At 34.9% G+C, this 71,625-nt stretch overlaps 5 protein-coding genes and 2 long non-coding RNA genes across 7 annotated transcripts; 6 read left to right on the top strand and 1 right to left on the bottom strand.

Moving 5' to 3' along the window:
• The first annotated feature begins 602 nt into the window (after window positions 1–602).
• Window positions 603–1,594, top strand: LOC115966247. The gene is made up of 2 exons (XR_004086375.1): window positions 603–771; window positions 1,168–1,594. It is a non-coding gene; the product is annotated as an uncharacterized LOC115966247 (long non-coding RNA).
• A 24,794-nt stretch (window positions 1,595–26,388) lies between these two features.
• Window positions 26,389–27,254, top strand: LOC115968890. The gene is made up of 2 exons (XR_004086819.1): window positions 26,389–26,551; window positions 26,916–27,254. It is a non-coding gene; the product is annotated as an uncharacterized LOC115968890 (long non-coding RNA).
• A 4,565-nt stretch (window positions 27,255–31,819) lies between these two features.
• On the bottom strand, window positions 31,820–34,755 carry LOC115968889 (transport and Golgi organization 2 homolog). Its single transcript, XM_031088430.1, has 5 exons — window positions 34,476–34,755; window positions 34,157–34,340; window positions 32,906–33,112; window positions 32,375–32,566; window positions 31,820–32,174 (listed from the first exon to the last, which is right to left on the bottom strand). Exons 1-5 carry the CDS (start codon window positions 34,577–34,579, stop codon window positions 32,040–32,042), a joined length of 822 nt encoding a protein of 273 aa, XP_030944290.1. The 5' UTR covers window positions 34,580–34,755; the 3' UTR covers window positions 31,820–32,039.
• Window positions 34,756–36,937: 2,182 nt separating this feature from the next.
• LOC115969642 lies at window positions 36,938–43,178 on the top strand. The gene is made up of 9 exons (XM_031089343.1): window positions 36,938–37,548; window positions 38,271–38,316; window positions 38,425–38,503; window positions 38,618–38,663; window positions 38,773–38,871; window positions 40,716–40,784; window positions 40,866–41,217; window positions 41,332–41,489; window positions 41,873–43,178. Exons 1-9 carry the CDS (start codon window positions 36,994–36,996, stop codon window positions 42,863–42,865), a joined length of 2,397 nt encoding a protein of 798 aa, XP_030945203.1. The 5' UTR covers window positions 36,938–36,993; the 3' UTR covers window positions 42,866–43,178.
• A 3,348-nt stretch (window positions 43,179–46,526) lies between these two features.
• Window positions 46,527–50,785, top strand: LOC115969643 (probable serine/threonine-protein kinase PIX13). The gene is made up of 7 exons (XM_031089344.1): window positions 46,527–46,692; window positions 47,070–47,157; window positions 47,587–47,921; window positions 49,095–49,230; window positions 49,340–49,482; window positions 49,759–49,882; window positions 50,037–50,785. Exons 2-7 carry the CDS (start codon window positions 47,091–47,093, stop codon window positions 50,483–50,485), a joined length of 1,254 nt encoding a protein of 417 aa, XP_030945204.1. The 5' UTR covers window positions 46,527–46,692; window positions 47,070–47,090; the 3' UTR covers window positions 50,486–50,785.
• A 4,938-nt stretch (window positions 50,786–55,723) lies between these two features.
• On the top strand, window positions 55,724–60,909 carry LOC115967212 (protein BOBBER 1-like). The gene is made up of 4 exons (XM_031086270.1): window positions 55,724–56,373; window positions 59,842–60,133; window positions 60,253–60,301; window positions 60,734–60,909. The coding sequence occupies exons 1-4, from the start codon at window positions 55,898–55,900 to the stop codon at window positions 60,907–60,909; spliced, it is 993 nt and encodes a 330-aa protein (XP_030942130.1). The 5' UTR covers window positions 55,724–55,897.
• Window positions 60,910–62,299: 1,390 nt separating this feature from the next.
• On the top strand, window positions 62,300–68,552 carry LOC115967721 (double-stranded RNA-binding protein 1-like). Its single transcript, XM_031086853.1, has 5 exons — window positions 62,300–62,541; window positions 63,815–64,050; window positions 64,199–64,415; window positions 67,174–67,350; window positions 68,160–68,552. Exons 1-5 carry the CDS (start codon window positions 62,502–62,504, stop codon window positions 68,444–68,446), a joined length of 957 nt encoding a protein of 318 aa, XP_030942713.1. The 5' UTR covers window positions 62,300–62,501; the 3' UTR covers window positions 68,447–68,552.
• The last annotated feature ends 3,073 nt before the right edge of the window (window positions 68,553–71,625 follow it).

Raw genomic sequence — 71,625 nt, 5'->3', positions numbered from 1 at the left:
GATTTTTTTTTTTGGGGGTGTGTTTCTTTCTGTGTGCATTTACAGAAAATACTTCCAACATTGATTTTATCATGTTGTTATGACTTTGTCAAAGAACGATGATATTCTATCATTTTAGCTAATCAAGTACAAAACTTGTATTATGGATTGGACAATATATCTTTAAGCACAATCCGGGGTTTTTTGCAGAAAAATTCTAAAATCACATAAAATAGTACATTTTTTGTCACAACTACTCACGTGACAGATTGTGAATCTATGTGAAATTGACAAACAATCAGTCACAGTTTAATACGTAAAATAGTTGTGCTACTACGTATAACTATTCCAAGAAGCATGAAAAAGTCTCTGCCACTTCTTCTACCTTAAAAACGGATACGTTGCTGGTCTCCTTAAACTTTGTGTGCCATTTGTCAGCAAAAGAAGAACCATGAAGAAGTCAATTTGCCACTTCAACTTCATTCTTTGCCATATGTTGATCTTACTATTTGTGCCCAACAATGCCGTGTACGTGTAAGATTTTCCGAAAATCTTATACGTGTGCCAGTTGACACGAGACATGCAAGGCCTAGGAATTGCACTATATAAAGGAAAGCATTGTTGCAAGGAAGATATACAAACCGAAGACTACTGTACCTTAACTAGCGCTATAGCAAGTAATTCAATTGAAAGGTGTTGTGAAAGAATGGCAGATATTCGAGGAGTTTCAGGCATGGGTTGTAATGACAAGTGTGGATGCACTGTACCATGCCCCGGTGGTGTTTCCTGCAGGTAATCACTCAGTGTTCGATATACATGTGTTGTGCAATTAGCTCCCCATGTTTTGCTCATATAAACAAACATGGCCAGAGTGTGTTTTTCATTGTTCATTTAATTATGTTACAAAAGGGTAGATGAAAAGCATTAGAGTTATGATAAGGATACAACAAAATGTAGAATTGAAAAGAATTATATAGGGTTCTCTAAATAATTCAATGCAACCTTTTTGTACTTTTTATACTTTGACCCAAAAGAATTATATAAACAAACATGGATTTATATATGAGTATTTTTCAATGCAACCTTTTTATACTTTTATATACTTTGATCCAAAAATTACCACCAAACTTTGTGAATATGGATTTATACCTAAGTAAAAAAAAAATTGAATTTTGCAATGTGAAACAGGTGTAGTAGCAAGGATTCAACCGCGAGTGGGGGTGAACACAAGACATGCACCTGTGGCCAGCACTGTGGGTGCAACCCATGCTCATGCCCAGAGAGTGCAGCGGCTGGTGGGACTGGTAGGGGCTCATGCAAGTGTGGTGCTGGTTGCTCATGTTCAACTTGCCAAGCCTGATTTGGAGAACTATAATTAGAAATATTATCTACTCTGTGATAGGTGTTTTGGTTTATTATGCAGCTTTAGACTATTAAAAAAGCCTCATCATCTATGTGATGAATTGTTGATTTGTGTATGGCTTTTCAAGAATAGTTAAAAATAAATGGCAACCTCCAGTTGTGGGTGGTACAAGATAAAGTATCAATCCAAAATAAGAGGGAAAAATGGTGAGATTTATGCAGATATATAAAACGTGACGTGAACATTGACTCATTGAGTTATTGTGTGGAATGATTAATTCATCCAAAAATAGAAAGATAAACTTTTTGTATTTAATTTTCCAATTGGAAAACTAAGAATGCAGATTTTACAAATAACAAGATTTTCATCTCATATGACAACAGAACTTTACCTTAAAATTTGCATTTTGCCTAGATCAAGTTTTAACTTTAAATGACTATTGCTCTCTGTCTCTCTCAAATTCTTCCTCATGGCCCCCCTAAGTAGACTTTTAATTGATGAGATTATTAAAAGAAATGGCTTTTAACAAAAGGATCACTTTTAGCCCATGGTAAAAGAGGGATGATGCTGGTGGTTGGATTTATTTATTTATTTTATATGATCGATGCTAATTTTTAGCATCTGCAATTCTATATTGCTGGCTATAGTGCTTTCTCTGTACTTTAATTAGATGTGTTTAATTAAGGTCAGCTAAATTTAAATTCTTTAAATGTATATTCAATTAATGTATTTAGGAAGCAATTTTTTTTTTTTAATCTATATAAAGGGGAAATATTATTTTTTTTTATTTTTTTATTTTTGGTGAAAAGTGGGATTTATTTAAATATAAAAGCTAGAGAGCTGGGTACAAAAGAGAAATATTGATTAAAACAGTATTTTGTCATTACAAAACTAAGGGATAGGATAGAGGCAAGGCAGGCAACCTGTTCTTATCATCCCTCATGTGCTAGACATAAAAGAAAATTTATATATATATATAAGTTTGCATGAACCTCATATCCCAGACATAAACAAAATAGGTTAAAATATTTTTTAAACTTTGCATGAATATTGCTTTTCGTCCTTGTTTTTTATCCCTAAATAATTAGCAATGTTACTGTTAACAATTTTCAACTTAAAAAGTTTTTATTTTTTAATCTCTAAATTTAAAAAAAATTTATTTTTTAATCTCTAAAGTCTAAACTATTGTTAAGTTTGTTTTATTTTATTTTATTTTTTTAATCTCTACACTATTATTAAAAAATTGTTTTTCTCCTGAAACGACTATTAGAAAAAATGAGACACAATTGGCTTCAAGATAGGTATCCATATATAGGAGGAAGGCATGGAACCTTTATCATGCAGACTCAGAAATTAGACTAGATTGGTTTGTGTGTGTGTTAATTGTTGGTCTTGTTCAACTTTTGGAACCTGGGAAGTTGGTGGCTTTGTTAGTCCGCAATAAGAGAGCCATTTCATTTGTTTTTCTGCTTTAAACAACCAACAACAAATGTAACTCAACCTTTGCTAGAGCGGCTCTATGCGCTGTAATCTCTATAAGGGAGTACACGAATGTCCCCAAAAGACTCAAATCTAAACATTTGCATAAAGTACACCAATGAAGTTGGTCTATTGGTAAGACTAGTGGAACCAAGTAACTACAGAACTCAAACTATGACAGTAAATATCGGTGAAATAGTTTAGGTTGTACTTGTTTTGAGAACTTGCGAATAAGGATAAAACAATTCCATGCACCTTTGATAGAAGTTCCACTGCTTGTATTTCACATACGGATGGGTGAACACAAACAGATGCCTCAAATGCACATTGACTCGTCGCTTGCCATATTCTAGATTGCTGTTGAGGTCTAAAATGTTATAACACCAAGGCCCAAAAGAAAAAGCACAGTGAGTGAACCTCATATAAAAGGGTTGAGCTCACCACAAGAGAAAAGGATGGCCCCAGTCCATCAAAAGAAAGATTCGAAGCCCAGAACCCATGAAAGAACAAGCCTTAGGGCCCATGAAACAGAGGGAAGAAAGGAAAAATCTTAGCCCGTCAAGATCAAAAAATCAAAGAAAGTCTAATGGGCAGAATTAGGCCGGGATACCCAGAAACTGCCAAGGGCTCGGGATCCTCGGAACATGCAACACAGCTAGGATGAGATTGAGACAGTTCAAAAAGAGCACTAAGAAACACAAAGAACGAAGGACAGATACATCCTTCTCAGTCACCCAGTGATACAGAAAGAAAACAAAAGGCTTGGAGAATAACAATTCATGAACAAGGGGCTGCTACCTCGAGCAACCCAGAAAGAAGAACTATAAAGAGAAGTAGCCGAGAAAACCTTCAACCTGGCAGGAATGAATTCAGCTCACCTGGGAAAAATGACAAAAGAAGGACAGCCAAAAATGCTAAGTCTGAAAAAAGTAAGGATTAGAAGGCTTAAGAGAAGAGAGATTGAAGGTCAGCTCTCTAAGGACACCCCAGAATGGAAAGTCAGCAAGAAACATTTAGGGAAACAGCACCAAAAGAAGAAAACTATGAGAAACAAGGAAATGATCAATTATTAGAGTGGCTAGCACAACGTGGGCTCTGGTACCCAGGAGAGCAAAGGAAGGAAATCATTGGTACCCCAAAACCCTAGAATGACGCTATAAAAGGGAGAACTAGCTAACATTGAAGGGGCATTCAGCAATAGTGAATCATAATAGAATTATTAAGAAAACTCTGTCAAAAACTTAAAGAAAGTAGTAAAAGAAAGAGAAATATCATCTGGTATCCCAAAACAGCCACTATAGAACATACTTGGATTCAAAGGAATTCAAATTTTGCAAGTCTTAGAGGTTTAGATAGCCATCTAAGTCTGTAATTTTTGACCTTATTTGAACCTTGTAACGCGTCTTAGTGAGCATATTGTGATTTACAACTAAAGAGAGTAATGAAATATTTCATAAACCCTTAATAATATATTTGTTTCTCTTTATTAAATTATTCATTTACTATTTTTTGCTGTTCAATACATATATATATTCTTGCTAGTATGTACGTATTGTAGGATTTTTGCTCTGTGCACCACTTGGTTTTGCACTTGGTTTTGCAAACAGTTCATTTAGTTGTGGTGAACCAAGCCCAGTCCCTTTAAACAACAACTCAAAGGCTCAGGGTCCTTGCTTCAACTTGGGTCTTGACACTGTCCAAAAAAAGGGCCCTCACAACTTCTAAAATAACCTTTTTTTTTTTTCTTTTTTTTTTTTTTTTGAGAAACCTAAAAAAACAACCTTTGACCTTGTGTCTCTTGTCAGCATGGCAAAATAAATCAACAACTTTAGGGACACCAAAATTTTACTATTTTATTTAGTGGAAGGATGTATAATAAAATTATTGTCAATAATAAGGCCAATGGGAAAGTAACTTATCAAATTTCAATCCCAAGTTATCACCTTATTACGAATAAGTTTAATGATACAAAACATTTTACAATTTTATTCTCAAAGTATTGAGGTGCAAATGTTGTAAAGTGGTGAAATAATGTAAAACGGTAAAAGTGATGCGTTATCTCAGCAAATTTTTGTATCTTTGATGTTGCTCTTTCTTTTTTTTCTTTTTTTGGTAGACAAAAAGGGGGCTGGGGTGACCATTATGACTCATCCTTTTGGGCGTGACCACAAGGGCACCTTCTCTAGAGAATGTTGAATTGAGACATAGTTACTATGGTCGAGGGTGATCACAGACCTCGCCCTAGTTCCACGAGAGCACTGGTAAATCACGGGTTAATTGCAAGAGACAACTCTACACATGGGACCTCAAAACAATGGTCACACACCTTGACCACTAAGCCACCTCTCTAGGTGGTATCTCTGACGTTGTTCATAAACCAAAATTTCTTCATGACACGTATAATTTTGTAATGTGATAGAATGCCACGTGTAGTAGATCTCTAAGATTCTGATGTCCATTTGGCAGCATTACAAGGCTTAAGAAGAAACACTACTATTATAGTATTATTAAAAGAAAGATATATATGGTTGTGGTTACTAGTTAGCTAAGCTAAGTCGCCTTCAATCTGAACTTTTTTGAGGTTCAAAAATGGATACAATAGGACGAGATTCTGCTGTTTGCAACGAAACCTGTGCCTGCCCTGTTCCCTGTCCCGGAAGTGTGGATTGTAGGTCAGTCAATGTTCACTTCTTCCATTCTACAAACTGTGCCTTTTGTTTGCTGATTTGTGGAAGAAAAAAATATACTAAAATTATTACTAATTTTAGTATTAAAAAAAAAAGCTATATTTTGAGGTGAAAATCAATGTAATCGGTAATATTAAAAATTAAAATTATTCATACATATTAAAAAATAATTTTAAAAAAATTGCAAAATTTTTCTTTATGTTTTAAAGTTGGTACAAGTATTATTCTAGTGGAAATAGATTTTCAGTGATGATGTTTGAAAACTGTGGTTGGACTTTTCTCATTTCTAATGAAAATATGGTATTATCGCCTCTTCTTCCAAATTGTTAGGCAGTCTATCTAAGAGACCACCAAAACTCAAAATAGTGAGAAATTTTCCAGATACTTTGCAGGATCAAGGAACCGAGTAGTAATATTATACTGAACTGTAACTGAAAAAGAAAAAAAGGATGCCTATTTTTCTCATTTTTTTTTTTTTCAAACCAAAGCTTTAAAACATAGAGTGGCAATAAGGGGGTAAACAGCAAGAGGTTCATGAATATTTTATGTTCCCTTTTGATATGAAGTCCTGGTCATTGAGTATTAAAAAAAAAAAAGTAGAGTTAAGAGTTAGGTAAGTGTTAATATTTTAACCAAGTGGTTTTATTGGCAAATGAATCACATAATTGAATTTAATTGTCCTTAAAATATATATCTATATATATATATATATATATATATAACATTCCTTTTGCTAGACTGGTCAATATAATCATGTAGTTGAATTCAATTTAAGAACAACATATGAGAAATGGTACCTAAAATTGGTATTCTAAAATAATTTACACAAAGCAGTTATTACATTTGAAGCCACATTACTATTTATCACTAAACCTTACTGTGTAGTGGAAATTTTGATCCATGTGACATAGAAATGCAATAAGTTAGTAATGTGATCATGAACAGGTGCACTATCACAAGCGTGAGCTCAACCACAGCCAAAGATGATCGTATGACATGCTCATGCGGCGAGCACTGCGGCTGCAATCCGTGCACATGCCCTAAGAATGAGCATACCATGGGAACTGGCAGGGCCTTTTGCAAGTGTGGTAATGAGATACTATGTACTGGGGTGAATTAAGGGTAAACAGCTAAAAGCCTCATCATCTCTGTGATGAGTGGCAAATAATGTAGACCAGGGCTGGGTGTATGGTTTACATTGATAAATATAAGAATAAGTCTGAGGCTGTTGATGTACACAAAAACTATTGTTTCTGAATGTTCTCCTTTATTTTTCCCTTGTGTTTTTTAGTAGGCAGCTATTCTAAATTAGACAAGAGGTCTCAAAATAGGAAGCAAAGCTTACAGTCCTAATGACATCATGTCAAGTTATAAAAGCTGTGTACTTGCAACCCCCCTATCAGTCAGACAGTCACGTATTTTAAAAACACATAATTAGTCAAGGAGATTGTCAAAGTTGTTAGCTTTACAAACTGAGACAATCATAAATATGATTAGTGTCACTTCAATAACATAATAAATAAAATTTGAAATTACTTTTTGCTTCTTGATACATCAGTTTATAAATCTTATTTGTAGTAGTCATAACTGTAGTATCACTCATAAGTCACATTCACCAATTATAAACCAACCTGAAGCTCATTACCGGGAAAGTGCAGCTTAAAGCTGAGTGATCTTGTCTTTTAAGAATGGGGAGGCAAAAATGCCCTCAATGAACCCAGCTCTATGCAATTTTACCACTCTCTTTTCGAACAAGGTTTCTTGAAAGAGCTCAATTTAAAGACACAAAACTATTGCATCGCATTAAGCACTCAAAAGAAAATCATAAATAGTACCAACCAAATCAAACATGGTGACCTAACCAATTAAGTCCAGTTTTATTGAACGATTATTCAACAAGTGTAGGAGAGGAGTTGTATATGCCTCACATCGTGTAAGGTTGAGTTATATCTATTTTCCTCTTAACAACTAAAAGAAAGAACAAGGATGTCAAAACTCACAAGTTATCTAGCTTGACTCTACTCAGACAAGATTGACCATAGAGATTGTTGGGCCACCATATTCTATCAATCACTCTGTCTCTTCTATCTGGAAAGTTGCAGTCTGTTCTTTCCACAGATCATTCTCCAGATGCCTCTCATAAAAGAGTACTTCCCCAATTGCTTTAGCAAACAATGCAGAAGTGCTTCTAGTGCCATAAAGTCCCTATGCAAAAGAGAAAAACTTGAGAAACTCTGTAAAAAATATTACAAATTTTACTATATAAACCTTACAAATTGATGTATCAAGAAGTAATTCAAACATTCCAATCACATTCATTGTCACGTCAATCAGGGCCGGCTGAAGCTATAGGCCACTTAGGCAGTGGCCTAAGGCCCCCACTGATAAAGAGGCCTCCAAATAGTAATAATATATTATATAATATCCCATCAAAAAATTGTATAGTTTGAAAAAAACTTGTCTTAATCTTGAATATTTTCTCACACATGAAAATTATTCCGATATTGATGGTTTAGATTTATTTTCAGAACTAAAAGTTTTAAAATAAGTTTTGCAAATAAATGAAAACTCTCCAATTAATGTACTAAATTATATAAAGAGGCTAGAATCTTTTCCAAATGCATGTATTTCTTTCAGAATATTACTAACTATATCTGTTATAATTGCTTCCGCATAAAAAAGTTTTTCAAAATTAAAATTAATAAAATCCTATTTAAGATCAACTATGTCACAAGAAAGATTAAGTGGATTAGCCATATTACCAATTGAAAATGAAATGTTAGCGGAACTTGAATGCAAAAATTTAATTAGTAATTTTGCCTCTCAAAAAGCAAGAAAAATAAATTTTAATTGAAAAAAATATATGAATTTATAATTAAATATAATAAAAGACCCCATTTAAAGATTTCGCTTAAGGCCCCCAAATTCATCGAGCCGGCCCTGACATCAATTTGTAAAATTGTAGTAAATTTGTGATATAAGTTTCACATTTTCTGAATCATAATGGAACAGAAACTAGATTTACCAATGGAGTATTTGTGTCAACAAATATGGAACTTAAGTTGTACTCCCTTTCTGGAGGAAAAATGTGAGGTAGCAAGCTTTCATAAACTTTCTCTGTGTTTTTCATTAGTTTTTCAACCATCTCTTTCACAGGTAGTTCTTCTTCACCATATGTATCCAATAGCTCTTTGAAATTATTGCCCAGTCTTTGAGCCTAAAATAGAAAAATGATTCAGACTAATTGCTGAGAGAGTAAATGATGCAGAAACTTACCACAAATCAGGATATTAAGTATAAAAAGGCTAGCTGATCTATATTAACTGTGACCCATTTGGTTGAAATTAAAATCTGTCAGCAACCTATGAGAGTTGAAGAGCCACATGCATTACCATCAAGAAGTAGCTCTCAATGTCAAAAAAGATACAATTTTCCAGATGGGGATTTGGATTTGAGTTTCACCAACCGATTTTGTAAGGTTGAATTTATTCAACCATCTTATTGGCTTTATTCCGTGCCAAATTTGCTTGTAATTCAGCATTTAGTAACCCTGTATTTAGGTGGGTTTGATGTAAGGGTAGTGAGTGAGATAGAGTGAAGTTTGCTCAAGAGTGTGCAAGAAAACAGAGTGTCGCGGCTGGGTCTCGCGGGTGACTCGCGGCTTCAAGCCGCCAGAAGCAACCTCACGTGCCAAGCATGCTGGAAGGTGAACAGTCTGCTAGCTGGAGCACTACAGGACAAAACAGGACAACTGGTCATACGGTTATCTCGCGACTGGATCTCGCGACTTAGTCAAGCCGCGAGGTCAAGCCACGAGCCACCCCTGTTTTGTAGAATTCTGACGTTTCACATTCCTCTCCACTCCAAGTATAAATACCCCTATTACCCACGATTGAAAGAGAGCTTCCAGAGAGAATTTTGAGAGAGAAACCCTAAAGAAAAACCAGATTGTTTCACCCACAATCTCTACCTTAGAATCTCTTCAAATTCCTCAACTCTCTTCCTCTCCATTGTCAAATTCTTGAGAGGCATTATACCAAACCAGGTTCTCACCGTCATCATCATTGTGAGACTGCTGTTTGGATTTCTTGGAAGCAGTTAGGAAGGAACCAATCTTCATTGGTTGATGCTACGGTCTAGTAGCGGAATCCGGGAAGCTAGAAAAGAAAAAGGTTCGGCGTAACCTCGTTGGAGCAAGAAGCTTGGAGGGCTTAGGTGCACTGGGTAGATTAGGCTTGGAGGGTCTATTGCTGTCCTTGTATCCCAACTATATTTTCTAGTGGATTGATTACCGCTTGGAGGGCGGCGGAGAGGTTTTTCGCCGAGGACTTCGGTTTCCTCTTCGATAACACATCGTGTGTTGTCTTTGTGTTTGCATCTTCCTTCCTCTATCTTTGCCTTTAAATTATCTGCTGTGGATTTTATTTTGTTATGGCTTAGATAGTATTTAATCAATTTCGTTTGATAGCATATGTTAAGTTTCCGCACACTAGTTGTTTGACATATTGCTTGAATTGATTAAGTTGTTATTTGGGGGTCTAAACGTTCAAAGATGTTTTTTTACACGTTTTTTGAACTCTCAGATTTGACGTATCAGATATAAGCAAACAAAATCTCATACACCACTGATTTTCATCCAATTCTGGACATGTTAGTCTAAGACAAAAATTCGTCTCAGTAATGTGTCAAGAAAAGTGTGATTCTGATTACCAAATCAAGACTTTAATCGAGTAAAATGTTGTGCATGTACGAAATGTAATCAATCAGTTGGTTGCTAACATGAGAATGTTATTTTCATACTGATTATAGAAACCATTAAAGAGAGTTAACAAAGTCAATAGAAACTTCTGTGTCGGGGCTAAGTGAATGAAGAACTGGCCAAAGTAGCTGCACTTTCTGGCAAAAAGTAGATTTAAAAGGCCAGAATCACAGAATATCTGAAGCTATATACTTCAATTAGAATATAGGGGTCTTTAGTATTCTATAGTTTAATTTAAATTTGAATAAGCATTATAAAGAATAGCATTTTTAACATATTCCAAAGTTGGGGACCTCAATTATTGTAACATAAATCTAGCAAAAATATCTTGCCATTTCATTCCCCAACACACAAACAAACGAACAAAATAAATAAAATACTTATGTTTTTAAGTTTGATGGGCATGGTGAACAAAAAAGATCTAGTCCCAAATGCTACCACATGATATGATTCAAATTCTATGCTTTACAGTGACTCCTGTTGTTTAATATCACTCATGGCATGGCAAAATAATTGTGCCACAAAAGTCTGATAGAGTACGTAATTTATTTACTTCTTTTTTTCTTTTGGTAAATGTAAATTATTTAGTATTAACTTCTTCAAAATAAAGGTATGTATTTGCTGGTACAATAAGAATAAGAGACAAAAATAAATAACCATATGGCTGATTTGTGTTTTTCAAGGAATGGACGAAGGAGCAGAGCTACAGTTGATAAATAAATTGGGTATGTTTGTAACTCAGTGCCCATCATGACCCGTCCCTTTCTTGCTTGCACGCCCTTGTAGCCTGTAGGCCATGCCAACTATATATGGGCTTGGGCAGGAACTCTGGTAGTTAACATGATTGGATGCACATGAATATGTATATAGTTTTTGAATATACCTTCATGAAATTAGTCCCTATAATATATATTCAAGCATTTCCATGAGTTTTAAGTTTCACAGTCTACATTCAACAAAAAAACCTATCAAAAAAAAAAAAAAAAAGCATTCGGCAAAAAAAAAGTTTCAGTGTCTACACTGCTGATAAAAAGTTGGCTCCATGATAGTCAGTGTTTTCCACTTCTTCAGGAGTGTCTAAATAATAAGATAACCAACAGTTGTGGTGATCAATTGCTGTCTCACTACTGTTTTGATAAGCAGTGATGGAACCACATTATGAGAGTGGCCCCTCAAAGTAGCTGGGCTTATCACCCCAAATTTCAATATATATTCATTTACAAAAAAAGGTCATATTCTTTAGGAATATTTTACTGGAGTTAGATTCATCCATGGGTATTAAATTACTAACCAATTGTTCTTTTGGCATTTCTTCTTTGGTTAATGATTTCAGGGAGCTTCAAAGCAAGCAATGGATTGTGAATTCACTTCATGTGCTCCGAAAGACTAATTGTTAATGACCAAAATTTGACAAGAAATTGCTCATTCCATGAAAAACAAAAAAAGACCATGGGCCTTGACAAAAGACCTAGCCAGAGAAGTTAAGAAGGACTATGAAGGTCTAAAAGCCCAAAAGAAGGAAAAGGAATGAAAAAGTAAAAAAAGAAGAGGACCCAAACTTAGGCCACGAGTGGGATCCTTATCCTTTAGGAAGCAGATCCGTTGAGGAAAAGCCTAGGAGATCTTGAGAATGACGTGGATGGCTTAGAAGATCTTGAGAAGGACGTGGGTGATCTAGAAGATAGAACAAACCACTCACAAGTATCCTTGAAAGAAGAAAAGGTTCGTTAGATTTCTCAAAATCAAGAGGCAAATAGAAGTGAAAGAGACAAGTGGTATCCTCGGGTTTAGTACTTGACGTAAGAACCGAGGGATTTTAGTCAATGCAGAGGACATGCAGCAAAGGGGAGGATGGTCAGAGGCTTCTCAAGCTCACCCATTGTAAGGAGGAATCTATTTCATTTTTGGAAAAATGCCAAATCAGGAAGAGTCAACACTAAGGCCCTAGGACCTTGATGTGTTCTTTTAAAACCTTGAGAAAAGGACCTTAGTTGACACATGGGAAAGCCAAGGTGTATGTTCAGATTCTCAGCAAAAGTCATTAAAAATCCAACAAAACCAAGTATCATCTTTGTAACACATGGTCCAAACCCATAAGATCTCGAGTTGGTAGTAAGGGAAAAATGGTTTGGTCGGTAGGGGAGTGATTTCTGGTAAAAGGAGGGACCTGAAGTTTTCCCTTGGTTAATGTATTTGCTTGGAATGCATGAACCAAAGGAAAACTTAGTTCCTCCATGCATATGACATCTCCCAACAATTTCCTCTCAATTGTCATTTTCAATCAAAGCTGTCACTCATTTCTAAGAAGGCATCTTCCTTTTGGTAGCTAAAGCCAAATATTTCTTTTGAGTTATAATTGCCAAATTAAGCCAAACCTTTGTCCAATGCACTCTTTCAGATTCTTATCAAAGGACATGGTTTTACCCAGCAAACCAAGTATGTCCTTGTCTGGGGTACTAGACCATGTCTACCATAAAAGGAATACCAAAGCATAACAAAGGGTCAATTTTAGAGTTTGTGAAAAAGGGGAGAGTTCCAAAGATTCAAACTGATAATTTTGAGAATTCTAAGAGTTTAGTAAGGGAAAGGGGAGAAAGAAAGAATAAAATAAGAGTGCCAAGGAAGAGGACTTTGTCCCATATCCTTGAAACCCTTTAAAATATCACTTAGACTCCAAAGAAATATTTACAAAAACATGCACACATCAGATATCACTTTCTCCCACAAAATACTCCTCACTTGACTATCTTAGAAGGAAATTTCCAAACAAAGCTACTTGGACTTAAGTTCTAAATCCCACAAGTCTTGCGCCAACGCACTAAGTCTGTGAGAATTGTGGTCAGGATCCTCGTGGCTTACTCATTTTCATGAAGATCATTTACATATATGTATATGTTGTAGAATGTATATCCTAACTTGAGGAACTAAAAATTACTTGAGAATATTTGTATTGTATAGTTTTTATGTAGAATCTACAAAGGTAAAGCGAAAGGAAAAATTCTAGTAAACATGGAGGAAGATCCTGTGGCTAAGGAACCAACATTTCATGTTCCCAGATCAAAAGGCCCCATGGTTCAAGGAACCAATGTTTTGGGTTCCATGGATTAAAGACCTAGTAATCTTAGGAACCACAACATTATGGTCAGGGAACCACGAACCCACATCCTAGGAACCCTTGGTGGAGATAACACCACAACATCTTTCCTACGTCCTGGGAATTGCTGGTGGATGAACCATTGCAACATCTTTCTCATATCCTAGGAATTGCTAGTGGAAGAACTACTGCAACATCTTTCCCAAGGAATCATTATGGAGGAACCAAGTGAAGGACCTCTTTTAAATGTTTACACAGTAAAAGATGAGCCTTAAATATTAAATTTTATCTCCTTCTCATTGTGAATGATGGGCCAAACACGAATTGACCCATTGTGATAAATTAACCAATTAATTTAGCTAAGTGAATTAATTAAGTTAATTAACATGCAAACGCTTGGTAGCACAAACAAATCACCAATAAACTAATTATTCAGCGGAAAATAAATAACACGGTAATTTGTTTATGAATGGGGAAAACCTAACGGCAAAAATCCCATCGGGTGATTTTCAGGTCACCACTCCCGAAATTCCACTATTATTAATACAAGCGGTTACAAGTAAAGGAATCCCAGTACCTTATACCAACCTATAGTTGAACCTTTACCCCAATAACCAATTGGACTTGTTCTGTAGTGACAATTTCCCCTTTTGATGCACGGCTCCCAAGTACTTGACTAACCAATGCGCAGATCCCAATACGCAACTTCAATCGCCAACTAGAGAAGGTTGTTGGCTGCAAAGTTTTTCAGTTCATCCCAACGATAAAGATTAAGAAAATGTTTGGTCACAAAACTTTACGGTACACATACACAACAACTTCTTCACAAAAATGATGAACTAGGGCAAAACTTTGTCTCCGATTACAAATTACTCGAACAAACTTTGCTCAACACTTGTGCAACTTGTGTACCCTTTAACAACCCTTAAAATAATCCTTTTATATGTCTAGAGTTAGAAGAAAAGAAAGCCCAAACACATAATCACGAATTAGAGTCAAAACAGAACTGAAATTCTGTTTTTCATAAAGCTCGATAGATACTTGTCTGTCAAGATGCTGTTGAGTAGCTGTCGAGCCACAGGGCTGGAACAGCTTCTTAAGCTCGATGGATAGCTAGCTATCGAGCTAGTTGTCGAACTTTAATGAATAACACTTCTTCAGCTTCAATCTTGGACATACTTGCATGTCTTCAACACTTGATCTTGAAACACAGTTTCTTGAAGTATTAAACACATCCTAGATCTACCCAAATATAAGTAAAATGTGTTTTGTCAAAGGATAAGCCAATTACATAAAATAGTGACATGTGTTCCTAACAAGTGAATCACATATGTCCTAACAGTGAATATTATGAATAATTCTTTTACTCATTTTGTAAGGGTAAAAGGTCATTTTAAAACATTAAAACACTTACAATAATATTTTATTGCTTAGGAGGAAATTACATTTTTTCCTTGAGGAGTTCTATGTGACTTGTGCACAAATCGGTTCATATAACGACCCCAATATGCCGCGGAGAACTGAACCTAGTCCAACGAACAATCAATCAGCTATCCTTGGAGGCCCAGGATCTCTTGTCATCAATGAACCTGGGTACCATAAAAAAAAAATAAATAAATAAATAAAAAAGAAAAAGAAAAAGAAAAGGAACCCACACTAATGAAACTGCTGACATACTAACTAAAGAAGGCAGAGAAAAGAAAGGAGACTTGTAGAATATTTGATCATTGTCCTTATTTTGTTATAATGCTTATCTATTGGATTGTATGGACATTGGCATGTTAGTTTATTAGTCCATGCTTAATAATTATGTACCTAGTTTTTAAATGCATTGCCTACTTTTATCAAAAAGAAAAATGTCATAATCTAAATTGAGAATGTAATTCTGTGTATCTTGCATGATGGAAACAAGACAGAATGGAAAATTATAAAATACTGTTTAAGTACAATAAATGTGTGCTCATTTTTTCTCATATGAATACTAGGTTCCAACATGAATTTAGTTATAAAGACTCATTCTTATATGAGATGAGAGAATACGTATTTATTATATTCCAGTATTCTTACAATATGCTATAATTAGCCACGACAATATAATGTCGACATAATGTCAACAAAATGGTGACAATACAATGACAACATAATAACAACACACAAATTGGTTATATATATTGCAATTTTCTAGGACTAGCTTACAAAGAGTGTTCTCAAAATCAATTTCCTGCAATGAAATGGTCTTCTTAGAATAGAAATCCACATCTTCTTATTGAAGGAGCATTCAAAGTTCAAGTGATTTCTAGTTTCAATTGTGCTTCTGCAAAATGTGGATAACAAAATTCCTCCATACTCGCTGCTTGAAAGCCTTTTTTTCTTTTTCTTTTTTTTCTTTTTTAAACCCCTCTACTTGAAAGCCTATTTGTAGATAGCAATTAGTATTGCATTAGCACTGTGTTGGGCCAAAAGGGGATGAAAGTAATTAGCTATCATCCCACCATGGCACATATCATTATCTCTAGTATTAAAAAACAAGTAAAATTTACCTAGGAGCATTGCTCCTTCCTCTCACATGAGGGGTGGGTCTCATGGTGGGACCCACATGTGGAGCCCACCTCTCATGTGAGAGGAGGGAGCATTACTCTGAACTATATATCTAATCATTTTCTGTAAGAACCTACTTGTTAGAATATATAGGTTGAGGTCAAGAATGTTTTTAAGAGAGTCAGTTTTTTTAATAATTCAATGGCACAATGGAGGAGATTTAAATCTTAAACGTTGTTGTTGTTTTTTTTTTTTTTTTTATTTATTTATATATATATATATATATATATATTACATTTTGGGGGATGTCATGTACACCTTATTTTAAGGTAGTATTATTATGAATCAAATAATACTAATTTAATTTCCCGTTTTAAATAAAAAAAAGGAGAATGTAAACTTAATTAGAGAAAGATGTTTAAAATAAGGTCAAAGACTTAGCAATTATTTTCAAACACTCCTGGCCCTTTTAGGATTCATAGCCCCTCCAAGCTTATCAATAATCATCAAGTCATGAAAACTTATTAACCTCCTAATTGCATACATGCTTTAATTTGATTTTTTTTGTTTGTGTTTCTTTCTGTGTGCATTTACAGAAAATACTTCCAACATTGATTTTATCATGTTGTTATGACTTTGTCAAAGAATGATGATATTCTATCATTTTAGCTAATTTAATCTCGGACAAAACTTGTATTATGGATTGAACAATATCTTTAAGCGAAATCCAGGGTTTTTGTATAGAAAAATTCTAAAACCACATAAAATGGTACATTTTGTACCACAACTATCCATGTAACAGATTGTGAATCTATGTGAAATTGACAAACTACCGGCCACAGTTTAACACGTAAGATAATTGTGGTACAAAATTACTTGTAGCTATTCCAAGAAGCATGAAATAGTCTCTGCCACTTCTTCTAGCTTAAAAACCGACACGTTGCTGGTCTCCTTAAACTTTGTGTGCCATTTGTCAGCAAAAGAAGAACCATGAAGAAGTCAATTTGCCACTTCAACTCCATTCTTTGCCATATGTTGATCTTACTATTTGTGCCCAACAATGCCATGTACGTGTAAGATTTTCCGAAAATCTTATACGTGTGCCAGTTGGCATGAGACATGCAAGGCCAAGGAATTGCACTATATAAAGGAAAGCACTGTTGCAAGGAAGATATACAGACTGAAGACTACTGTACCTTAACTAGCGCTATAGCAAGTAATTCAATTGAAAGGTGTTGTGAAAAAATGGCAGATATTCGAGGAGTTTCAGGCATGGGTTGTAATGACAAGTGTGGCTGCACTGTACCATGCCCCGGTGGTGTTTCTTGCAGGTAATCACTCAGTGTTCGATATATATGCATGTGTTGTGCAATTAGCTCCCCGTGTTTTACTCATATAAACAAACATGGCCAAAATGAGTTTTTCATTGTTCATTTAATTATGTTACAAACGGGTATATGAAATGCATTAGAGTTATGATAACGATACAACAAAATGTAGAATTGAAAAGAATTATATAGGGTACTCTAAATAATTCAATGCAACCTTTTTATACTTTGACCCAAAAGAATTATATAAACAAACATGGATTTATATATGAGTATTTTTCAATGCAACCTTTTTATACTTTTATATACTTTGATCCAAAAATTACCACCAAACTTTGTGAATATGGATTTATACCAAAGTAAAAAAGAATTTTGCAATGTGAAACAGGTGTAGTAGCAAAGATTCAACCGCGAGTGGGGGTGAACACAAGACATGCACCTGTGGCCAGCACTGTGGGTGCAACCCATGCTCATGCCCAGAGAGTGCAGCGGCTGGTGGGACTGGCAGGGGCTCATGCAAGTGTGGTGCTGGTTGCTCATGTTCAACTTGCCAAGCCTGATTTGGAGAACTAAAATTAGAAATATCAACTATTATGTGCTAGGTGTTTTGGTTTATTATGCAGCTTTAGACTATTAAAAAAGCCTCATCATCTACGTGATGAATGGTTAACTAATGTTGGTTTGTGTATGGCCTTTCAAGAATAATTAAAAATAAGTTGCAACCTCTAGTTGTGTATTTAATTATTTCTACTATGTGTGTGTTTGGATAGAACTTATTTTGTTGAAACTGAAAACTGAAAACTGAAAACACTGTAGCAAAATAATTTTTAAATGTGTGAATAGTATCGTGGGACCCATTTTTAATGAAAAAATTGATAAAAAATGAAATTTGTGGGTCCGTGAACAGTGCACGAATGCACTGTTCTGGTCAAATCTGGTCAAATGTTGCGGCTATGTGAGGGAGAAAACGCGTGAACAAAAAAAAAAAAAAAAAAAAAAGGAGAAAACGTAAAAAGTAAAACGCAAACGCAGCAAACGCAATACAAACAGATGCCTCTACCTTCTTCTTAATGTTTTTTTTTCCCTTTAATTAGTTAGGTGGGTGGTACAAGATAAAGTATCAATCCAAAATAAGAGGGAAAAATGGTGAGATTTATAATACGTGAACATTAACTCATGGAAAGTTGCAGTCTGTTCTTTCCACAAATCATTCTCCAGATGCCTCTCATAAAAGAATACTTCCCCAGTTGCTTTAGCAAACAATGCAGAAGTGCTTCTAGTGCCATAAAGTCCCTATGCAAAAGAGAAAAACTTGAGAAACTTTGTAAAAAATATTACAAATTTTACTATATAAACCTTACAAATTAATGTATCAAGAAGTAATTCAAACATTCCAATCACATTCATTATCATGTCAATTTGTAAAATTGTAGTAAATTTGTGATATAAGTTTCACATTTTCTAAATCATAATGGAACAGAAACTAGATTTACCAATGGAGTATTTGTGTCAACAAATATGGAACTTCAGTTGTACTCCCTTTCTGGAGGAAAAATGTGAGGTAGCAAGCTTTCATCGTCTTTCTCTGTGTTTTTCATTAGTTTTTCAACCATCTCTTTCACAGGTAGTTCTTCTTCACCATATGTATCCAATAGCTCTTTTAAATTATTGCCCAGTCTTTGAGCCTAAAATAGAAAAATGATTCAGACTAATTTGCTGAGAGAGTAAATGATGCAGAAACTTACCACAAATCAGGATATTAAGTATAAAAAGGCTAGCTGATCTATATTAACTGTGACCCATTTGGTTGAAATTAAAATCTGTCAGCAACCTATGAGAGTTGAAGAGCCACATGCATTACCATCAAGAAGTAGCTCTCAATGTCAAAAAAGATACAATTTTCCAGATGGGGATTTGGATTTGAGTTTCACCAACCAATTTGACGTATCAGATAAGCAAACAAAATCTCATACACCACTGATTTTCATCTAATTCTGGACATGTTAGTCTAAGACAAAAATTCAGCTCAGTAATGTGTCAAGAAAAGTGTGATTCTGATTACCAAATCAAGACTTTAGTCTAGTAAAATGTTGTGCACGTACGAAATGTAATCAATCAGTTGGTTGCTAACGTGAGAATGTTATTTTCATATTGATTATAGAAACCATTAGAGAGAGTTACCAAAGTCAATAGAAACTTCTGTGTCGGGGCTAAGTGAATGAAGAACTGGCCAAAGTAGCTGCACTTTCTGGCAAAAAGTAGATTTTATTTATTTATTAGAATCTCTAGAAGTTTTCATTAATACAATACTGCATTCAAGCTTGATACATCTTTTGAGACCTCCAGAGCTATAATGGGTGGGATATCCTCAACCCATACAATACTATCTAACACTGTAATGGCATTTTTTGCCATGAGATGGGCAGCCACGTTCCCACTACGGCGAACATGGATTGTAGACCAAGTATTGAAGCACTTGAGGCTCTGCTTAGTTCTTTCAATCACCTTTTGAATCGACCAAGGTGGGAGAGTAGCGCTTAAAAGGGCTAAGATTACTGTCGAGGAGTAGCTTTCAAACACAACATCCTTCAAACCCAGGTCCCACGCAAATTGAATCCCCATCTGCATTGCCATAGATTCTGTTTCCAAGGCCTTAAGGGGAAGTGCCAGCCTTTTACTCCTCACCCCCATCAGCTGTCCCTCTGCATTCCTAATCATTACACCCATACCACAGCAGCCCCTCTCCTTACAAACAGCCCCGTCCACATTGGCTTTATACCAGCCCTATTTTGGCGGTTTCCAAGAGGGAGAAAAGGGTCTAGAGGGCTTGCATACGTGGGGGGGGGATGGATTTTCATGACGAAACTCCTTCACATATTCCTCCACATCCTAGCAAAGTCTGTGAGCAATTTTGCGCTGTCCCCCAAACCTAACCGTGTTCCTTTGATTCCATGATCCCCATGCCATGGCCACAAATAGCTCCCAATCAATCTCGGGCTTTCTGTTCCTAATCTCCCACACAACCTCCAAAAACTCCTCCGTTGAGTAAGGCAATAGAGGCAGCTTGAGTCTTGATTCTCCCCAAACATCAGCAGCAAATTTGCATCCCTATAGCACATGTTCAACTGATTCACATTGCCCACAATAGTCACATCCCACCTCAATATCAACACCCCTTGATTTTAACCGGTGTTTTGTTGGAAGGATATTCCTACACGAGCGCCACATGAACTGTTTTAGTTTGTTTAGGCAGTTTAGACTCCACACCAGCCTCCATAATGCACACATGCGCGTGTTGTCTGAGGTACTTCCCCTATCCGCTTTGTGGTTTTGGGTTTTTAGCCACTTTTGAGCTACCCTATAGGCACTTTTCACTGAAAATTTGCTGTTTGTGGTCCATGCCCATATCACTGAATCCTCTACAGGCCAAGAACTTACTGTCATACCTAGAATCGCATCTGCTTCATGAGGCAAGAAAGCTCTCCTCACCTTGTCTATGTCCCAAGATCTTGTCTCTTTGTCGATGAGACATGCAACCATATCTGATTCAAGAGGGACTTTCGGGCTTACCACCAAGAAATAATTCGGAGTAGGGATCCATCTATCCTCCCATACCTTCACACTCTCTCCATTACCCACAACCTATCTAGCACCATTCACCACAATATCCTTAGCAGCCATTAGACTTCGCCACACATATGAGGGTCAATGGCTTAATTAGGCTTCCTTAAACGTTGAATCAACAAAGTACTTTGCTTTGAGCACCCTGTGGACTAAGGTATTTGGGTTTAGTTGAATTCACCACCCTTGCTTGGCAAGTAGAGCAAGATTAAACGCTTTGAGATCTCTGAAGCCCATACCCCCTCTTCTTTTGCTATACATAGCTTTTCTCACGCAATCCACGCCAACTTCCTCTCTCTATCTTTTTGCCCCCACCAAAATTTGCTCATCATGGCATTAAGTTCCTTACAAAGCGTATCTGGGAGTTTAAAGCAACTCATAGTATAGGTAGGAGTTGCTTGAGCTACCGCTTTGATAAGAATCTCTCTACCCGCATTTGAGAGCAACCGACCCTTCCATTCAGCTATTTTTCTTCCTACTTGATCTTTGATACGACTAAAAGCCTTCCTTTTTCCTTTCCCCACAAGCGGAGGCAGCCCAAGATACTTCTCATGATGCTGAATAATCTAGGCCCCAAATAATTGTTTCACTTGGGTCTGGGCATCCCGGCTTGTATTTTTGCTGAAAAATAATGAGGTCTTTTCCTTGTTCAATTTCTGCCCCGATTCAGCCTCATATTCTTCCAAGACTTTAAGAACCCTTTTACCCTCCTCCACTGTCGCTCTACAAAAGATTATGCTATCATCGGCAAAGAAAAGGTGGGAAATTTGTGGTGCCCCCCTCCTAACTGAGACCCCCTTGATGTTACCCTCAACCTCTTCCTTTTTCAACCTGGCAGACAGCCCCTTTGTGCACAACAAAAATAAATAGGGGGATATTGGATCACCCTGTCTAAGCCCCCGTGATGGAATGATCTTGCCTTTTGCCTCCCCATTTATTAGAACCGAGTAGGAGACTATAGAAATGCACATCATCATAAGGGATATTCATCTCTCATGGAAGCTCAACTTCCTCATTATCATCTCCAAAAATTGCCATTCCACTCTATCATAAGTCTTGCTCATGTCGAGCTTCAAGGCCATCAGAGTCCCCTTACCTTTTTTCCTCCCATCAATGCAGTGCATAGTCTCAAAAGCCACTAGTACATTATCAGTTATGAGACGCCCCGGGACAAAAGCACTTTGAGACTCATCAATAACCTCAGTAAGAATCCTTTTCAGGCGATTAGCAAGAACCTTAGATACGATCTTGTAGATAACGTTACACAAGCTGATAGGTCTATACTCAGAAATTTTACGGGGAGCTTTAGTTTTAGGAATAAGACAAATATAAGTTTCATTCACACCACAAGGCATAACACCAGTATTGAGGATTTCCAACACACAATCAATCACATTAGCACCAACTAAATCCCAATATTTCTGGTAAAAGATAGGGGACATACCATCTGGGCGGCCTGGAGTCTTTGTTGGATGCATTTGGTGAAGAGCATTCCACACTTCAGCATCACAAAACTCAGCACACAAAGCAATATTCATATCTGGAGTAACTTTAGGGGTAATGGTACAAAAACATGCCTTGAAGCTTGAAGGGTTGTCTGACCTGAAAATAGATTCAAAGTAATCCAAGATAATACCCTCCATTGCACCCGGGTCCTCCTGCCATGTGCCATGTGAATCCAAGAGACCCGTTATGCTATTCCTCCGACGTCTTTGGCTGGCGGTAGCATGAAAAAGTTTTGTGTTGCGGTCACCCCACTTCATCCACAATGCCCTTGATCTTTGGGCCCACATCACCTCCTCCCAGGACAGAGCTTCATTAATCTCCTTCTTCAGGTTCTGAATCTCATCCACTCTATCATGGAGGCTATTTAAGGCTTCGAGATGTTGGAGCCGCTCCCTTTTCTACTTCATAGCATGCCCCACATTGCCAAATTCACTCCAATTCCAAAATCACAGAATATCTGAAGCTATATACTTCAATTAGAATATAGGGGTCTTTAGTATTCTATAATTTAATTTAAATTTGAATAAGCGTTATAAAGAATAGCATTTTTAACATATTCCAAAGTTGGGGACCTCAATTATTGTACCATAAATCTAGCAAAATATCTTGCCATTTCATTCCCCAACACACAAACAAACGAACAAAATAAATAAAATACTATAATGGAAAAATGTAAACTTTCGGTATCTTATAGGTATAGAATTGAATAATTTATTATCCTTATGTTTTTAAGTTTGATGGGCATGGTGAACAAAAAAGATCTAGTCCCATATGCTACCACATGATATGATTCAAATTCTATGCTTTTTACAGTGACTCCTGTTGTTTAATATCACTCATGGCATGGCAAAATAATTGTGCCACAAAAGTCTGATAGAGTACGTAATTTATTTACTTCTTTTTTTCTTTTGGTAAATGTAAATTATTTAGTATTAACTTCTTCAAAGTAAAGGTATGTATTTGGTGATACAATAAGAATAAGAGACAAAAATAAATAACCATATGCCTAATTTGTGTTTTTCAAGGAATGGACGAAGGAGCAGAGCTACAGTTGATAAATAAATTGGGTATGTCTGTAACTCAGTCCCCATCATGACCCGTCCCTTTCTTGCTTGCACGCCTTTGTAGGCCATGCCAACTATATATGGGCTTGGGCAGGAACTCTGGTAGTTAACATGATTGGATGCACATGAATATGTATATAGCTTTTGAATATACCTTCATGAAATTAGTCCCTATAATATATATACAAGCATTTCCATGAGTTTTCATCAAAAGCATTTCCATGAGTTTTAAGTTTCACTGTCTACATTCAACAAAAAAACCTATCAAATAAATAAAAAAATACATTCAGCAAAAAAAAAAAGTTTCACTGTCTACACTGCTGTTAAAAAGTTGACTCCATGGTAGTCAGTGCTTTCCACTTCTTCAGGAGTGTCTAAATAATAAAATAACCAACAGTTGTGGTGATCAATTGCTGTCTCACTACTGTTTTGATAAGCAGTAATGGAACCACGTTATGAGCGTGGCCCCTCAAAGTAGCTGAGCTTATCACCCCAAATTTCAATATATATTCATTTTAAAAAAGTCATAATCTTTAGGAACATTTTACTGGAATTAGATTCATCCATAGCTATTAAATTACTAACCAATTGTTCTTTTGGCATTTCTTCTTTGGTTAATGATTTCAAGGAGCTTCAAAGCAATGAAATGGATGGTGAATTCACTTCATGTGCTCCGGAAGACTAATGAAACTGCTGACATGCTAGCTAAAGAGGGCGGTAAAAAGAAAGGAGACTTGTGGAATATATGTTCATTGTCCTTATTTTGTTATAATGCTTATCTATTGGATTGTATGGACATTGGCACATTAGTTTATTAGTCCATGCTTAATAATTATGTACCTAGTTTTTTAATGCATTGCCTACTTTTACCAAAAAGAAAAATGTCATAATCTGAATTGAGAATGTAATTCTATGTATGTTGCATGATCGAAACAAGACAGAATGGATAATTATAAAATATTATATAAGTACAATAAATGCGTGCTCATTTTTTCTCTTATGAATACTAGGTCTCAACATGAATTTAGTTAGAAAGACTCACTCTTATGTAAGATGAGAGAATACAAATTTATCGTATTCTACTATTCTTACAATATGCTATAATTAGCCATGACAATATAATGTCGACATAATGTCAACAAAATGGTGACAATACAATGACAACATAATAACAACACACAAATTAGTTATATATATTGCAGTTTTCTAGGACTAGCTTACAAATAGTGTTCTCAAAATCAATTTCTTGCAATGAAATGGTCTTCTTAGAATAGAAATCCACATCTTCTTATTGAAGTAGCATTCAAAGTTCAAGTGATTTCTAGTTTCAATTGTGCTTCTGCAGAATGTGCATAACAAAACTCCTCCATACCCGCAGCTTGAAAGCCTTTTATCTTGTTCTTTTTTTCTTTTTTAAACCCCTCTACTTGAAAGCCTGTTTATAGATATCAATTAGTATTGCATTAGCACTGTGTTGGGCCAAAAGGGGATGAAAGTAATGAGCTATCAGGTAATACTTACTTTGGGAGCATTGCTCATTCCCGAGGTGGGTCTCATGATGGGACCCACATGTGGAGCCCACCTCTCATGTGAGAGGAGGGAGCATTGCTCCGAACTATATATTTAATTATTTTCTGTAAGAGCCCACTTCTTAGAGCACTAGCATTGGGAGGTGTAAACACTCCTAATTGCTATTTTACAACCCAAGACAGCAAATATCCACTCCATCCAGGTTTGTATACTTCAAAAAATTTGCAACCTATGAATAGTAAGGTTGCATATAACCTTACTATTCATAGGTTGTAAAGAAAAAAAAATTAATCTTGTGGTTGTGTATGAAGAGAAAAAGATAGTGGGAGGAAAGAGAGAATAATACTTTTTATTATTTTATCAGGTACTTTATATTATTTTATTGGGTTGTATGTAAAAATAAAAATTGGGACGTAGGGTAAGTTGTAAAATGAGTTGGTAAAATAGATAAAGTAATGTTTGAGGATGTAAATTTTTTTTTTTTTTTTTTTTTTTTTAGCATCCTCGGATGCTAGTGCTCTTAGGATATATAGGTTGAGGTTAAGAATGTTTTTAAGAGAGTCAAAAAATTTTAATAATTCAATAGCACAATGGAGGAGATTTAAATCCTATACGTTTTGTTTTTGTTTTTTATTTTTTATTACATTATGTGGGATGTCATGCACACCTTATTTGCACACCTTATTTTAACGTAGTATTATTATGAATGAAATAATACTAATTTAGTTTCCCGTTTTAAAGAAAAAAAGGAGAATGTAAACTTAATTAGAGAAACATACAATCTAAGGTCAAAGACTTAGCAATTATTTTCAAATACTCCTGGTTATTGATGTCAGAGCTTTAATTTGATTGTTTTTGTTTGTGTTTATGTCTGTGCGCGTATACAGAAAATATTTCCAACATTGATTTTATCATGTTGTTATGACATTGTCAAAGAACAATGATATCCTATCATTTTAGCTAATTCCGGACAAAACTTGTATTATTGATTAGACAATATCTTTAAGCAAAATTCGGGTTTTTCTACAGAAAAATTCTAAGACCACACAAAATATCATATTTTGTACCAAAACTGTTCACGTGACAAATTATGAATAGTAAAGAAAAAACGACGGATTAATATGAAAGTGGCATACAGTTAGAACTACGTGTAGCAACTACAAGAAGCATGAAAAAGCCTCTGCCACTTCTTCTACCTTAAAAGTTGACACGTTGCTAGCCTCCTTAAACTTTGTGTGCCATTTGTCAGCAAAAGAAGAACCATGAAGAAGTCAATTTGCCACTTCAACTTCATTCTTTGCCATATGTTAGTCTTACTATTTGTGCCCAACAATGCCATGTACGTGTAAGATTTTCCGAAAATCTTATACGTGTGCCAGTTGGCATGAGACATGCAAGGCCTAGGAATTGCACTATATAAAGGAAAGCACTGTTGCAAGGAAGATATACAAACTGAAGACTACTGTACCTTAACTAGCACTATAGCAAGTAATTCAATTGAAAGGTATTGTGAAAAAATGGCAGATATTCGAGGAGTTTCAGGCATGGATTGTAATGACAAGTGTGGCTGCACTGTACCATGCCCCGGTGGGGTTTCTTGCAGGTAATCACTCAGTGTTCGATAGATATGTGTTGTGTTTGTGCAATTAGCTCCCCATGTTTTACTCATATAAACAAACATGGCCAAAGTGTGTTTTTCATTGTTCATTTAATTATGTTACAAAAGGGTATATGAAAAGCATTAGAGTTATGATAAAAATACAACAAAATGCAGAATTGAAAAGAATTACGGTACTCTAAATTTTACTATTATTATTAGAATTGATACTAATTGACTTCAGTATTTTTCAACGCAACCTTTAATACTTCTATATACTTTGATCCAAAAATTACCACCAAATTAACTTTGTGAATTTGGATTTATACCTAAGAATTTTTTTTTTTTTGAATTTTGCAATATGAAACAGGTGCAGTAACAAGGATTCAACTGCAAGTGGGGGTGAACACAAGACATGCACCTGTGGCCAGCACTGTGGGTGCAACCCATGCTCATGCCCAGAGAGTGCAGCGGCTGGTGGGGCTGGCAGGGGCTCATGCAAGTGTGGTGCTGGTTGCTCATGTTCAACTTGCCAGGCCTGATTTGGAGAACTATATTTAGATACATTATCTACCATGTGCTAGGTGTTTTGGTTTATTATGCAGCTTTAGACTGTTAAAAAAGCCTCATCATCTATGTGATGAATGGTTAACTAATGTTGGTTTGTGTATGGTTTTTCCAAGAATAATTAAGAATAAATATATTGCAACCTCTTGTTGCGTCTTTAATTATTTCTACCATATATGCTATGGAATGTTCTTCTGCTCTACCTTCTTCTTAATGTTTTTTTCCCCCTTTAATTAGTTATGTGGGTAGTACAAGATAAAGTATCAATCACCCAAAATAAGAAGGGAAAGGTGGAGGAATTTATGCAGATATATGAGAAAAATAACAGGATTTTGATCTCATATGACAACAAAACTTACCTTAAATTTGCATTTTGTCTAGATCAAGTTTAAAATTTAAAGGGCTGTTGCTCTCTCTCTCAAATTCTTCCTCATTGCCTCCCTAAGTAAACTTTTAATTGATGAGATTATTAAAAGAAATGGTTTTTAACAAAGGATCACTTTTAGCCCATGGTAAAAGAGGGATAATGCAGGTTGTTGGATTTTATTTATTTATTTTTATATCTGTATTAGTGGCTATAGTGCTTTCTCTGTACTCCAATTAGATGTGTTTAAAGGTCTTCTAAATCCTTTAAATATATATTCAATTAATGTATTTAAGGTAGATATTTTAATTTATATATTTTTTTTAAAAATAAAGGGGATATATTGATCAAAAGTTTAAAACAGTGTTCTGTTATTACAAAACTAAGGGATAGTGGCAAGGCAGGCAATCTGTTCTTATCATCTCTCATATTCTAGACATAAAGAAAATGTTAAAAAAAAAAAAAAATATATATATATATATATATATAAATATATTTTAAACTTTTGCATGAACCTGTTCTTATCGCCCATCACATCCCAGACATAAACAATACGTTAAAATACTGTTTTTTCTTAAACTTTGCTTGAATATTGCTTTTCGTCCTTGGTTTTTATCCCTAAATAATTAACAATGTTACTTACCGTGAACAATTTTCAATTTAAAAAGTTTTTATTTTTTAATCTCTAAACTATTATTAAGTTTGTTTCTTCTTCTTAAACTAGAAAACGAAAAATGAACTTTTTAATTTTAAAATTTAGGAAAATAAAATAAAATTCATGAAAAATTTAAGGAAGAAAATAATATTTTAACATAAACAATATTGATACAAAAAGTGAGACACTAGGAGCTGTTTGGAATTTGGTGTTTTTATCACTCATTACTCAAAAATGGTGGGACCCACACAAAGAAAGGCTATTTAGATTTGTTTTCAAGTTTTGTTTTCATCACTTAATTCTCTGATTTTTTAGTAATGAGTTAACAAAATTGAAAACAAGTTTTGGGTGTTTTTGAGTTATGGAAATTGAGTTATGATGGTATTTTTGTAAATACACACACATTGTGGGACCCACGGTCAAAGCACTTCTCATCCAGCTGCAACTTTTGAATTTTCTCCTGATTTTTTTTTTTTTTTTAATGTTTTGGAATGGGTCCTCGCCGCAACTTTTTAACTTTTAAGTTTTAAAAATGGGTTCCACATTTTTAAGTTTTTGAAGTTGAAAAACAGAACTGAGGCAGTGCCAAACCAGGTTTTGAGATATTTTGGGATTATTGAGCGATAGGAAATGAGTTATAGAGCGATGAATAATGATATTTGAGTGATAAGTGACCATTTTTTTTCACCCAAACAGCCATATAGGTTTCAAGATAGATATCCATATGAGGAAGGCATGGGGTGGCCAGTCATTAGTACTAGGAATAGGTTACGACTTTTAAGTTGTAAAATGCCTCAGGTAACCTTTATTATGCAGACTCCGAAATTAGACTAGATTGGTGTGTGTGTTAATTGTTGGTCTTGTTCAACTTTTGGAACCTGGGAAGTTGGTGGCTGTGCGCCACAATAATAAGAGAGCCATTTCATTTGTTTTCCTGCTTTGACCAACCAATAACTAATATGACTCAACCTTTGCTAGTGCGGCTCTATGCAGTGTAATCTCTATCTTCCTAATAAGGGTGCGCACAATGTCCCCAAAAGACTCAATCTAAACATTTGCATAAAGTAAACCAAAAGTAGGTGACAACAAAGTTGGTCTATGGGTAAGACTAGTGGAACAACCAAGTAACTACAGAACTCAAACTATGACAGTAAATATCGGTAAAATACTTTAGGTTGCACTTGTTGTGAGAACTTGCAAATAAGGATAAAACAATTCTATGCATCTTTGCTACAAGTTCCGTTGCTTGTATTTCACATACGGATGGGTGAACACAAACACATGCCTCAAATGCACACTGACACGTCGATTGCCATATTCTAGACTCTGCTAAAACAGCCTTCGGCCTTGTGTCTTTTGTCAGCATGGCAAAATAAATCAACAACATTTAGGAGACCAAAAATTTTAAGATTTTATTTGCAAAATTAGTGATAGGCTATAAGACCATGTGAAAGTAACGTATCAATCCCAATTTATCACCTTATTACTAAGTTGTGAAACTTTTTTTTATCTTGGTTTAACAATAAGTTTAATGATGCAAAACATTTTACAATTAGTGTTGAGGTGCAATGTTGTAAAGTGGTGAAAATTATGTAAAAGTGATGCGTTATCTCAGCAAATTTTTGTATCTCTGACGTTGCTCATAAACCAAAAGTTTCTTGATGACACGTATAATTTTGTAATGTGACTGTAGATCTCTAAGATTTGGATGTCCATTTGGCAGCATTACAAGGCCTAAGAAGAGACACTGCTATTATTAAAAGAAAGATATAGTGTGGTTACTTAGCTAATTCGCCTTCAGTCTGAACTTTTTTGAGGTTCAAAAATGGACACTATAGGACGAGATTCTGCTGTTTGCAACGAAACCTGTGGCTGCCCTGTTCCCTGTCCCGGAAGTGTGGATTGTAGGTCAGTCAATGTTCACTTCTTACATTCTACAAACTGTGCCTTTTGTTTGCTGATTTGTGGAAGAATAAAAAAATATATTAAAACTATTACTAATTTTACTATAAAAAGTTGCAAAATTTTTCTTTATGTTCTAAAGTTGGTACAAGTATCATTCTAGTGGAAAATGGATTTTAAGTGATGATGTTTGAAAACTGTGGTTGGACTTTTCTCATTTCTAATGAAAACATGGTATTATTGCCTCTTCTTCCAAATTGTTAGGCAGTCTATCTAAGACTAAGAGACCACCAAAACTCAAAAAAGTGAGAAATTTTCCAGATACTTTACAGGATCAAGGAACCGAGTAGTAATATTATACTGAACTGTAACTGAAAAAGAAAAAAAATAAAAGAATACCTAGATTGTTCTCATTTTTTCAAACCAAAGCTTTAAAACATAAAGAGTGGCAATAAGGGGGTAAAACAACAAATGAAGAGGTTCATGAAGTCCAGGTCATTGAGTTAAAAAAAAAAAAAAAATTAGAGTAAGAGTTAGGTAAGTGTCATACTTTAACCAATTGATTTTATTGGCTAATGAATCACATAATTGAATTGAATTGTCCTTTAAAAAAATGTAACATTCCTTTTGCTAGATTGGTCAATACAATCATGTAGTTGAATTCAATTGAAGAACAACATATGAGGAATGGTACCTAAAATTTGTTTTCTAAAATAATTTACACAAAGCAGTTATTAAATTTGAAGCCACATTACTATTTATCACTAAACCTTACTGTGGAGTGAAAATTTTGATCCATGTGACATAGAAATGCAATATGTTTGTAATGTGATCATGAACAGGTGCACTACCACAAGCGTGAGCTCAACCATAGCCAAAGATGATCATATGACATGCTCATGCGGCGAGCACTGCGGCTGCAATCCGTGCACATGCCCTAAGAATGTGCAGACCATGGGAACTGGCAGGGCCTTTTGCAAGTGTGGTGATGGTTGCACATGTGCAACTTGCCTTGCCAAATGAGAGATTGAGTTACCATGTACTGGGGTGTACTAGAGGTAAACAGCTAAAAGCCTCATCATTACTGTGATGAGTGGCAAATAATGTAGACCAGGGCTGTGTGTATGGTTTACATTGATAAATATAAGAATAAGTCTGAGGCCGTTGATGTACGCAAAAACTATTGTTTCTGAATGTTCTCCTTTATTTTTCCCTTGTGTTTTTTAGTAGGCAGCTATTCTAAATTAGACAAGAATCAGGTCTCAACATAGGAAGCAAAGTTGATAATTCAGTACAGTTCTAATGACATCATGTCAGTAATAAAGCTGTGTACTTGCAACCCCCCTATCAGTCAGACAGTCACTTGTTATAAAAACACATAATTAGTCAAGGAAAATGCCAAAGTTGTTAGCTTTACAAACTAAGATAACCATAAATGCGATTGGTGTCACTTCAATAACATAATAAATAAAATTTGAAATTGTGACACATCAGTTTATAAATCTTATATGTACTAGTCATAATTGTAGCATCACTCATAAGTCACACTCACCAATTATAAACAAACCTGAAGCTCATTAGCAGGAAAGTGCAGCTTAAAGCTGAGTGATCTTGTCTTTTAAGAATGGGGAGGCAAAAATGCCCTCAATGAACCCAGCTCTATGCAATTTTACCACTCTCTTCTCGAACAAGGTTTTTTGAAAGAGCTCAATTTAAAGACACTAAACAATTGCATCACATTAAGCACTCGAAAGAAAATCATAAATAGTACCAACCAAATCAAACATGGTGAACTAATCAATTAAGTCCAGTTTTATTGAATGATTATTCAACAAGTGTAGGAGAGGATTTGTATATGCCTCACATCGTGTAAGGTTGAGTTATATCTATTTTCCTCTTAACAACTAAAAGAAAGAACAAGGATGTCAAAACTCACAAGTTATCTAGCTTTACTCTACTCAGACAAGATTGACCATAGAGATTGTTGGGCCACCATATTCTATCAATCACTTTGTCTCTTCTATCTGGAAAGTTGCAGTCTGTTCTTTCCACAGATCATTCTCCAGATGCCTCTCATAAAAGAATACTTCCCCAGTTGCTTTAGCAAACAATGCAGAAGTGCTTCTAGTGCCATAACGTCCCTATGCAAAAGAGAAAAACTTGAGCAACTGTGTCAAAAATATTACAAATTTTACTACATAAACCTTACAAATTGATGTACCAAGAAGTAATTCAAAAATTCCAATCACATTCATTGTCACGTCAATTTGTAAAATTGTAGTAAATTTGTGATATAAGTTTCACATTTTCTGAATCATAATGGAACAGAAACTAGATTTACCAATGGAGTACTTGTGTCAACAAATATGGAACTTAAGTTGTACTCCCTTTCTGGAGGAAAAATGTGAGGTAGCATGCTTTCATCGTCTTTCTCTGTGTTTTTCATTAGTTTTTCAACCATCTCTTTCACAGGTAGTTCTTCTTCACCATATGTATCCAATAGCTCTTTGAAATTATTGCCCAGTCTTTGAGCCTGAAATAGAAAAATGATTCAGACTAATTTGCTGAGAGAGTAAATTATGCAGAAACTTACCACAAATCAGGATATTAAGTATAAAAAGGCTAGCTGGTATGGTATAGAAGATAAACCAAATCAATTAAAGTAATATTACTCAAGATGGGATTTGTTTTGACCTATTAATTTATCTACTTTAAAGGAAATGAAGTAGCAATTAGATCATAAAATATGCAGCTTTTGAGTATGCAGATTTGAAATTTCTCTTTTTGTGTTCATGAAAAAGAAAATATGACTTTTTAATATGGTCAAAATTGCAATTATATAATGTAGATAGAGTATAACATACCTTCTTACCTTAGGCCATGGAGAGTCTAGGCTTGCATTTGTTAACACATGAATCCCAATTGAAACCTCGGTGACAAACTTCTTATCTTCTTTTGCTCTATTGGTTACGTATACCATGGTTTTGGAACAAAGATCAGTTAATATCAGGTTAAACCCATTATACTGATCCAACTCCTTTGCCACTTCTTCTGCAAAATCCATGGGTTTCTTCTTGCTCTACAGCCATGACAAAACAATCATTCAATGTCTTAAAAAGAGTTACCTTTTTAAAAAAAATCAATCTCATTAAACTTGGCTAGCTATTGAATTATGAGTTTAAAAGCTTAAAGGTAAAGCATCCAAAGTGCACAGAACTAGGATCAGTGAGTGATGCTATGGATACTCTAAATTTTACCGGATAAGTGTGAACTTTTTTACACACAACAAAACAAGTAATTTGGAACTTTATTTATTATGTTATTGAGACACCAATCAGATTCCCTGGCATGTCAGTTTGTGAACTTGGTAGTAATTTTAGAAATTTTCAAAATCATTCGGCATCTCACATCAGTTGCGATCTACTTGCAAGTCTTAAACAGTAAATAAAGAGAGAATATGATAGAAGGCGTGGCCTGCTTCAGTTCTTGATACAAGATCGGCTTTCTTTCATAACAATTCATACATGGACAAAACTTAGCTACATTCTTTATGAGCTGAACAAATATTCCCAGTTAAACTGAATTATGTTGCCACAAATTGGCCAATTACCTCATGGTCAAATTTAATTATCCATGAGAAAGATAATACATTCACACTCATTGGTCAATGCAATCACATTAAGGAACCTATGGTATAGCATATAAGGTACAACATTTAATAAATTGTACCTAAGTATTGTCCTTTATACACTGCCCTTTTAAATCATTCAAATTAAAAGGAAAACAAACAAAACAGAGAGAGTGAGAGATAGCAAAGAATTTTATCAAAAGCTGTTAAAGATAATGTTTATATTGGGTTTGTGTTAACTTTGTGTAATGGCCCAAGAGGCCTAACTGTATTACTCAGCTCATGTACACCTAAACCATATTGGGGTCATTGACAATGACTCATTGTAATAGACACGGATAATAGTAACAATTTAGCTGTCAAGGGCTTTATCCCATCAAGCCGATCCATGTAATCCTAGCGTTCTCCATCTTTGTCGTTCTCTCATTACTTCCACTCTCTACATCAATCTCGACATTTTTCTCTCTAGATTTAACAAAAGCAAAATGAGATTACCTGCAAGAACCGAGATGGGAGATCCCCTCTACTCTTGGCATCAGGAAGACACTTAACTTCCCTAACATTTGTGAGAAAAGCAACCCTTCCATCCCTGCTACAAGCCAACCATGTCCCACCTGCAAGCTCATCTCTCCCTCCCAATATTTCACCACCATCCCACCATTCCAATTGCCTTGTAGGCCTTCAAAACCAAAACCAAAACAAACCCAACAAAAAATAGTACCTTGTCAACCTCAGAAACCATATCAGACAGCAAAAACTAAACCCAAAAAAAAAAAAAAAAAAAAGGAAGACCCAGATAGAGATTTGGGCTCACCTGCTGTGATATTCATCCCTGTTAAGCAAAAGAATGAGTGGGTATAGAGGGTGAGCTCGCCATAGAAACACTGCAATACACATGTTCAATTTCTTTGTAGGCATAAAACAATCATGTCTGATTCTTCGGTTTTTAGTACTTTACAAACTACTTGATCGTCCTCCTCTTTGTTCTGTCTCGCTGCTCAGCAGAGGTTGATTCCTTTACGGCACTGTCTTTTCTGTGCTCCAACCAGCTCTTGCCAAGTGGCTTCTTGGGCCCCACTAAAATATTGGTTAATGACATGACACACACAATGGATCAATGGTGGCCGAACTTTTTTCTCTTTTTTTCGCTTTTAATAGATATTTTCCTTTGACATTGGATTGGAAAAATGTATCACGTTTCGTGTTTCGTTAAAAATAGTAATTTTTAACATGAATTTAACCCAACCCATTTCGAATGGTTAAAAGACATTGTGATTTGGTTGGTGATAAGTGAAATATGTGTCTTCATGATAACCAAAAATAAATAAATATGTGTCTTCCCATCTTAAAAGGGACTTTTACTTTACTTCTCATATCCTAATGTTTCTATAGTATTAATATTTTGTCTTGATGTTACAACTTCCTTTTTTTTTTTTTCAATTTTTTTACTTTTTTAAAAATAAATAAATATAATAAAAACTTAAGTGAAAGTGTGAAACTACATTAAGATCTCCATGAATAGTTTAAAAACTTTTCGCATAAATGTGAAGTAATATTCTAGTTAGAAAAACACATGAGATACCCATATCCTAATGTTTCTATAGTATTAATGTTTTGTCTTGATGTTGCAACTTCTTTTTTTTTTTTTTTCAATTTTTTTACTTAAAAAAAAAAAAAAAGAACTTAGTGAAAGTGTGAAACTACATTAAGATCTCTATGAATAGTTTAAAAACTTTTCACATTAATGTGAAGTAACATTCTAGTTAGAATAAGACATGAGATAAATAACACCTTTACTAAACAATGTTAATTTTCTATGATTTTTCTGTTTGAATAAGTTTTTTTTTTAATTCAGCAAAAAAAAAAAAAAAAATTGCCAGCCTCTAAATCAAATAATACTTCTTGTTATGTCAAGCGTAGACTAACTAGAAAGAAGAGATTATTTGTCATTACCCCTTTATTAAAAAAAAAAACTTATATTTTTATGTACAATTTTTTAAGTATTTACTTTTTATAGATACAACCGTAATTTAACTAACTTTCAATTAAAAACAAATAGTAAAATGTCAAAAAAGTTTGTGCCAAATAGACACATATGTACTTTACTTAAGCTACTATTAAAGCATGTCATACTTCCTCAAAAAAAAAAAAAAAAAACATGTCATAGGATATAATATAATGCATGAGTCAAAAAACAACAACTAGATATTTATGGCCCTAATCATAAACAAACCTAAGAAAAAAAAATTAGTAAAACAAAGGAAGGAATTTGAATCTTAATTCTCCTATTTAAGAAGAATAAACTGTAATACTGAGTTACTCATAAACAAACTAATCACTCTATACTCAACGTATGCACATAACTATATCCTATATTTATCAAGGATTATTCATAATATCCAGAATTCAAATTTTCCCTCCTTATTGTATTAAAGCAAATTATAATTTTTTTTTTTTAACGGTACATCCTATAATTATCAAGTTCATTCCAAATATATTAATCATTTTTGAACCTAAACATATTTATTCATCAAAACTCAAAAGTGATTCAAAAATTAACATTAATATATCTAAGGACAAAGTTTGACAATAAATTTGGTTGTAACCTAACACTATAACTTTACTCAATATCTTTTTATTGGATATGAATTTCAACAAATCCGCTATTAGATTACATTTTCTTTTCATATCATTCATTTTTACAAAATTTCCATAAAATCAAATATCAATAGCTATACTATTAATCAAATATTTAAATTTCCTAGCCTTTGTAGATAAAAATTATGTCTTAAATATAAATATATGAATTAAATAATAAATAATATCCAATTAGCACAAAATTTAATATATGTGTTAGTAAACATAAACAACATAGTATAATTCAATAGTTAAATTTTCAAAATATGTGAAAAAATACTACATATTTTGTCCAATATCTAATATTCGTTTTATTCTATTAACCACTTTGAATAGAAAGTTCCAACTTTGATTTAGGAATTTAAATTAATTAAAAAGACAAAAAAAAAAAGAATAAGAATGATTATCCTAAAATCCCATTGTCTTGATTCACAACAACACGTGTTAAAGTAGGATAAACCCCGTGTGAATATCACGTGCTTGGCATGCACCTCCTCAGAAAATTAATATATATAAACAAAAAAATTTTAAAACAAAAACAAAAAAAATTAAAATAAATAAAAAAATTAACACCCTGTTTGTTTGTCTGTCTCTCCCTAGAGAGAGAGAGAGAGAGAGACTTTAACAGAGAGAGAGAAAGAGGAGAGAGAAACAGAGAGAGAGAGAGAGAGAGAGAAACAAAGAGAAGCAGAGAAATGGGTAAGGTAGTAGAGAGGAAGAAGAAGAAGAAAGGTCGTCCTTCTCTCTTAGATCTTCAAAAACGCACTCTCAGAGAACAACAACCACAACCACCACCTCAACCACCACAACCACAACACCAGAAGCGTAATTACAACTCTGCCCCTCATTCCGCTCCTAATTACCGAACTACCCCTCCTCCTCATCCTTCTCCTTCTTCCGCCGCCGCTCCTCTCCGCCGATCCACTCGCCGCAACCCTATCCCCGACGAAGACGAAGACGAAGAAGAAGAAGAAGAAGAAGAAGAAGACTCGAACTCGAACTCGAACTCCGACGATAACGGCAACGGCAACAACGGCAACGAATCCTCCGCCGGGAAGAAAAAGCGCCGCCGGGAGAAGAAGCTCAAGCTGGTTCTCCGGCTGCCTCCTTCGCAGAAGTCCTCGCTCAATTCCGCGTCTTTGAATTCGTGCAACTCCGATTCCATCGCCGACGACGACAACGCCGCCGCCTCCGATTCCAACAAGAAGCGTAAGATCAATGCGATCCCTCGTGGATCTGACTCTCTCAAGGTATCGAATTTTTGTTCAATTTCGCGCTTTCAAAAGCGCCAATTTTTCCTCTCACAAGTTTCAATTTTTTTTTTTTTTTTGTCTGAGAAAAACAAAAAAAAGTTTCAAAATTTTTTTTTTTATATATTTTTGAAAAAATTGCTTTTTTTCTATATGGGTTTTCAATTTCGCGGTTGAAAGCGCGAAAATTCGTTTTCTTTTTTTAAACGTTGACGTTTTTTGAAAACTCCTTGAATTTCGCACCCTTTATAGAGAGTCTTGGACCTTGTATTTTGTGAAAAAAGGGTTTGACTTGGTCCTATATCTTTGCAAATCAAAAATCCAAATTGAATTTCTGGGTGGAGGCAAAATTATTGAATTACTTTTTTGATTTTGTTTTAGGGATTGTTAAGCAATTTAACCAGTATTTATTTACTCAACCTTAATAATGATTTGACTGTCAAATCTTAAAAAAAAAGTGTTAATTTGTCTTATCTTTTTTTTTTTTTTTTAATAATTAGTTTACAGTTTGTAACTGTATTTTCCCTTTTTGGGTGCTTTGAATGTCACCTTAAAACTTTGCTTTTTTTTTTTTTTTTTTTTTCATTGCTACTTTGGTTTTTTTTGCTTCACTACCCACAATAGAAAATACTTTCTGTTTTCCCTATATGTTTGTTTCTTTGTTTTCATAGCTCATTACTTTGATTCTATTTGCTATTTTTGTTTTTTTCTTTGCTTTGCAGGATGAGAAGTCTATTTCTGGTACAAACCCCACAAGCACCCACCAAGGTTTGCTTATAATCTGACATCCATTTGGTTAAAAAAGGAAAAAAAATTTACCTTTTTTTGTTTGTTTGTTGTTTTTTTTTTGATGATTAAGTGGATGATTATGTGTAGGGGGTCAGTTGGATTCGGGTCCCTCAACGCCTTTACCAGATAAAAAGCTGCTACTATTCATCCTCGACAGGCTTCAAAAGTGTGTTTTTCAGTTTTCCCAGATTTGCATTTTTTTGATTACTTTGATGTAACTTTTTGGTTTACAGTTTGCTGAGGTGTGTTTTTTTTTTTTTTTTTTGAAATTTGATATCAGGAAGGACACTTATGGTGTATTTTCCGAGCCCGTGGACCCAAGTGAGGTTAGTTCTGTTCTTGAGGGTGACAAAAAATGCTGATGCATTAAGTTCTAGGACTTGTATTGTATGCTTTTATTTATGTTACTATTCTGAGATTTATGTATTTATGCAGCTTCCTGACTATCATGAGGTAATTGGGCACCCAATGGATTTTGGAACTGTGAGGAAGAAAGTTTCTGGTGGAGCTTATGCCACTTTGGAACAGTTTGAGGTTGGTTTGAGCTCTTATGGTTTTATCTTAGTTAAAATTCTCTTCTAATTTTAGTTTACTAAGTTGCTAATTTATTGTAAATGTTCCAATTGGCATTTGGTTCTCTAAAGACGTGAGATTACTTTTGTCTTCACTCTTCCTTTAACTCCAGACTGAATGGATTGAGTAAAAGATGTCTAATTTGGAATTCAAATTGTTTGTGTTGGCCATGTTTAGTCTTAAGTGTCTTATTGTCTGGAATGGCTACTGCCGGGTTGGCCTGCCATGCATTACAACTGATTTAATTTATCTTTTAAGGATCTACTGTTGTCGGGATTGAACTTTGGAATATACTAAGTGTCTTTGATTCATTCCTTTTAAAATGCCTTGTTGTATATTTATAAGTTTAATGATCTTGTCGTCAGCTGTTGTGTTTTGTAGCTTCTGTAGAAGGAAGTATCTGTCTCATTTTTTTCTTTGTAGCAACGGTGTAAATGTTTGCACTATATTCATTTAGATATATATCCAAGCCGTGGTTTAATAATTGAATCATGATCCTGTCCAGATTAGCATTTAGTAATCTATCATGTGTCCCATGCTTTGTAGCTTAACAAGCTGAATTCAAGTCAACGAGTTCAAGTATGTAAAATTTGGTTTTCATACTAACCAATGTTACTCTTTTGATAAGTACTAATCAATGTTACTCTGAGTGAGCTTTACCTCTTAAAGATCTGTGAATCATAATTTTTCCTTGTTTCTACTACTCACTAGGAACTGTTTCGGTTTTAGAACAAACACACCTCTAGACCTTAAGTCTGTTGATAAACGATTTTGGTGGGCTTGGACCTAGGTTAAATCTTACCAATTAAAGAATGAAAATGAAAGGTTTTAGAATTAATATTGCTCAGTATACAGAGTCTAACTAAAATTTCCAACATGCACAGCATGCTACTCAACTTGTTTACATAGTTTTTGGCTGTTGGAGAATCCCAAAACAAGCTGTTTATATAATTCTTGTCCATTTGCAGTTTGGTTGTCAATCTGCTCATAGGAAGTAGAAGCTGATGTGCAAGTATTTTCTTGCAGTCTTTGCATTAGATTGTAGCATGTCATGGGAGATTGGATGTGTGTGAAGGAGCTTCACAGTGTCACATTAGTGTTTCATTCAAATCACAAGAGACATCAGGATTAATGTGATGCTTGACATAATTGATGTGTTGTGGGAAGAATAAATGGGAGGACAATCACATTGCAAAAGTTAGGCTGCACCATGTGTCAGTTAATGCATTTTAGTTTATAGACCTTTCATATGCAGCATATATTACAGTCTTCCTCTTTTGCGTGTATAAGGGAATCTACAATTACGAGAGCAATGTGCTAAGCATGTCAGATGTATGCTATGCATACATAATGTGAGTGATTAGCAGTAGTCTTTGTCTATTCTTCTTTTAGCATCATTGCTTTCTATCTTGTATGGCTGACATACCTGAGAGAGAGAGAGAGAGAGAGAGAGTCTCTTTCAGATGTTTCTGTTGGTTCAGCTGAAACAGTTAAAAATATTTTTTTAAGTACTCTTAGGCAAGATGTACTAGTAAACTTCTGCTATATATATTATGGCTTTTTTATATATTGTTTTGGCATTAATGTGCTGCTAAGACTTATCTCCATATATAATGCTCGGTGGAAATCATAATATGTTACAGATTTATATTTTATTAATTCTGGAAAGTCTTTCGATGATGCCCCTAGAATTATAGGCCAATGGCTTAGTGGAATGATGCTCTGGAAGTCATTCTTCATGCATATTTTGCAAGAATACTTGAACTAAAGTTCCTGAATATTAACTTGATGTTCTTGTTGTGCAGAAAGATGTATTCTTAATCTGTTCGAATGCAATGCAGTATAATGCACCTGATACCATATATTTTCGACAGGTATGTTTTGTTTTAAGCTTCTATCTTGCCATTGTTAGGCCATCCTTTTGTTTTTGTCTGTAACATTCATTTTGTTTTCAGGCAAGATCCATACATGAGCTGGCAAAAAAGAACTTTGAAAATTTGAGGCAAGATAGTGCTGATGATGAACCAGAGCCCAAAATAGTGAGAAGAGGCAGACCACCAACCAAGAATTTAAAAAAATCGCTGGGCAGGCCTTCCTTGGAGCGTGCTGGCTCAGAGTTTTCCGCTGATGCCACTCTTGCTACTGGGGGAGAAAACAACTGGTCCAATGATCTGAGAAAAGGAGCTCATCTTTCAGACAAATCTGCTTTGGCAGATTCATCTGGACGATTCCATGGTTCTCGCAATAATGATGTTTATACTAATTGGATGGCCGATAACAAATCTGAGAGGAATGATGAATTTCCAGGTTTGAAATTTGGGCATTGGCTTGCTTTTGGTTGTCCATTCACTTCAATTCTCCTGCTTTGATGCATAAATCCACTTTTAGTGGAGGCTTGAGGCTTTTTTACTTACGTTACAGGTTCCATGATGAAGGGTTATCAAATAAAGAATGGGAAGAAACCATTTGTACTTGATGAGACCAGACGGAATACATATAGGCAATCCCATCCATCAGCTAGTGGACGAGAGCCATCTGTGTTAGCTACTTTTGATATAGAGAGGAAGCAGCTAATGGCTGTATGTATCACATTAATGTTGAGTTTTCTTTTTAATTCTTTAAGATGAAATTGATGCTACTCAGCCATGCATGAAATCCCTGTCGATTGATGGGAGAGCTTAAAAAAAAAAAAAAAAATCTAGGATGAACCAAGGCCAAATGATTGAGTTACAAAAACTTACAAAACAATCACCAATAAAAAAAGATAATTGGATTTAACTGGTGTCACCCTTCAACTATGTTTGGGTCCTGTCCTCTAATATTTCGCTTTCAGGAATCATTACATAATCAGTATAAAACTCCTCAGAAGTTTTGCAGTCTGTGTTTGGTTGACGAATTATTTGGTTCTCTTATCTGACTCTGGATTTTGTTGGTTAGTTGACTTGGCTTTTATATGAATCAGGTAGGGCTTCATTCAGAGCAGGGGTATGCAAGAAGTCTGGCTCGTTTTGCAGCAAATCTTGGACCCATCGCTTGGAAAGTTGCTTCTAAAAGGATAGAAAGGTCTTTGCCTGCTGGCATTAAGTTTGGCCCTGGATGGGTTGGAGAAAATGATGTCATACAACAGAGGCCACTGCTACTCCCTTCATCGTTACCAGGACAGCTATCACCATTGCAGCCATTTCCTGTTATCAAAAGTTCATCCTCTACTGTGACACCTTGTGCTGTTGAATCGAAGGGAGATGATTTGTCAGAGATGATGCCTGAAGGGAATAATTCATCCGAGAAACATGTACCTTCTGCTCACTCAGCTTTGGATGAACATCCAAGCAAGCACCTCCCTCCGTCTGCCACCACCTCATCAACCCCATTTGCCACAAATAAATCTCCTGAACCTCTGACAGGAAAAGCAGAAGTTGCTCAAGGAATAAATTCTAACTCTGGGATTAACATATTGAATAGCAGTACAGGTGCAATCAGGCCAAGGCCGTCCTTTCCAACTCACCAAAGCCCTGTAATTCACCCCGGCATGAATGGATTTAGTGGCTCATATGGGTTTAACATTGCTGCTCACATGGGGAAACTAATTGGAGCAGCCAGGCCTCCTGGTTTTAACTTACAGTCGTCGCAGGTGCTTGACACAGTCTCTAGGACTAATACTAACTTCATCCATCCGGGGACTGCAAACAGCCTTAACTCAGAAGACCCTTCAACAAATTCTGGCAGCTCATTGCCAAACTCTGGGAGTGAGGCATTGACTCCCCCAATAAGGGGGCTTCATCCGCGGCCAACTTGGCAAGGGTTGTCACCACAACAGAAAACTGAAGCTAGATTGACACCACAACAGAAACCAGATTTGGTTCCACCTGACCTGAATGTCATATTTCAGTCTCCAGGATCCCCTAGTTCTAGCCGGGTTGATTCGGCACATCCAGATTTAGCATTGCAGCTATGAGAATAATTCAATTTTTTTTTCATCTCTTTTAACCATAGAAAGGTGGGTTTATGATTTGTTGCTCCTAGTTATGAGACCAACAGGGGGTTTCTAAATGTGGGGCCGATTAGAGCCGCACCTAATTGTATTGTAGAAGAGTGTAGGTTGTTCCTGTACAGATTAATGTATTCTAATTCTTAGGCCCACAAGGAAAAAAAAAAGGTTTCATTTGTAACATTGGAAACCATTATTTAGCAAGAATTTGTTAGATAATGTAAGATGTTTATTTTATATTATAATCCTCTGTTAATTATAACAAATAGAAGTTGCTTGAGATTTGATAATTTGTAGACTGCAACGTTGCATGCATGACGATGAGACAAATATGAATGTTTCACTGGTGACCTTTCAATATTTGATCCTACATAATACCAAGTCCACTAAAAAGCTTTCCCACTTTAAAAGCAAAGAGTTAAATGATTCGGGACCTTGGTACTTCTACTTTTGTTGCATACCTGCATCTGCTTTTAGAACTTGAAAACTGCATATAATGTCTTCCTAATTCCCTCTCTTCATTTTTCCCCCTATAATACATATAAGGTGATCTGATTATTAGTATCATTCTATAATTGAGTGTTCTTGAACAAATGGACTTTGTTTCATGAAATATGATTTTCAACATATATGATTGCTTATTTGTTGAAATTGTAGACAGAAAGGGAAGGAAAAGTATTCTTTTGGGTGTGGGCCTTGCCAAAAAAAATAAAAAAACCCAAATAACTGACTCTTTTTGGACTTGCTAAATGCATTTTTCCCCAAAAAAAAGGAAAAAAAAAAAAAAAAAAAGAAGACCTCAGCTATGCCAAGAAATGCTTCACATGACTATAGGTGACCCCGGCTCTTGCTAGGATCTGCAATCAATAGAATTCTGAAAACTACTAGTCTGTCTTATTGGGGTGGAACATTACCAGTCGCACAGTGGGGATTGAGATAAAGCTATTCATGAAAAGCATGGATTAATTATTACAGGCCTGAGTTTCAATGTTATGAGTACTTGACCTATGACTGCCCCAATAGACAACTCTAAGCTGCACTCAAAAATTGGGTATCTTGATTTTGATATGGTCAATGCCTAACGTAAATGGGATTGAGAAGTGTGTTTCTTAATGACCAAAAACCCCAGAAGTGGTTCAATGGATTCAATGGAATACAAGCTGTATTGAGGCTTCCTGGACCCTATTCACCAACTACCTGATAATCCAGCATGCTGGTAATTTAGTCATTTTAATAGAATTGTTTATACAGTGGGGCCCAGCCTAATCAAGATTAGAAGTTCATATTATTTTCTCCCTATTTTTCTGAAACTGAAAGGCTAACAATTCAGACCAAAAAAAGAGAAATTATGAAAGATATATTCAGTCAAAGAAAGAAGCTATGTGTTGTAGTGCCATGACTTTGACTTTTCTCTAATGGTGTATGTGAAAAGCTATAATTCGAGGATTCACAACTGAAACAAAAATTGTCCGCGTGAGTTTTTTTTATTTTTTTATTATTTTAAAAATAATTTGGATAAAAATATAGTAAAAAAATATTAAGCTGTACATAAGTAGAAAAGTTGAATAAACTATGTAGTTCTAAGTGCGAGCAACAAGGTAATTCCAAAGCCGTCAAGACTCTGTAATTCTTTTCTATTTGACCATCATTATTTTTTATGTAATTATTGTGGGCATATTCTGGTAAATCAGATGGAATCTGTGCCTAGTTTATATTTTTTGTTTGGTTTGCTTTTTTTTTAAATGAAATTCATTTAGAAGAAGAAAAAGAAAAACACCAAGACTCTTTTACTGCACAGCAAAAGTAAAACATGATGTTTCAAAAAAGAATATCCAAATTAGGTAAATTACTAAAATCAACCAAGAAATGAGGAGACTAGCAATAACTAGTAAGCTCCTTTAAAGAGTAACAAAAAAGTTACTTAAACAAGAAAAGAAAAAAAAGAAAAAAGGTAACACGTAGTAGAGCAATCAGCTCTTGCAAAGTATAAAAAAAATAACTTATTTTACACATTTTGACAAAAAAAAATACCCACATCAGTGCACATCAATGGGTGTAAAATTGTGCATAAATGCATAAGTGCTACAATAACCGTGCATTGCATATATACTAGCTCTTCTATAAAATATTTTAGTATTATTTCTCTCTCCTCACATTCACTCTTCCCCTGACTCTCTCTCTCTTCAACTCATAAAAATATTATTTATATTTTTTTTGAGACAAAAATATTATTTATATAAAATATAATATATAATAGATGGACTGATGTGGCCTGTGGGTGTTTTGTAAAAATGATAATGTAAAATAAAAAAGTAAATTTTTTGTGTAAAATAGATGAAATCATTTAGAAGAGTTAATGTGGTTGCTCTAAGTCTTATCCTATTAGCACTCACAATGAGGTTGCTAAAATGACTAAATAGTCATTTTAGCAACCCAAACACTAAAAACACCTATACAGCAAAGTTGTTAAAAAAAACTTATTTAAAAAAAAAAGGGTTAAATTCAGTGCTTTACTCAACCTCATCATTATCTTCTTAATCTCAAATAGCTTTTTTTGAACTGAAACAGTACTAGTTATCACCTTGTATGAATATGATGCAGAAAAACTCGTAAAGTAACCTCGAATGAGTCAAAATAACTTTGTTTGAAATGAAACAGTGCTAGCTGTCAGTTTGTCGCCTTTTATAATGCAGAAAATTTAGTAAACTCAAGTGAGTCAAATTGAAATAGCTCAATCAAATAAAAGTTTGTGATTAGTTCATAATAAAAATGTAATAAATCTATATACATAATATATTTCATATTTCATAGTTATTAGGATAATAATTTGTGATTGTGATTGGTGTATAATAAAAATGATTATAAATAATGGTTCTATATGAAAGTGATGTAATATTAATCACAATCATTGATAATGTATTGTAAAAAAAATTACGTATTATGAAAAATTTGAAGATTATAATATGAGTGAAATAAGTCAATAAATACAATAAATTTTACAATTATTTTTCCATTATGGTTATCGTAGCAACTTAGAATTAGTGCATAATAATGTGAATGCTCCAACCTTGTAAATGATGATCTTATGTAGGATTGATGTAGAACTAATTACACTGCACCTTATAGATGTCAGTGAAATGCGTCGTGTCTGATGTAATGTGAGAAATTTTTAAGGTAATTCCCACACTGTAACTAGCTTGGTTTGAACTTTGAAGTGAAACAGTAAAAGCTGTCAACCTATGTATGACGCAGAAAATTAATTTTATAATTATTTTTCCAAAATGGTTAACGTGGCAACTTATAATCAGTGCAGAATAATGTGAATGCTCCAACCTTGTAAATGATGCCAATCAAAAAAAAAAAAAACCTTGTAAATGATGATCTTATGTAGGATTGATTTAAAAGTAATTACACTGCACCTTATAGATGTTAGGGAAATGCGTCATGCCTGAGGTAATGTGAGAAATTTTTAAGGTAATTCCCACCGTAACTAGCTTGGTTTGAACTTTGAAGTGAAACAGTAAAAGCTGTCAATCTATGTATGATTGACGCAGAAAAACTTGTGCCTAGAAAATGACGAAGTTTCCTTTCCAACTATGTATTTTTCTTTTTTGTTTGTACTTTGTGCCCTCCTATGGCCATAAACACACTGTTGAATTTTAAGAAAAAAGAAAAAAGAAAAAAAGGAATTGCATTGAATTTCTTGTCTCTGACTTGACCAAGCCCTGTGAGCACGGCAATTGACTTGGAATAACGTTGTTAAAAGTCTGCAACAACGCGCGAAGCTTTAAAAGGTTATAAAAAACCCATTTCCTTTTCTTAGTAGACTCAGTCATCACGCAATTAGTGTCTCCCTGTAATATATTTATATTTTTTCCAAGTTGAATGCTACAGTTTATTGCTTATTCTGGTTTGAATAAACATAGACACACGGTCATATACACAACCCCAGAAAGTTAAGAGTCAGAGCCCAGAGGTTTAGACTTGTTAATAGGTAGATAGTGCAAGGAGAAAGGGAAGTTTCAAGCAAAAATAAATTAAAACCCATCTCAAGTTGTTGAAGGATATGTAAAAAAAGATTGTCAAAATCACAGGAGTTGAATCTTGAAATAGCTCTGAATCATCAGCAATATCATAACAAAGACTACCCCAAATTTTGTGGCTCTAGCAGGAAGAGAATAGGAAGTTTCAGATGGGGAATTGTTGGGGTTCCAAAGCTAAAAACCCAACTCCAAGCACTACTGATCGTCTCAGTTCAGGTACCCAATATAAAAAGTTGTGATTTTGAGTTGTATATATTCATCAAATTCTTCAATTTCTTATGTGGGTTTTGTTGTTTTTCTTTCATGTTTCATAATTTCTCTTTTTTGGTCATAAAGTTGGTTTTTTTTTTTTAAAAAAAAGTTATTTATTTATTAATATTATTGACTTTGTAATCAGTGACAAAATTCTCTGTTATGGATTTTCACAATTGTTTTTAGGACTATTTTGATCTGTCATTACAACATGAACACCTTGATTGTCTTCAATTTTGTCATGTGGGTTTTTAGTATTTTTAATGTTTGTTTAATTACAACTTCCTCAATCTACATGATAAGTTGATTTGGATGTAAGCTACTGTATGATCAACACCAAATTAAATCCCCAGTTTGTAACATTGAATTATGTCATTTGGGTAATTCTAACAGGGACAGGGACAGGGACATCTCAGACAATCAGCAACACAATTTCTTCTAAGGGTAGTAACATCTCTGCAATAAGCCAATTCTCAGCTGCTAGTGGGGATGAGGCTTATCCAAATGGTCAGATCTTGCCCACCGCAAACTTGAGGATCTTCAGTTTTACAGAATTAAAGGTTGCAACCAAGAATTTTAGACCTGATACAGTACTTGGTGAAGGAGGATTTGGGCAGGTCTTTAAGGGTTGGCTCGAGGATAAGGGGCAATCCAAGAGTGGAAATGGGACGGTAATTGCTGTAAAAAAATTGAACTCCGAGAGCTTGCAAGGATTTCAGGAGTGGCAGGTAATTCCACCCAACTTGCTAGGGAAGAATATATAGTTGTGAAGTTCATGTGTTTTGAATTCCTTTAGTCCTTTCAGTTGCACTTTTACTGTGCTTCTTGTGAATCCATTTAGGCCTCTCAGTTGCACTTTTACTGTGCTTGTTGTTGCTATATTCATCATTGCTTGTTTCTTTCTAATGTACCCTTCTCCACTTCTAGAAAATGATCATGCAAAAGGTAATTGGACAGGAAAGGTAGTTGCAAATAGTATAAAGTATAAACCACTTTCAATTGTAGTAATGTAAGATCTTATTCACGACTTCTCTTTCTTGTTTGGGTTAATTGCAGCTATCCACCCAAAACTATAAGCTCGTTGCAATGTTTATCATCATTTTTTATTTTTCTTGCAGTCAACACCCTGATTCGAGATCAATTTGTAATGTTTACAATGCTATTTAAATTTAGTATCAAACTTAACAAATTAGTGGGCTGATTAGGTGATGGGATGCTCTAATGTGTTAGTTTTCATTAACTTGCAATGTCCACCCTAACCAACTCACTAATTTGTTAGATTTTTAACACTAATTTGGATGGTTGGGTAAACATTGCTAATTAATTTCAAATTAGCACGTTGATTTCAAAGATTCGAGATTTAGAGTGGACATTGCAAACAATCCCATATTTTATGATGACAACTATAATGAACCCTTTGATATATTATATCCAAAAAAAAAACCTTTAGATATGTTATTTTGCTGTGTCTTAAATAATGTAAACAATTGCAGAGAAAAAAAAGAGAGAGGAAACAATGTATTCAGTTGTGATTTGGTTTACTTTGGCTGAACTGCGGCTTCCTCATTGCTACTAAGTCTGGGGTACACAGTACTATTTTGGTTTAGAATGATTAGTGCAGATGGTGCCTAACATAACTAGTTTAAGTGGAGAAGGTTTTATAGACAATTAATTACCTAATGTTCTGAATGCTTGTTCTGTATTAAATTAAGCCAGAGTTCTTGTTTTTCTAAACCACATCAGAGTCTCCCCCCCCCCCCCCCCCCCCCTCCCCCCCCCCAACACACACACACACGCATTATTTGGAGTTTGGTTAGATGTTTCACTAATTTGCTTTTTAACATTACATTCAAACCATTTTAAATATGTATGCTTATCTTAGTGCTAATTTATTGGTGCAGTCAGAGGTGAATTTCTTAGGAAGGCTCTCTCACCCTAACCTAGTCAAGCTGTTAGGCTACTGCTGGGAGGACAGAGAGTTACTCCTCATTTATGAATTCATGCAAAAAGGCAGCCTAGAAAACCATCTGTTTGGAAGTAAGAGCTTAAAACATAACTGATTTCTATTAATGTCCGTATGTGCAGGGAATGTGATTCAAATATAAAAGTTCATTTGGTTCACCATACATATCTTTTATTTATGCAGGGGGGTCAGCTGTTCAGCCACTTCCATGGGATATACGGCTTAAGATTGCAATTGGAGCAGCTCGGGGCCTGGCATTTTTGCACACATCTGATAAGCAAGTTATTTATAGAGATTTTAAGGCCTCCAATATACTGCTGGATGGGGTAAATTTCTATTGAAAAGTGAATAACTATCAAACTACAAGAGATACACCAAGGAATGATATATTGCTACTGTCCCTGGCCCATTGATTATTATATCATCTTTTCATATTGTTCACATTTCCAACCTTTATGTGCACTCATTTTTCCCTTTGTGAACCCACCTCTCACAATTGATCCACCACGTCATGGAATTAAGAAGTTTAAAAATTCCTTGGTCACAAAAAGAATGTCTCACAAATAAATTTTGAACTTGTCTGACTTCTGGTTTTATTGCAGTCCTATACTGCCAAGATATCAGACTTTGGCTTGGCGAAGTTGGGTCCATCAGCTAGTCAATCACATGTGACAACACGAGTAATGGGCACATATGGTTATGCTGCTCCGGAGTATGTTGCCACAGGTATTATTTCTACCAAAACTTTTGGACTTTTGGTGCTCTTAAGGTCAAATGAGGGTGAGGATTAAGCTTGACCTAAATTTTGGCAAACTTCAGCTACTTAACCCTGAATGTTTTAAAAGCTGTGCCATGACAATATGTTATGCTGATTATGCAGGGCATCTGTACGTCAAGAGCGACGTGTATGGTTTTGGTGTTGTTTTAGTTGAGATACTAACAGGTTTACGGGCACTTGATACAAATCGTCCAAGTGGGAAACATAATCTGGTGGATTGGGTCAAACCATATCTATCAGAAAGAAGAAAGTTGAAACAAATCATGGACTCCCGGTTGGAGGGAAAATATCCATCCAAGGCTGTATTCCATATATCTCAGCTTGCTCTAAAGTGTCTTGCAGCTGAACCTAAGCACCGACCATCAATGAAGGAAGTTTTAGAGAAATTGGAACGTTTTGAAGCTGCCAATGAAAGACCAAGGGAGCCTAGAAATCATGCTAGTCATCCTATGGTTCATCGACAAGGCCAGCAGCCATTGCACCATCGTTCTCCACTTCATCCAAGACTGGATGGAAATCCAGCCTACCAAAATTCGTCCCGAGTAAGGTGACTTTGATAAATCTGCTATGTACAAGCATAATTCTTCACTTGTATGCTGATTGTTACTCATGAAAAACAACAATTACCACTTTATTTTTTAATTTTAATTAATGTGATCTTTTGTAAGTTACAATGAGTGTTATTATTTTACTGGTGACTTGTATTTACTGAATGAGTATTTAGCAGCGGGACTGTAATTATCTAGAAGGTCTGGTGAGTTGTGCTTAAGGATGTGTTACAAAGTTATTGGTTTTGTTCCCGAAGCCTGCATATTATATATTGGGATCCATTAGTTTGAATATCAAGAATTCTTTCTTCTCAAGCTTCTCATTCTAGTGAGTTTTTACATTTTCTAGCTTGTAATTATTAAAGTAGTGAAGAAAAGAAACTTGATTAGCATCATCTTATCAGTAGTGTGAAAAATATACTTGTATGGTTATACAATCTTTTTATACAACCACGTGAAGGATTGAAGGAGCTGTGTTGTGCTTGTGGACCCTTTTGGTTCTGGTGATGATTCATTTTTGTCAAAGAGACATCAAGATCTCATTCTTTCTGAGTGCATGCCATGCATCTGAATTTTGAGTTGATAAATTAGTAAAACCCATCTGATCTCACTGCTCCTATTTTTAAATTGAAGAGCATCATAGAGTAGTCTTATTTAATGGCTTCTTATATTGGATAGAGGTGTGTTTCTTATATGATATCAGCAATAGAACGGGCTAAACAATTCAAATAACCCAATACATGGAATGCAGGCATAGCCTTGAAATTGAGATTGCATTTGGATTTGAGGATTTTTTTTTTAAAAAAAATTGCTACTATAATTCAACAGTACATAAAATATTTGAGTTTAAGATTTTTTTTTTTTTTTTTTTCAATCAAAAGAACTTGTGATATTATGGATTTAAAATGCCATTATACACCTACATATTTTAAATTAGTATATTTATATGATATCTAAAGCTTAAGTGTGTCACTTATTGTTGCAACACTCTTGTTAAGCCACATTTGTGTAGCATTTAGGTATATTTTAGTCCACTTTAGTCCATTCTATCCAATTTAGTCTCTTTGGTTTTTCTCCATTATATAAAACAATATTATAATTATATAATTTAAATCTTTTTATTAAATTACGTTTTTCATATATATATACACATATTACTATATTGTTATTGAATACAAAATACATTATATGTTCTATTACATAAAACTTATAAAAATAGAAATTATTTTTAACTAACACATGCACTATTTAATTTACAATCTTACATTATATTTTTATATAAAATAATTTTATTACATTTTTTCACACACATCACATGGGTTTGCGACTAGTATTTACTATTTATAAAGCTTGTATCCATCCAAAAAGTTCATTAAGAAAAAAACCTCCATACTCTATACAAGTTACTTAAACTACAAATTGAAATCCAAAATTTTCTCTTAAACGCCTCTATCCAAATGAATTATAAAAGAACTAAGAGCAAGCTTAATAACATTATTATTAGTTCCAACAAACATGTCTATTGATAAAAGTGAACTTGGAAAAATGAGGAAGAGAGGATGCATCTATGATCCTTATTCTTTAACTACATTGCTCCTCAACTCTTGGCTCTTCACATTGTAAATAAACAACTTCTGGCAATGTAGTATCATGATTTCTACTAGACAGGACTTGTCACTTTGGTATATTGCAAGAGGTAAAAAATCATCACTGATAAACTCTTCAAAATTTCTTGATCCAAATAGGTTTAACCCAATCCCTCAAGAGCCAAAAATCAAATTCATCTCTGGAAGCTTGAGTAGCATAACAAAGAATTTCATTGAAAGCTAATAACTTGCAATTGAACATTTCCATGTAGCATATGTCGGGTTTGCATGGCAACTCGATTCATTCCCTAAGCTTCACACTTGATATGTTTATTGTTGTTATATCTTTATCACTTTCTTCAATACTTTATGCTATTCAATTCAAAGCCCCATTACAACCAATATCAAAACAAGTTATGGAATAACTAGGAAAGATTACATGTAAAGAACAGCTCAATTGCCTCCAAGCAGCATTTTCATTTACTTCATCATCATTACTATCACACATATATGACACTCAAACATATTCTTAGGCAAACTGCCTTGTACTTCTGGAAGGACGCATCATATACTAGTGAATAGTAGCTCTTTGAACTCATTAGTCATTTAACCAGTGCTATTATTATAGACATGGATATCATTGCCAAATATAGATTTGGGAAGTATTAGCCCATCATAGGCATCTTCAATATCAACAATTGTGCAACAAGAGTGTTGTAATATTTTACTGTCAAATTGCCATTATTTACATTAAAAGCAAAGTATTCAAACCTTGAATTTTATTTTCAATGATGAATACCTACTTAGATATTTGTATATCATTAAATTATGGACATTGACAAAGTTTGAATCACGAATCATTCTAAACCAACTTTTGCAAACCCTTTGGATAAGGCTTTCATCAAATGGTCTTACTAATATTTCAAAGACGACATCTTGATCCAAACAACAATAGGTGAGAATTTGATTTCTTTTCCATGCTCAGCTCCACCCCTAAAGTTTTCTTAAAAACTGCAAATTGGGCACACATTAAAAAATATGTGTTACACACACCAAAAGAAGAAGAAGAAGAAGAAATTAGTACGTCCATAAAAACACATTGTCAAATAAACTTTATTCTATCCTCCCTTTGATTGGATCATAAAATCCATTTATTATTTGGATAAGCTTAATTTGCTGTTTGCGTACTATAAAAAAGGAAAGGGAAAAGGGGTTTCCTTTTGGTGTGGGCTTGCTAAAATAAGCTCAAAAAGCCCAGAACACTTGCATTTTTCTGGGGCAAAATTTGCTGGATAGTAACTTTTTAGGAAAATTTTAGGTAAATAGCATGCGTTTGAAGTTATTTAGTAATGTAGACTGATTTTGAAACTCGAGGTCCGATAGTATAAGTTTGACATGGAATTTAAAAAATTAAAAAAAAAAAAAAAAAAACACATGGAACTCGAGTTCCGAGCCAGTAAAATGTAATGATTAGTAAGGTGGACAGAAGGTACAAGAAGTATTAGACTTTGGAAATATAAAAGCTAAAACATTGGAATATGCCATCACATGGGGTAAGTGGTGGGACTTTGGAGTGGAGCTTCTTGGAAGCTTTGTGAATAGCTTTTTGGAATAGTATTTTGTTTTTTTGTTTTTTAAGTGGAACTCGAGTTTACCAAACTAGAGTTCCAAATGGTTTTTTTTTTTTTTTTTTAATCCATATTAGATGACTACTAATTAGAACTCTAGTTAGCTAAACTCAATTTTGGGTTGAAACTCGAGTTCCAAAAACAGCCTACATAACTAAATAATTTCAAACACATACTATTCACCTAAAATTTTCCTAAAAAGTTACTATTTGGCAAATTTTTTTGATTTTTCTGCGTTTGCAAAATGCATGCTAGTGTAATTTATACACACACTTGTTAGTGATGCCATTTGGGCAAGGTTTCTTATAACCTCATTCCCATAAATTGTACATTATTGTATTATTGACTATTTAGTGTAATCTATCAACACTTGTTAGCCTTCTAAATATAAGATGTGCTTGTAAATTTTCTAGAGGATGGGGCTTGGAAACTCTAGAAAACAAGTAAAGCAAAGATGTGCTTGTAAATTTAATAAATCTCTTTATTAAATTACGTTTTTCATATATATATATACACACACATTACTATATATTGTTATTGAATACAAAATACATTATATGTTTTATTACATAAAACTTATAAAAATAGAAATTATTTTTAAATGACACGCACTATTTAATTTACAATTTTACATTATATTTTTATATAAAATAATTATATTACATTTTTTCACACACATCATGAGGGTTTGCAACTAAACTACAAAGTTACTTAAACTACAAAGTGAAATCCAAAATTCTCTCTTACACACCTCTATCCAAATGAATCATAAAAGAACTAAGAGCAAGCTTAATAACGTTATTATTAGTTCCAACAAACATGTCTATTGATAAAAGTGAACTTGGAAAAATGTGGAAGAGAGGATGCATCTATTGATCCTTATTCTTTAAGTTTAACCACATTGCTCCTCAACTCTTGGCTATTCACATTGTATATAAATAACTTGTGGCAATGTACTATCATGATTTTTACTGGACAGGACTTGTCACTTTGGTATATTGCAAGAGGTAAGAAATAATTACTGATGATGAAACTCTTCAAAAATGCTTGACCCAAATAGGTTTAACCCAATCCCTCAAGAGTCAAAAATCAAATTCATCTCTGGAAATTTGAGTAGCATAATAAAAAAGACTATAACTAACTTTTTGAATCCTCTTAACAAATAGGGACAATTTAATTTGCTCTTAATCTCAATTTAGTTGTGTTTTTTTTTTTCTTATTAAAAAAGTGGGATTATTATTTTAAAAAAACATTTATTTATGATTTAAAAAAAAATAAAACTCACATTTTAGGTAATTGTACACAAGTGAGCTTCCAAGAAACTTCCTATTGACTACTTTTTTAGTTTTTCCCATTTTTCAGCTTCCTAAATAAACAAATATTAACAATTTTTTAGAATATTATAAGATTAAAATGTATATAAATAATAAAATATAAAAAATAAAAACTGAAATTTATTTATATAAAAAAGCTAGATGACAACGTGGAGTTGAGGAGGGCTGGCCCGGCTGGGGGCTAACAAGTTAACATAAAAAGCTGAACTATAACTTCCCTTTCAAATACCAGTCAGGCAAATCACAAAACTAAAAAATAATATTACAAAAAACAAAATTAAGCACAGTAAAAAGTTGAACCAGGCAGAAAATAGCCACAACAAGAATTAATTAGAAAGAAAAAAGTTGCAGAGCATGAAACGCACAGAAAAACTGAAGAAGAAGAAAAAGTAGACTGCTGTGATGAGATGCGTTTCTTCAGGTGACCGGTGCTGTGACAAGATGGGTTGATCGGGTTTGATTTCAATACCGGCTGGAATTGGTATACCGGCCGAAACTCACCGAAATCGACCGGAACGGTCCGGAATCAACCGGAATTCAACCCGAGGTAGAACAACGGGGTGCTTTGTGCCGGTGAAGTGACGGGTACGAAATTTTCTGGCCGGAAACGGAATCAATAACAATGTGTTTCACGATTCCACCAAAAAAAAAAAAAAAAGCTTTTTCCTTCTTTTGTGAAAGTAGGACCCAACTCTTCCGGTTTTCCAAAAAAGAATGCTAGCTATTCACATTGAGAAAGAACTTGGAAACCAAAAAAGAAGAAGAAGAGAGAAATCCAAAAAAGAGACAACCAGTTTTTGCTGCTTTGCTGTTTGAGTTTTGGCCGGCGCATGTGTATTACCTCAATTTGGTCTGTGTGTTGCAACCATGGCTCCTTCCTTTGCTCCATCCTCATCAACCCCAAAATTGACGTATGAATATGAGGTTTTCGTTAGTTTTCGTGGGGCAGATAGCCGCACAGGATTCACCAGCCATCTCTTTGCCGCTTTAGACCGCAAAACGATTCATGCCTATAAAGATGACATAAACCTCCCTAGAGGGGAAAAGATTGGGCCTGAGCTGTTAAAGGCAATTGAGACATCAAGGATTGCAGTTGTGGTGTTCTCAAAAAAGTATGCTACTTCAGGTTGGTGCTTGGATGAGTTGGTGAAGATCATGGAATGCAAAAGGGTGTTCAATCAAAGGGTGCTCCCTATTTTCTACCATGTGTCTCAACCCGAGGTGCTAGAACAGAAGGGGAATTTTGCCGAGCTCCCAAATGGCGCTGAAGACAAGAGGAACAGTTGGAGAGCTGCACTGACAGAGGCCGCAAACTTGGCAGGCTTGCATTTGGAACCAAATCGGTAAATATTATATCTACATTTGATTTTTTTTTTTTTTTTTCTTATTAAGAAAAAAACTCTTGAAAACCGAAACAGTTAGGCCCTACTTTCACAAAAGAAGGAAAAAGCATTCCCTTTCCTTTTCTTTTTCTTTTCTTTTTCGTGGAATCATAAATGGAACTAGCCTCTTCAAATTTCTCTCTTGTTTATGGAACAACAAAACAAATGGGTAGTGGAAAACTAGAAAACTAGACCCAATCCTTCGTGTTTTCATGATGCCAATTTCCGATTATCTTCCTTCATCATAAACTACACGCACTGGTTTTTACCTCCATTAGGTCTTTGTGTTTGCAATCATGACTCCTTCCTGTGCTCCATCCTCATCGACCTCAGCATTGAGGTATGATGTCTTCGTCAGTTTTTGTGGGGAAGATACCCACACAAGCTTTACCTGCCATCTCTTTGCCGCTTTAGATCGTAAAAAGATTTGTGCGTGTAGTAGAGGGGAATTTAATCGGACCGAACTGATGAAGGCAATTGAGACATCAAGGATGGCAGTTGTGGTGTTCTCGAAAAGCTATGCCACTTCAGATCGGTGCCTAGATGAGCTGGCAAAAGTCATGGAATGCAATAGGGTGCTAAATCACAGGGTGTTTCCTATTTTCTATGACGTGTCTCCATCAAAGGTGCGAGAACAAAAGGGAAATTTTGAAGAGGCTGCAAACTTGGCAGGCTTTGATTTGAAAGCAAATCGGTAATATAATATGTACATATATGATTTTTTTTAATAGATATCTATAGTCTATGATATATAAAAAGCTAAATTTATTTGATTTTTGTTTGTCATAATAATATTGTGTTATATATGCTTTTAAGACTTCACAATTTATACTTGTATAATGTTGAACTCTTTCGTGACAAATTTATAATAAATGACTATTAATAAGATTCAAAATGAATTATAATAAATGTCTATTAATAACTACCATAATTATTAAATTTCATATTTAGACAAAAATAAAATAAAATATTCTAAAAACTATATCATGTAAAACTTTCTCGTGAATTGCATGGATTCCTAATTAGTAATATGCTTTTGGTTAACCTTTTGAAATTATGTCTCATTAGTTTTGGAGGCCTCATAATTTTTCACATTATTATTTTAATATATATATATATATATGTATGTATATTAAATTTCAATTCTATCATATATTTTTAAACATAGAATATATAGTTTCATATAGGGTTGTCCATGAGTTAGGTCGGATCAGGTTTGGGCTCAACTTGCACCAAACCCAAGCTGATCGGGTGGAAGATATCTCAACATGTCACCAACCGAAGAGATTGATCGGATCGGGCCTTCAATTGGTGGTAATCAGTTTGGTCTACGTCATAGTGGCAAAAATTGGCTAAAAAAATCAAAGAGATTTCGCTGGATTTGATAAGGTCTTGCCAGATTTGGCAAATCTCACTATAAAACTCCTGTTCAATTGTTCGCTTCTAGTTTTTCGGGTTTTGGGGGAAGGGATCTGCAATTAACTCCCCAGAGTAGTCAAGTCAAGTGGAGGTTGGCTCGGGTTTGGTCGGTTTTTCGGGTGGTTGGATAGCCTTAGTTTCGTATACAAAAATAATAATAAAAAATTCCCAATGCAAGAATTTATAGTTTTATATACAAACAAAATCATAACAAATACCTATTAATACTATCATAATTATCATATTTCATATTTGGACAAGATTACTTACTAGTTTTGTTACTTTTGTACAATTTTAAGTACAAATTCATTATTAACAATTATCATTCTCTATTTTTTTTTATTACCAAATTGTTTTTTTCTTTTCTTTTTTGAGGAAACTTACCAAATTGGTAAAATGGCATCACAGGATGAGTCTCTCTCAAGATTATAGGTGTTGTTAGCACCAAACCATAGGCTTCTGTAGAACCAATGTTCCTCCTTAGTGGGTGCTTGGGTGGGAATTGTTTCTCTTCATGTGGCATTGTAGGAAGGAGAAGGCTTTGCTTGATTATGTATAAGTTGGAGTGTGGTGTGTTGGTATAAAGATATTGGCAGCAAGGTAGTGATGGATGATTTTGAGCAAAAATGGTCTCCTATTGTAGCAGAAGATGGACAAATTGCAAAGAGAAGAACAGTGTTGCGTGAAGGCTCATAAAAATATTGGAGATTTATATGTGATGGTTGGTTAATTTCTAGTCCTATAGGCATCCATGAATTGCCTAAGCTAGAATTGCCATGGGCTTAGGACCTACGTACAGTTCACGAGCTCACAAGGATATATAGTGAGAAATAAAGATCCCTTGATTGTATTCTTGATGGTGACGAGGTCAAATGACTTATCTTGAAAGAGTTCAGTGTAGGGTGCAATATGCAAACGTGTTTGTGGTTCCATGTAGAAACAGAGATGGTAGCTTGGCTCCCTTTCTGGAAAAATGAATTCAATCTCTCAATAAGAAGCTTTACTTAGAATCACATTGACATAGTGGTAAACTTGGGAGTTGATAACACTTAGCGTTCCACTAGATTTTACGGAGTCCCTAAAACTAGCAACTAAGAAAATCCTAGGCGTTGCTATTAACCTCGGTCAACAATAAATCCCTCATGGGTTTGAATCGGAGATTTTAACGAAATTACAATGGCAAGGGGACAAGCAAGGGTGGATATGGATTGATTGGAAAGATAACTAGAATAGTTTGTAGACATTCTAGAGTGGTGTGGATTCAGAGACTTAGGTGTTATAGGGCTGCCTTTTATCTGATGTAACAATAGATTGGATGGTCATAGAGTATGGGTTTGGATAGAGGGGTTGCGATTGGGGACGGGGTGCTTTGATTTCTATCGGTACAAGTTCACCACTTAGATAACACGTACTGCTTCTAATCACAAATTGTTGTGAATGTATTTGGATGATGAGAATGCTCGGTTTTATAGTAGTTGATTTCCGTTTCAATTCAAAGTCAATATTTTTTAGTTTTATGTTTTTACTATTTATATTGTAAACATCCATATTTTCAAATTGATAATTTTTTTTTTAATTTTTAATTTATCAAGAGTTTTCTATAATTTGATATTATCAAATTTTAATACAAACATATTACCTTTGTATGTATATTAAATTTTAATTAAAATATAATTTAATTTGCTATTTTACATAAAAAGTAAAAACACTACCAAGAAAATAAATATACTTAAATGTATTGAATATTTAATTAATTGGGTTTTCATAATATATTAAGAAATTTTAAAACTACAATCAAATCATTTTTTTTTTAAATAGTTATTATCTATAGCTGTTACTTTGAATTAGTTCGTTCATTGCCATGGAAATACTGTTAATCAATTAAATTTCAATTAATAACCAATAAGATCATTCTATTTTCATGGCTCATTTCCTCTTATTGTATGATCTGTTGGTTCACTAACTTCTATTCTTATAAAAATATGACTGTGGTTACACTTCCAATTGCAGCCCAGAGTCAGAGTTTATAGAGGAAATCGTTGAGAACATTTTGAAAATACTAAAGGAGGAATCATCTACCTCTCCATCCCTTCGTCAGAATGATGCTCCTGGTCAACACTCTTCAGCTACCATCCCGCACAATGATGCCTCATCTGGCCTTCATCTGGAGAACTACTCCTGGACACAGACCCATGAAGAGGTCACTTTAAATGTCACTGGAACTAAATCAAGTTCTGTTGTACGCGAGATAAAAAAGAGCCATCTGAAAGTTGGACTCAAGGGCCAGCCTCCAATAATTGATGTAAGTCTGCTTGTAGGCTTGTTTTTTAGGTGTTAAAACTTGTGTACAACATATTGTCTCTTTATTCCTAATATTGGACTGTTTTTTTGCCTTGGCTCATGTACTTAAACTACTTATAGGGGGAGCTTTTTCGGCCTGTCAAGCCTGATGATTGTTCCTGGAGGATAGGTATGTTATAATATGAATACCTGCATGACCTGATGGAACTTTACATTTGTTTTTTTATACTCAAAAAAAATTAGAAGCTGATTAGATGCATGGATGCAAAAAATTAGAGGAAATTTCTGACTAATTCACGCAAAGTATGCGTGTACAATACTCATATCAATTTGCCAATGTGATCTAGGTCAATTGGCTTTTCATTCCCTTGTAAGAGCTAGGTAAAGGTTGAGTTTGCGGGTTCAAGACCAACTGGGTGCATGTGTAACTTACCAATAAAAAAAATTGTCAATTATGGGTAAATTGTTTGCATGTGTGCATGTGTGAGTGTCTGTACACGGTTTGGGTGTGTGATGTTCTAGCTTTTTTTTTGTCAAGATCCATCAATAAAGTTTCTGAGTTGCTCATTATATATGTACCAATAAATTTGCCATTTTACAGAGGATCAGAGTGCCATCTCTATTCTTTTAACCCAGCACAAAATGGAGTCGTGGAAATCTATTGTGAAAGGTGATCCTGAAATCGATACTCAGAAGGTCGAACCTGAGTCCAGCAAACTATCAGACCCGGATCCAGAAACAAGGCAGACTGTTGAAAAGATGAGGGTAAATCATTGATGCTGTATTTTATGCTTTACACTTTGGTTGCCAATTTTTACCATCTTGCCCATCCTCTCCATGTTGCTTGCAGTAATATCCCCATGGTTTTTTTCATATTGAGGTTCTGGATTATTTTTTAGGGCCGCATTCATAAATGTAGCTCTAGTCTCTCTTGTTCATAGTGAAGATCTAAGGTTTTTTTCCCCCAAGTTTCTGTCTAAGTCTTCTGTTTGCTCTCTCTCTCTCTCTCTCTCTCCCTCTCAGTGTGTTCTCAGAATCTAGCTAGCATATAAGAGAGAGCCTGTGTTCTGTTGCTGCTTTAGATCTTGCTTTGACATTCTTTATCTCTACTTTTTGTCCATCATCAGCAAATGTTCTGGTTCATGTTTTTGTGTTTTGCTATGAATAATTGGTTAATGACCTGAGTTTCTTGCATTTAATGTACAATTTAAATCTCAAAGTTCTCCCTTTTTTAAAACTGCCAAAAAACTGCCAAAAATTGTCAAAAAAAAACTGTTGTTACTATCAAAAGCTGCCAAAAAAATTGTTGTTAACGGGTGTTAACAGCAATCTCCTTTTTTTCCTTCGCTTCCTGAAACATTTCTATCCTCCTCTGTCTGTCTTACTCTGTTTTTTCATCTGTCCTTTTCTGTCACCTTGATCAGTGTTTACATTTACCGGGTTTTTTTTTTTTTTTTGGGAATTGTTTTTTGGCCATTGATATCGTTCCTAAGTCAGAGGGGCCAGTGCAACAGCAAATAGCGATTCTCTCTTTTATTAGCTGAAGAAAGATAGGTTCATGGAAAAGGCGAGCAGGGGATCACAATTGGTTAGCCTGACGTTAAAAGAACTTGTAATTCTTGAGTATGATTGTATAATTGGTGTTTGGTCAGAGAGGAATTGTCCTCTTAATTGGTGTTTGGTTAGATATGCAACACTTCTGTCTTTTATTGTTACTACAAGAAAAATGCCTATTAGTGACCAAGAATTTTTGACAAACTCCAAAAAGCCCTCTCAAAAAGTCTTATTTGTGATGGCAAAATAAAGTTCTTGCAAACACTTGGTAAAATGTGAAATATTTGTGACCAACAAGAAAAGCTGTCGCAATTATGTGTTATAGCCGTCACAAATACTAATATTTTGGAGGAAAATTTTCCCTCCATATTATTTGCAAGGAACAATTAAAAATCTCTCGCAAAAAGTGTATTATTTTCCTTCCATGTTAGCTGCAAAAGTCGCTTTGACATCATTGGTGCCAGATGGAGACAAAGAGGCTAGTCTTCTGTTTCTTGTGGCCACTTATATAACTTCTTGTATCCTTAGGAATTAATTATTCTAGTGCATCTCTGTTCGCTCTCTCTGTGGGTTGTGTCTGTGTTATTCTTTCCAATTTTTTTTATCTTGGTTTTTCAATTTTTCAGGATAATTCTGGTCTCTACAAAAACCTTCTACAAGAGTTGGTTCAAAAATTGGTTCAAAAAGAAGGATTTTCTCTACCGGTTTATGATACAAATAGATCTGGTGAAGGACGTGAAGCAATTTTTGTTTCAACTGTGGAGATACGGGAGGTTTTTAAAGGACATGAAGCAAGGACCAAAAAGCAGGCGGAGATGAATGCAGCAAAGATTGCTTACACTACTCTGAAAGAGCGTAAGTTTATTTTTCTTTCAACACTATTAGTTTCAGGATTGGTGTTAACCTTGAGTAAACCTTTTTCCTTCTAATGCTTCTGTTTAAACATAGATGTTGGATCCTATATGAACATCAGAGACACATAGATATCAAATTGACATGGAGTAGTTCCTCTTATAAACTTAAATCTTAGGACATGTAATTCTTCTATAGCACCAGGTTGATTCACACTTGGTTGTTGATTTATAAGATGGAAGAGTGTCTTTAGATGGTAATTGCATAATGTATGTAATTATTATTTTAACCATGGACCTCTTTTAGTAAGCACCTCATAAATCTACGAGTATAAAGCCACTTAGTGGATATTTATTTAATGCACATTGTTTTGTTAAAAAAGTAATACTCATCTTTGTAAAGTATAATACCTAGTTATTGTTTATATACGGGATTACATATATATATGAAATTGAGTGGGAATTGTATGTATGAATTGCTCAATCTTGTTCTCTCATTATTTGGGCTGGCTTGGGTTTTTCTAGATACTAATTTTTAATGCGTGAAGTTAGAGTGGTAGATTGTGTAATACCTGATGGGTTCACATGCTTTATATGATTGCATCTTTACCTGTATGTTGGAACTTATAATGGAATGGAATATTTGAAGGGGTGGAGTGATCCTTGTGTGACTTTTTTGTGCTCTTTGTTTGCCTAGATTGCTAGTTCCTCACTTCTCTACTGATTACCTATGTGTGTTTTTTTTATTGGTAAATTACGCACACACCCAATGGGTCTTAAATGTTCTCCATCCCATTATTATTGGAGCAGGAAGTGTCAGTTGAGGTGTAGCTCAATGACATTATGGGCCCGTTTGGTACATATGTTTAAACAACAGTTTTCAATTTTTTTAGAAATACGTGTCGGTGAAAAAGTATGTGAAAATACGTGTAATGTTGTCTAAAAACTGAAAACATATGTTTAAACACATGTACCAAACGGGCCCTATATTTCTTCTTTTTCTAAGTTGTTCCTCTCTTGTCTACTCCTTGACACTTGTGTACTTGGCTGGAACCCCCTCAGTCTCTTTTTAAATTGATTTTTTCTTTATAAAAAATGATGATGATGATAATAATAATAATAATAATAATGATGATGATGATGATGATGATGATGATGATGTGCTACCTTAGCTTCGTCCATGGTTACTGATGTTTCTTACATTGATCTTATGTTTTGAACATGTTATTCTTGGTTTCACGGCATGTTATTGTATCAATTTCTTTCGTGAGTCATAGATATGCAGCATTTTTACAAGAACCAGCTGCAAAACTATGCTCAAAAGAGAAATCTCCGTCTACCTGTGTACTCTTGTGAACGTGAAGGCCCTCCTCATGCCAGTCACTTCAGGTGTAAGGTCACAGTTGATGGACAGACCTATGAGAGCCCAGAATTCTTTTCCACATCGAAGGATGCTGAACGTGCAGCTGCAAAAGTCGCTTTGACATCATTGGTGCCAGATGGAGCTAAAGAGGCTAGTCTTCTGTTTCCTGTGGCCATTTATATAACTTCTTGTATCCTTAGGAATTAATTATTCTAGCGCATCTCTATTCGCTCCCTCTGTGGGTTGTGTCTGTGTTATTCTTTCCAATTTTTTTAATCTTGGTTTTTCAATTTTTCAGGATAATTCTGGTCTCTACAAAAACATTCTACAAGAGTTGGTTCAAAAAGAAGGGTTTTCTCTACCAGTTTATGATACAAATAGATCTGGTGAAGGACATGAAGCAATTTTTGTTTCGACTGTGGAGATACGGGAGGTTTTTAAAGGACATGAAGCAAGGACCAAAAAGCAGGCGGAGATGAATGCAGCAAAGATTGCTTACACTACTCTGAAAGAGCGTAAGTTTATTTTTCTTTCAACACTATTAGTTTCAGGATTGGTGTTAACCTTGAGTAAACCTTTTTCCGTCTAATGCTTCTGTTTAAACATAGATGTTGGATCCTATATGAACATCAGAGACACATAAATATCAAATTGACATGGAGTAGTTCCTCTTATAAACTTAAATCTTAGGACATGTAATTCTTCTATAGCAATAGGTAGATTCACACTTGGTTGTTGATTTATAAAATGGAAGAGTGTCTTTAGAAGGTAATTGCATAATGTATGTAATTATTATTTTAATCATGGACCTCTTTTAGTAAGCACCTCATAAATTTACGGGTACAAAGCCACTCAGTGGATATTTATTTAATGCACATTGTTTTGTTTTTTTCTTTTTCTTTTTGAGAAAGAACTTATGAAGTTTCATTAACGTAAATGAGTTACATCCAACTGTAAAAACTGAACAATATAGGATGGAACATCCTCCATCCAAACTTGAAAATCTGGTATGCATAAAGCATGTTTGGCCAGATTATGAGCTACACTATTGCCATTTCTCTTAACATGAGAATACAATACTCTTCTAAACTTTGTTCCATACTCTTTCACATCTTCTACCAGCAGACCCCACAGCAATAAGTTCTGTTCTTGTGCCTTCAACGCTTGAATTATATTCAAAGCATCACCTTCAAGAACAATATTTTGGAAGCCCAGCTCGTGTGCAAAGGACAGAGCCTTCAATGCAACCGAAGCTTCCGTATCTTCTGCCTTGAACGGTTGATTAAATTTTTCTGCACAAGTAGCCAAAACAGCACCCTTCGAGTCTCGAATCATTACTCCCACACCAGACAGCCTTGAGGATTCGGCATTTGCTCCATCAAAGTTCACTTTTACAAATCCGATTGGCGGAGCCGTCCATCTATTTCCCCCACTGCCGTTTCTCCCCACTTGTACCTCTGAAGCTTGCAAATCAGCTCGGTATTGCACCAGTCTTATCCGTGACTGTGCTGCAACGTGATGAAGCGGGCTGGACTGTAAGTTTAACCAAGCTTTGTTCCTCTGGTTCCATACACCCCATGCCATAAAAGCTAAAAGTTCCAGGGATTTACCTTCATCTACCATCCATAGCAGCAGCTCCTTAACAGTTACAAAGCCAACTTCATACCGAAATCCCCACATTCTTTGGTCTGACCACACCACATCCAGTTCCGGGCACAACCATAATGCGTGAATCGGGTCTTCTACTGCATGTTTACACCTCTCACACGTTGGGTCCTCTAGGATCTTTCTTCGCATCAATGCCTGTTTGGTTGGCAAAGCGTTACGGCAAGCCCTCCAAAGAAAATTTTTAACCTTTGGGGGGGCTCGCATCTGCCATATTTTCTTCCACAGCCGCTTCTCACAGATTGGTGGTGCTTGCGGATTTGAGTCCATCTCCGCCTCCTCTTTAAGAAATCTATACCCGGACTAACAAGATTAATTTCCTGATGGAGTATGAGGCCAATATAGAGTATCCTCTGCTGCATTACGGCTGAGTGGGATTTTCTTTATTAAGTCAGCATCTTCAGTCACAAATAGCCCATCCACCAACTCTTCATTCCACTTTCTTGTGATTGGATCAAAGAGAGTAGCTACTGTATGATCTTCAAAGCTCTCCAAGGGACAAATTGGCAGCTGAGTTGGGTGTTTTCTTGGCAGCCAACATTGCTGCCAAATGTTTATTTTTTCCCCATTCCCTATCCTCCATAAAGCCCCTCTTTGAATGATGTCTCTACCTCTAAGGATACTTTTCCAAGCATATGACCCCATCCTTGAATCGGTAGCCTCCATAATTGTTGAATTTGGGAAGAAACGAGCCTTAAAAACTTTGTAAAAAAGTGATGATTTATCATGCAATAGCCGCCAAGCTTGCTTTGCCAAGAGTGAGTCATTGAACATAGCAAGATCTTGAAAGCCCATACCTCCAATAGTTTTCGATTTCGTCATTTCCTCCCATTTAACCCAATGGATTTTCCTTCGGTCACCTCTTTGGCCTCGCCAAAATTTCTTGATTAGAGACTCAATATCATTGCACAAACCCAATGGTAATTTGAAACACCCCATAGTGTAGGTAGGGATGGCTTGTATGACTGCCTTTAAGAGTACTTCTCTCCCCGCTTGCGAAAGCAATTTAGCTTCCCACCCTTAAAGCTTTCGCCATACCTTCTCCTTTATGTAGTTAAAACTTTCTTTTTTACCTTTGCCAACCAAGGAGGGCAGCCCAAGGTATTTTTCATAGTGCAAGATTTCGGGGACTCCAATGGCCACCTTGATTCCATGCTTCTCCTCCTCTGGTACAGACTTACTAAAGAACAGTGAGGTTTTACTTCTATTCATTTTTTGCGCCGAGGCTTCCTCATACTCCTTTAGTATATTCAAAACCTTCCCACACTCCTCCATTGTTGCCCTGCAAAAAATCAAACTATCATCTGCAAAGAGCAGATGCGTTAGTTTTGGACCCCTCCCAAGAGTTTTAATTTTCATAAACAAACATCCGTTGGTAAATTAATCCTAGAGTGTATGCTCTATTTATGAAAAAATAAATAAATAATCCTAGAGTTTATGCTCTAATTTCAGCTTTTAGAGGGACATTCTAAGCATAACCATATTATAGAAAAACAAGGGGAAAAGAAATAAAAATGGAAGGTGTGCATTAGGTACAACCATGCAACGTTGCATTTGCAGGAATATGGTCAATAATAGTACTTTTTAAACATTGTGCCTTCCTCTCAGGTAAGTCAGGTCAGGGCCCCTTGATTGTATCTCCTGCGCACAAAGGAAAAGAAACTCCTGAGATCTCATCTTCTAGCTTGCAACCAAATGTCACTGCTGATCTGCAACAGCTTGTTGGAGCTACCATGAATTTGAACCTATGCACCATTGCTGAAAGGCAAGCTGGGGAGGACAGAGGTGAGGTTTCAAAAAGCCCTTAGCATTTTATTTTTGAAATCCATATTGCTATTTTGTTAGACTATCATTCTCTACTTAAGATTTGGTTTTTGATTTTTATAATTTTCCCACTTTTTCACTTGCCAGGTTCATACTTTTTGTTTAGGCTAAAATGCACTTTAAGTTTGGGGTCACTTCTAAATCGGTCCATTGGCTTTCAAACTTTACAAGCTGCACACTTGACTATTAGAATGTGTCCCTTATGCTATGGGCAGCCACATTTTCACCGTTTACCCACTTAAGAATGACTTTGTTTTCTATTTTTCTGTCCAAAACAATGTCATTTTTGAGTGGGTTAACTGCAAGTTTCTAGCAGATGTTAATGAAAGGGGCAAAAAGGGTGTATAAATGGTGTTTTAACCATTTGATTATGCTTCTTATATGCATGCAATTGCCTTTTGTGGGACTAACCTCCTCTTACACATAACTAGATCTAAAAGGACATTAATTGGAGTATTTGAAGGTTTAAATATTCTCAAATTCTCACCAAATCTATGACATAATTTGCATAAATAAAAGACCATGCCATATTGAAATGTTGACTCATTACAACTATAGAATTTTTCAAGCGCGCTATATATGTGTGCATTTGTGGGCAAAATTCATTAGAGTTGCATGTATCTTTCTCAGATTGGTAGGTAAATGATTTCCATGTTGGCACTGACCTGTAAGACATTAATGGTATTTATGTCTCTAAGAGCCTTCTCATTTGGACCTGATTACAGTGAGTACCGAAGTCAGCCTTAATTAGCCCTCCATTTTATCTTCAGGACCTGATACCATTATAACATGTAACGGAGGTTCTTCGGTGGACGCTTCATATGGCTATGCACCAGATACACTCTTCTCTACCCCTTGCAAGTCTGAAAATGGCCTATCTTCACATTCTTCAACTAATTTGGTTATGGACTCAAGTCTTGTGCCACCAGCTGAAACAATTATCTCATCTTGTAAAAGAATATTTGTTCACCCGCGCCTGCCAAGCATGACAATTCCTAAGGGCTACACTATATTGCCCAAGAGTGATGACAAATGGGTTGCTTTCTCCCCTAATTGAGATAGCAGGCTGACCAGTTTTGTTTCTAATGACCATTTAGTGATATTTATGAGCTCACAATTGTACATGTACATTTATAAACACTAGAAGGTTGCCTGCGCGTTGCGCGGATAATGCTGTAAGCTTTTATGTAAAATGGTTTTGGAAATTTTTGTACATATATTATAGCATAAATAATATATATTTTCATTGCTAAAATCACCTAAAATTATAGGAGAAACTTCAGAGCATATAGACATATTTTGTTGCCTACCATCAGTTGATCATAAAACAATTAATTGCAAGCATACATTATGCATAATTGCATATCAAACTCCTTGAACCTATCCCTTGTCATACGAAATGTCTAACGAAGGCGTTGATCTTATGAAGCATTTTCAATAATATTTTAATTATAGCCGTGCTAAGGTTGCATAGTGATTCATGTCTAGGCAAAGCAACAAACTCACTTTGATATTGTCAATGCTCTCGTGGACAGCCGTACATGATACTTGACCAATAGATAAACAAATAAATAAGCAAGCAGCTTCAATGATGATTGAGCTAGACATGATTAGCATATTTAACAATTTTTTAACAAAGGTGTATCAGTATAATATATTTAACAATTTTTTAATACTTTTTTGAGTTAATATAGAGTATAGGCTAACCTTTAAATAATGGAGACACCACATAATTTTTTTTGCCCACCTAGTTCTTAATTTGTACCTTTGCGGTTCTCATTGTTTCTTTCTTTGTTCTTATTTTTAGTAATTGAGTTTTTGTTATATAGTAGGACATAGAATATGTGTAGATTGTGTTGATTATTTTAAAACTTTGCTTCCAAATAATATTTAACCCCTCAATAGGTAAAAGAAAATTATTCACCTAAAAATAATAACAACTTTCTAACTCGTAGTTAAGTTTATTTGTTTCACTCGTGTCAATTATATAGGCTGCTACATCATACAACCAAATAAAAATTATAAATTTTCTTCAAGCATTTTATCAAACACTATGGATTCAAAATAAAATATATAATTACTCCTAGGCTCTTAGCACTTTGAATCCCACAAAAGTTTTCCCATTGGCATTTTGAATGTGACCCAATCCATATAGATACATGGGTATGTGCTCCAACTACATGTGGCGTTGGGGAGCTTGATTTGTTGATTGAGCTTCTTCCTCATTGATCTTTCTACCTGCCTAACAAAACCGGATTATTTACTCAACTTATCTTTGCCCTAGGGTCTAAATAGTACCCAATTCAACTAATTTTCTTTAATCACATACTCATGTAACATATTTAAATCACTCACCAAAAGCCAAATTATAAATTACAAAAATGGTGTGGCTTAGTAAAAATCTCAACCAGTAAATAGTTCAAATGAAAAGAAACAAACCACCATGTAGTTTGATTATCAAAAACCCATTACCTAAGGGTATGATAAATTTGGGGCCGGTGGCTTTTTCTCCTTAGGTTTAGTGACTTTAGTCCCCGACCAAAATAGGAAAAGTTGAAGCTTCAATCTCCTAGAGTCTGTCTTCCCTCAAACATTGCAAACCACAAACTCAGTACCTAAAATAAAATAAAAAATAAATAAAAATGAAAGAAAGAAACAAAGAGTGAGAGCCGGAATATTTATTTATAGACACTAAGAAAGGAGTTTTTGTCCATGAACTCGTAGAGGAATCATTGATCCATCAATAGAAGGAAGATCCATCAATATATAATTTCCAAAAGAAACAGGTACATTAGTGTGCGTTTAAATTGAAAGGGGAAGTGAAAGTTTTTTCATTTTTATTTTTATTTTGCTAGAAGGACTGAAGAGTTAAGAGAGATAATAAGTGAAAAAAAAAAAAAAAAAAATTTAAGATGGGTTTGATCTCAGCGGAAATATATTAAAATTTAACAGTGCAAAGCTTTTTTTTTTTGGTGAGAAAGTAACGGTGCAAAACTTGGTCTCACTTTGCCAAGTGCTTATCCGTAGTGTGCATTTAAATTTGAAAGGCAAAGTGAAAGAGTTTTTTTGTTTTTTGTTTTGTTTGTAAGAAGTGAAGAGTTTGGAGAGAGAAATAACTAAATTGATTTTTGCTGAAGCAATAAGTGCTAAACATAAAAGCTACCTTCTTTTAATTTTTGAGGTTGGAATGAAACAACATTGTTTCATAATAAAGAAGATTGCAAAGAACTCATATAGAGCGCTACATGGCAAAACCTCATGCACTCTTGCATGAGGTCTCTGCTTTTATATATATATTGATGATTTGATTTGACCATCCTACATTGATATTTTCAACTTGCCATTAAAGATGGCATTAGCAACCGGAATAATCCTCGACATGATTGCTGTCTTTAGTGAGAATGCAGTAGCTGCTAATTGTTGGATTGATATTCCTCTTGGAGATACGTTATTATTGAGCAATCAATGTGAAATGGCACTATCGTCCCCTCCCCTCATTTCCCAACAGGCTGCTTAGAACTTCAACGAATTTCAGTAGCAAGCTGGCACCCTCAATTATCTGGTATATGCATCCTTGTAATTTTTTTTTATCCAATTAGATTGTATCACATAATTAATTAAATTTAATCCTTCAAGTACCCAATCATAATCGTACATGATCAAACTTAATCATACTAATCATTAGAATGCATATCAACCGTGGATGTTTAATTCTCACTAGTCCTATTTAAGCTCATAATGTCATTTTTATTGTTAGGAATTTTTTTTTTTTTTTTGAGAAAAAATTAAATAAATTTTATTGAACTAAATCCGATTAGAATTGTTAGGACTTAGGAGTTAGAAGTTAGGGCTCCTAGATTTATTTTTAATTAAGCATTTGAAAATCTAATAGTAAAATTACAATCTTTTCTTAGGTCGTGAAACAATGATTTTTCTCTTGAAGTGAGGTTAAACATAGTTGCAAAATGGGGTGTCTATAAAATGTCCCTCATTGGCAGGCTTTGAATAAGTGAATGCTAATGTAAAAGAAGACATCAAATTTTGTGACTAGATTTTAACCGAGGTGGATGGTGAAAGAATGTTAACAGTGTTTGGACTCTCTTAATCATAGAAACTTAGCAAATAAAAAAAAAAAAATACAACGGAATTTTTTAAAGATGATTCTAGACCAAACTAGTTGTCTCACAATGAGAGCTCAAAGGAAGTTGGGGGTATCTAGAATCTCTAAAATGTCTA

The sequence above is a fragment of the Quercus lobata genome, chromosome 11 (assembly GCF_001633185.2).
Source record: "Quercus lobata isolate SW786 chromosome 11, ValleyOak3.0 Primary Assembly, whole genome shotgun sequence".
In the NCBI taxonomy this organism is placed as follows: Eukaryota; Viridiplantae; Streptophyta; class Magnoliopsida; order Fagales; family Fagaceae; genus Quercus; species Quercus lobata.
This window is presented reverse-complemented; position numbering and strand designations above follow the sequence as displayed.

Coding starts and splice junctions, on each gene's coding strand:
- LOC115968889 (XM_031088430.1), bottom strand. CDS start 34,579: ATGCCTACAAAGAAATTGAACATGTGTATTGCAGTGTTTCTATGGCGA. Junction 33,113..34,156: donor TCCCATCTCGGTTCTTGCAG/GTAATCTCATTT, acceptor TCATGGCTGTAG/AGCAAGAAGAAACCCATGGA. Junction 32,175..32,374: donor TTGACACAAGTACTCCATTG/GTAAATCTAGTT, acceptor TCTTTTGCATAG/GGACGTTATGGCACTAGAAG.
- LOC115969642 (XM_031089343.1), top strand. CDS start 36,994: ATGGGTAAGGTAGTAGAGAGGAAGAAGAAGAAGAAAGGTCGTCCTTCT. Junction 38,872..40,715: donor CCACTTTGGAACAGTTTGAG/GTTGGTTTGAGC, acceptor CTTGTTGTGCAG/AAAGATGTATTCTTAATCTG. Junction 40,785..40,865: donor ATACCATATATTTTCGACAG/GTATGTTTTGTT, acceptor TTTTGTTTTCAG/GCAAGATCCATACATGAGCT.
- LOC115969643 (XM_031089344.1), top strand. CDS start 47,091: ATGGGGAATTGTTGGGGTTCCAAAGCTAAAAACCCAACTCCAAGCACT. Junction 49,231..49,339: donor AGAAAACCATCTGTTTGGAA/GTAAGAGCTTAA, acceptor TTATTTATGCAG/GGGGGTCAGCTGTTCAGCCA. Junction 49,883..50,036: donor TCCGGAGTATGTTGCCACAG/GTATTATTTCTA, acceptor CTGATTATGCAG/GGCATCTGTACGTCAAGAGC.
- LOC115967212 (XM_031086270.1), top strand. CDS start 55,898: ATGGCTCCTTCCTTTGCTCCATCCTCATCAACCCCAAAATTGACGTAT. Junction 60,134..60,252: donor GCCAGCCTCCAATAATTGAT/GTAAGTCTGCTT, acceptor AACTACTTATAG/GGGGAGCTTTTTCGGCCTGT. Junction 60,302..60,733: donor TGATTGTTCCTGGAGGATAG/GTATGTTATAAT, acceptor GCCATTTTACAG/AGGATCAGAGTGCCATCTCT.
- LOC115967721 (XM_031086853.1), top strand. CDS start 62,502: ATGAATGCAGCAAAGATTGCTTACACTACTCTGAAAGAGC. Junction 64,051..64,198: donor TGCCAGATGGAGCTAAAGAG/GCTAGTCTTCTG, acceptor TCAATTTTTCAG/GATAATTCTGGTCTCTACAA. Junction 67,351..68,159: donor GCAAGCTGGGGAGGACAGAG/GTGAGGTTTCAA, acceptor TTTTATCTTCAG/GACCTGATACCATTATAACA.